Source organism: Gambusia affinis, linkage group LG18 (genome assembly GCF_019740435.1).
Source record: "Gambusia affinis linkage group LG18, SWU_Gaff_1.0, whole genome shotgun sequence".
Taxonomy (NCBI): Eukaryota; Metazoa; Chordata; class Actinopteri; order Cyprinodontiformes; family Poeciliidae; genus Gambusia; species Gambusia affinis.
This window is the reverse complement of record NC_057885.1, coordinates 10,054,369-10,110,873: the sequence shown is the minus strand read 5'-3', so window position 1 is coordinate 10,110,873 and position 56,505 is coordinate 10,054,369. Positions and strand designations below refer to the sequence as shown.

Here is a 56,505-nt window from a genome sequence, read left to right as displayed (position 1 = left end):
TCAAATGCAAGATAAAAAAAAAAAGTCAGTTCATCAGACTTGTTGTTTAATGCAGAATCAAATAAATCCCTGATATATTTCAGTGACCTCTAAGGGTCGTGGTAGTGACCTTTCGCATGCTGTTTTGCTGTCCCTCAGGTTGACCCCGGCTTCCTTAAGAAGAGCTTTGTGATTGGACATCGTGACGCCGAGTCCAGTTCCCTGGTCGTAGGTCCTGTGGTCAGATCCTGTGGTCACTATCATTCAGGAAAAGATTCTCAGTTGAAAATGAAATTTTACGACAAACGATGAATTTCTTTGTTACTGAATTGCACGACCAAAGCCACTGTGGCCAAAGGAGTGAAAGTAAACCTTCCCTAACCCTACTTCGTAAAAACATGAGGTCTCTATCACAGGAGAACAATACGAGCTGATTAAGTGGAGTGCTTCATCTGCACTGGATGCTAAATAGAGCAGCTAATAGCTGCAAGCAACTGGCCAGATATTTTACTGCTGTTATTTATTGTAGTTATGAGTGAAACTCTTCTGTGTCTGTGTGCCACCACTGAGCTCTGTGAAGTCACATTTTATCTCCTGTACTTCTCCTTGATTCCATTTGTTAGGCTTCATAATTAAGCTCACAGCAGAAATGACGTTGAATAGCTGAAAAATAATGCGGCTGACTTTATGTGTTGGTGATTTTACATTAAACTGTTGCCAATAGCCCACTGTGTGACGGATCTAAACGTTGATCCCATTGTGGGGAAGGGAGATCTGAAGGACCACATGTCGGAAACAATCTTTTGAATCCACAGACATTATATTTTTTACTTTCATTTTCACTTTTCTTTTTTCCCTCCCTCTGCTGTGGTGTCTGTGCATCACATTCTTTCATGGATGACAGCTTTTTTCCTGGGAATCTGCTGAGGCTCCTACTGTTGGGAAGCTGGGGTTTTGGTTTCTGAGGGGCTTTTCCTTAGGGAAAGGAAAAGCCCCACAACCAGACAACACAAGAGGCTGTGTTGTCTGGAGGGCGATCTGTCATTAGCCAGAGTTTAAGAGAAGCCACTCCTTTGACACCTGAGTGTTGCCGTTCCCGGTACTCTGTGCCCCTCAGTGTGTTATCTCCCGGCGTGTTTTACTCTAGGCTCCCTTGTGATCTCCTTCCAGGTCCTCAGTGGCTGTTTCCTTTTGTGCCTCCTGAGTTTTATTGCTTCACCACCGGGATTCTCCATAAAGAGACCTCTGGTTCCAAGATCCCTACGACTGGCGACAAATCTTCTCCTCAATCACTCATTCACCTTCGGTACAACTTATTCACCTCTCATCTACTCCGTCCTCAGATCCCCGGCTGTTCAATACCTCAGGCAAAGGAGACGCATTCAAGCCCTTTGTACAATAAACTTTGACTGATTTTCTCTTTACCCTGAGGTGTATTCTGCATGTGGGTCATTTATGACGAATGCTTCCTTTTATGAACTTCTGAAAAAAAGGAAGGAGTTTCTCAGTGCACTGATTTGGAAAAACAGGCCTGCAGGTAGACTACCTTTGACAGTCCTTATCTATTTTCTTCTCTGTTCATTTTCTTTATCTGTGGGTGAAAATGTTTGTCTTGGCAGGCTTCATTATTTTTCTTCTTTTTTTATTTTTTGACTTAAAGTAAACCTTCAAGATTAGCTTTAATACTAGTACATTTGGTTTTTGGTATTGGCTCTTAGAACTAAAAGGTGGACAGAAAAATAACTGCATATCAAAAATATTGTTTTAAACTACAATTTTCCAAGATGAAGGCCCAATTACCTTTATGGTGAGTGAACGATCTGATATGGCGTCTGCCACTAGATTTAATATTGTTAATGTATTTTCAGTAATAGCTTTAGAAGGTTTGGCCTTATTACTTTCAAATAATTTTGCATACATTCCCTTACTAACACAGGAAATCTGTCATTTTGATCAGAAGATATATATATAAACTTAGCCCTCAAACTTGTTTAATGTGACCAAAATCATTCATGCAGAAACAGAACTTGATGTCACAATCCTATTTGGAAAGCTGTTCTGATCAGAATATTATATAGATACTGGCTATAACCCATGTGAAGTACCATCAAAAGTGTAATAAGTTTACAGATCCTAAGCGTGTCATCATGTATCCGACTTTGAGAGTTCATCAGTGTGAGGAGTTTGTGTTTTCCATCTCCACCATTTATTGTTTCAAATGCCTATAGTCAACATTTGAATCCCCAACAACTTGTGATTTTCCAGAACTCCCTTCCAATCTCAAATGCAAATATGACCATAAGTTTCTTAAATTATATAGCTAGTAAATACAGCCGAGCCCATATTGTGAAGATATGTAAAAGATATATAAATCTTGGTATATGATATATAAAAAATATGATATATAAAAATATGCTTTAACTTTAGTTGGATAATTTTGTTGTTTAAAATCTCAGAAGAAAGCAGATTTTAATTTTTGAACATTGAATAAGGACGCTATTCACTGTGCAGGATGCTGTAAACTTCATCTTGCCGCGGTTTTCAACCTCAGTGTGACATCTAGTGGTTTGCTGTGGTAGTACAACATGCCGGTTTGACACAAGACATTAAAACATAGTGTTAGTTATTTGGTTTTATTGTGTTTTATATAATGTTGAATGACAATACATTAAATCAAATGGATCTAATTTTGACACGTGTCATTAAAATAAACGTGATATCATATTTAAATATATTTTGCTTCCAAAAACTAATTCGTTTTCTAAAAAAAACACCTAATTTTTAATATTTTATACAGGTTCTAAACAATAATTCTCAGACTTTCTGATAGTCTCTGCTAGTATCGAAGTACTTGTACCATGTTGTTATGAGAAAGCCTCTTTTTCACAACCACTTACAAAGAGTAGAAGATAAGTTTGATGACTCAAAAATAGATTTTGATATAAAAAAATGGCTCAGCGTACTCTACAGCCTATTTATTTCATATTGTCATTTGCAGAAGATAACACAAACAAAAATGTTGTCGTAAAAGGAAAACTATTTGCATGTTTGGGAGTGTCACTATAATACACAGACTCAGTAAATGAAACTGAAACTCAAAGTTGTCTCGAGAGATAAGTAGTCAAGACTGTAGCTCTGGAAATGGTGACACATTTATTAAAAGTCTTGTTAGAAGTTCAAAAGTTTTGATAAAATTGATAAATATCAGCAAATAATTTCTCTAGAATCAGGGGAGACTTAAATCCTGTCCAGGACAGCAGAGACTCTGGGGGAGGAAGTGAAAAACCAACACCAACACTCGGTGAGTTGTATTTAGAAACAAAGCTAACTCTGTCATCAGTACTCATAACAGAGTTAGCCGTCAGTTAGCAGCAGTCTCAGACTCATGCTAACTCAGTGGTTGGTTACATCGTTAGCATGTTTGACAGGTTAGCATTAGCCGACCGAAGCAAACTATTCCTGACAGAAAGCAGTGACGCACTTTATCTGAGACTTTTATGTTTTAAAAAAATAGTTGTGGGAGAATAAAGGAAAGGAGATAATCAAATTTAGTGAATTGCATCACATAATTCAAAGTGAACCTGTTTTTCTTTTTGACTTATTTTTTGTTGTGTGCCCCGTCCATCCTACAAAAAGTATTGGCCAAGGAAATGTCACAGTTTCAATCTACTTGAAATGTTTTCTTCCAGATGTTTTAACTTCAGAAAGGAACTCCAATATTAAGCAAAAGGTGAGGTTTTTTTTTTCTGGAAATTATATACTATGCTTCACCCCTTCCCCCTGATTTTGATAAATTGAAACCTTATTCCAAAGTTTATTAAACAAAATTTCCCTGAAAGAAATTATGCTGTCGTGATAATGGTTAAAATGTCCTTTGCACTGCATAGAAATATCAGATACTTATATGGAGCTTGGTCATGACACCCAGAATTGAACTCAGATTCATCTCCACAACTTGATTGGAGTTCACCTGATGTCAATTCAATTGATTGAACATAATTTGGAGATGGCTCTTCAAATCCCAGCCTTGAGGACCCATGTCCTGTTTTCATCACACCTGAATACAGTCTTTAGCATCCCTTTGGAGGACTTGACTGCATATTGGGGAAGTAATTCAGCCATTTGATTCAGGTGTGTTTCTTCTGAATGGGAATAATATTAATGTTTTGGAGTGGACCATGGTCGTCTTAATGTGAATCTGAAAAGGATTCTTTGCAGGGAGCTAAAGGTCAGGGCAATGAAAGTTTTGAAATGAATATTTTTTGCCACAGATATTTCTACATCGTATTTTTTTTAAATAAAAAGGAAAAAATATATAATTTTTTTTCAATAGTGTATTAATTATTTTTTTCAATCTTTTCAATTCTATTTTGAGAGATTCCTATTTCATCTCCTCTTAGACGACTTGGATAAAGAAAAGTAATTTTGATTCTAAACCAAAATTACTGGTTTATAAATAATTTTGGACCGACCTGTGAATGAAGCAGATAATAATTTTCTTTGGTCTTTGTTTTATTTCTAGAAGGACCCCGGTCACAGGGAGGAGCAGTTCAGAGTGATGAATGATTTTGCCAAAGGTCAGCGTCTGTCTTACCCAAAAGTCGACATCTTAAGAAATACAAACATAGTCATCTTGAAAGGTCCTGGCAACATAAGACCCACTAACCCCCATGGACAAAACACAAGTGATTTAGAGAGGAGAATAAATCTTCCTCAAGATGTAATAACCTTTATTAAATCCAGTAATGCTGTTCGTAAGTACCAGACACTCTTCCAGCAGCGGTTCAGGAATCCCGTGTTCATAGAGGTCGGGTCAGACTTGGTCTTGTTTTGTAAGTGCCCTCATGACCTGGATGAGGCTCAGGCAGAATTGGTGGGGGATCTGAGTGTGGAGATTGTGAAGCTCCAAGGCGCTGCCACTGCTCCTCCAGATACAGACAGAATCAAAGAAACCCTCATGAAAGCCAAGACGGTCCTAAACCGTGATGAGCTCAGGGTGGACTTCAGCTTCATCCCTGGGCAAGGTGCAACCACGGTGGCCAAAGTACGCCTGGTGGGCTACGCTGAATATGTGAAGAATCTCAGAGATGTTCTTCAGGATTACCTGTTGAATCAGGTTTTTACAAAAGAAGTGCTGAACCTGCAACATCCTGAAATGGTTGACTGTTTTGGCAAAATCCTAGAACTGATTAGCATTAAGCAAACACAAGTTACTTTGAAACAATCCCTTCAACCCAAGCCCTGTGTAACTATCTCTGGCCCCCGTTGCCATGTGCAGGAGGCCCATAAGGCTCTTAGGTCCGGATTAGCCAGTCTGACATTAGAAAAGTTGGTTTTAGATGGTCCGGGAGCTGTGCGTTACTTCCAGGCAGAAGGTAAAACGAGCAAAGAGCTGGTTGAGAGCTCCTGTAAAGTTCTGATCCAGGAACGTCAAGGTAAGCACAATGAACAGGTGTACTATGAGTCTTCTTCTGGTTGCATCTGACTGTCTCTAACCATTTATATTGGATTTAATTTGCAGTATCAGCACCAAGACAATTTATTTTTTCAACCCCAAGTCTTCGTCATACTACAACCACCAGTCAACAGTCCTCTTTCCTGTTTGTGGGCCTTCAAAGACAAAATGTTGACGCTGCCCTAACAAAGATTAAGAATCTATACCAAGACCACAGCGCCACCAAAACCTTCACCAATCAGGATCTGGCAGACCTCACAGAGGAAGACATAAAGAAGTTGATGAACCTAGTAGAGACTCAGGACTTGTATGTACAGGAGAACCCTTTAAGCCAGGGGGGCTTGACGGTGAGCGGGTTGAAAGCTGGCGTCAACCAGGTGAACCAGATGCTCCAAACACTCATTCCTCTTAGGAAAGAACTGAGAGCCAAAGAGGAGGAAAGTCTGTACCCTGGCATAGCTTGGTGTATCCTGGGACAAAACGGTAACTGGGAGAGGCTCCCAAAAACAGGCAATTATAATCTGGAAAAGAAAAACATCACAAAAGGCATAGTGGACGCACATGGGGTTAGCTGGAGTGTGAATCTACTGAAGATGGAGGCCAGAAGAGATTTAACTGGACAGACGGCCAAGTTGAAACGACTTGAGAATTTGCCAGGTAAGGGAAACAAATGCTTTTATTTGAGTGTTGGCTTCATTAAGGTTTCAGTGGATCCCATCAGATTTAATTTCCAAACTTTGAAAGAGGCAACGAGAGTAATATTTGCCTGTTGGTTGCCTTTTACCTTGCAGACTGACTCTGCTACCAGAAACACAAAGTCAGACTGCCATGAATCATTTTGGGAATGCTAAAAAAAAAAAAAAAAATGTCGGTTTAGCTTCAGCTCAAGACATACCATATATACCACTACATGTTCAGCCAACATGCCCCCTGGTTTAGAACAACATAAACATTCCCCAAAAGTTGCAGCAATGGCCCAGTGAGAACTTTACATGGGCCTGTCCTGAGCTATGCAGATGCTCTGTTGGCACTGATGAAGGGTTCTCCCAACTCTGACATGTCAAATGCTTAGAGTGCCTGACATGTCAGAGCAGTTGAATCAGTTTGCTAAAGAAAATTGTGCAAACAATACATTGGAACCATTGTAGGCTGTCCATAGAGGAATGGCTGGCTATTATTAAGCATTAGGAATAGGGGAAAAAACTGACTGGAAAAAGGAACATATTCTATCCTGACACGAAAGCAGACGGTACATTTTACACCCTTCATCCCAATATACACACAGTATGGAAAACCAGAGCATAACATGCTACAAATACTGGTTGGTACCCCACCTCTCGCCCGCTGACCGCAAGAAATAGACACCAGCACTCCACTAGGGATAAGATAATGGATGGATGCTTTATTATATAAAAAAGAGACAGCAAGGAAAGAAAGTATGACAGCAGCTTTTAAAAGGTCATAAAGTGGCACAACGTATTTTTTTTCCTCCCACACAGTTTCTGTTCTAGTCACAAAGAGCTTGGATTTAACTTCAGTACTAATATAACCAAAGATCGGTCCAAATTCACAAAGCCTTATGTGTGTGTGATGGACCGAGTTGAACACAGGAGTCGTCACGGGAAATCTTAGAAAAATAGGTTTTTCTTTTAGTTTAACTCAAAATATTAAATGTGAGAAAAAAATATCGGAGCTCATAAAAAAGGTAAAAAAACCCCAAACAAACTAAAAATGCAAACAAACTGGCTACACAAACAAACATAAGTGACCTAACAAAGAAATGACCCACTGGCTGACCAGACCAATTTAAACTCTAAATACAAATATTCACTTGGATACAATAGTTAATCGGAACAAAGAAAATTCAAATCCCCCTCACCAGCAGGAACTAGTGGTGCAGTCCAATCAGCATTTAAGTCTATTGAGCCCTGGGCTCATCTTTTGTCTGGCAACTCCATGGCACGTAAGTACGGATAAAACCCCCCAAAAAAGAACTAATCTCAAGCAAACAATTTGTAGTTACCAACTTAAGAGTGAGGCCTAAATGTGTATGTAACATGTTTATGGCTCCTCATGTTATCTACTGGCTTTTTCTGCCTTTTAGATCACTCTCTAGGCAGCTGTCATGTTGATATATGTTCTTAGAAACAAACAAATAATAAAAACATACCCTTACAATGAAAATGCATTCTACAAATAGTTAACTGGCCTGGGGATCTACAGATCTTATCTTTTATTCAGTGGCATTTTTATGAAGTCACGTGAACAGTTTATTAGCAGAGAGGGATTGCCAGTAACTGATGACGTGTTTTGCAAGGAAGTAATTTATTAACCAGCTCTGACTTCTTGTAAGAAGCTCTAATAATAACTCTGTTAAACATGGTTGGTCTGTCAAATACACGAACATGTAGAAATAACCTGATAAAGTTTTAAACTGCATATACACATAGCATTTTTTTTTAGAAATTAACTTGCTCATAGACTGTTGTTCTTTGTAGATATTTAGGCACCACGTGTACAAAGTTGAATGCAACCCTCATTCTCTTTTATTTCAACTAAAAATAGGAAATATTTGATCTCATCACTAGAGTTATGCAGTCACAAGTATTGCTTTTGAAAAGAAGATGTCTCAGAAAATTACATTCTCAAAGTTTTATTGGCTTTGCTATGATAAAAAGAGTAAGCATTAAAACTATTTTATGGTGCCTGAATCACGGATGTGATGATGTTCCAGTTAGAGGCCAAATGTTTATTCATTTCACCAAATAGGTCAGCTGTTATAATCTAACAACTGCATCTATGAAGTTTCCAGATTATTTTTAAGTGTTTCTAACATCTTCTAATGTCAACTGTGACACTTTGCTAGACTTTACATTTCCACTGTACTGGGACAAAATGTCTAAAACTCAAGATTTGGAGCAAGTGCTGCTGGATCCTTCGTCTGCAGAGCATCGAACCGTCCAGCAGGGATTCAACCAGACTGCCCATAACAAAACCATTGTGAAGGTAGGGGAACTCTTTTTTTAGTTAGCTTCTTGTTTTTGTCTCAGTGGATGTGTACCACATCATTAACTCGTAGACAAAGGCCTTCTCATTTTATCCATTCATTACAATCACATGGTGAACACTTCTTATTAGGTCTAATAGACAGTAATCAAACCTAAGCAATGATTTTTTTAAACTAATCATATAAATAAAACTGTTTTATTGATCTATTATCTCTCTTTCCTTCCTGTCAGATTGAACGCTTGCAGAACGTTCACCTGCGGCGCACGTATGAAATGCAGAAGAAACACATCTCTGAAAAGAACAAAAATGAAGGTGGGGTGGTTGAAAGACTTCTGTACCACGGGACAAGTCAGGAAAACCTCAACTCCATCAAAACCAAAGGGTTCAACAGGAGCTTTTCTGGGAAACATGGTAGTGTCTACTAACTAGTTCTTCTGCAGATTAATTGTTTGTGGAGATTTAGGACGTGTAAAAAACTTGCAGTAACGTACCTGGGTACTTTCCTCCACCATGAAAGGTCATTATTTAATTTTATCTTTCACAGCTACTGTATATGGTCAAGGAACCTACTTTGCTGTAAATGCCGGCTACTCAGTGAGCTACGCCCATCCCGCAGCAGACGGTACTCAAACCATGTTCGTGGCCCGAGTCCTGACCGGCCTTTTCACTCAGGGCCGCAGCGACATGAGGATTCCTCCGCCTCGCAACAGCCAGCAACCCCATGACCGCTACGACAGCTTGGTGGATAATATCAACAACCCCAGCATGTTTGTTGTGTTCCACGATAACCAAGCCTACCCAGACTACCTCATCACCTTTCGTTAAGCACATGTTTAAAAGAAAAACAACCCTGTTGATCTTTTTGCCCGTGTACCAATTCATACCTTTGCGGTTTCTGTTGTTCCTAACTAATGTTTTGTGCCAACAATGTTTCTGTTCATACACGCCTCGGAGACATAGTTCACAGTCTTTGACAACTGAAGATTTAAAGTCGTTCGCCGCAGGACTGAAGGCATCGCCCAGATTAGAGACTCATCCTCCTGAGAGCTGCAGCTGCATTTTTAACTGAGATTAAAGGCCTTATCTCACTAACACAAACACTATTACCTGAAGGAAAGATTCTGTGCCATAGGTAGCCAGTTAGCGCCCTGGTTTGGAAGAAAAATTAGCAAATATATGACGGTGTGAGGAAGGAATTCAGTCTACCGAGCAACATTATGGCTTTCTGTTATAAGATAGCATTGAGGAGAATTACAGCTGGGATGCCACAGGGATCTTTTTCAGACATAGTAAGGAGCTAGTGCTGTTGTCTAGACATATGAGGTAGTGCATGAACCGCAAAACCAGAGCAATTAAGCTGAGTCGGCAGCCGAATCAGCAGCTTTCTCCTGGCGATTAACATGCTGTGATTTGTTGTTAATGTGGTAATTATGTGAGACGAGATGGTTTAGAGGAGACGTTTATTTTTTTTTTATATTTTGAAACTTTATTACAATTGATAATCGATGTTGGCTAATATAGGCAAACTGTGTTTTGTCTACTAGAGAGGCGTTGGAAAAGCACAGAGTTTTTCTGTTAATTCAGCTCAGTGTCAACTGAGTCCTTTGTCTGTTCCTGTAATGTCAAATCAGAGGACAACAGGGTTGTTTACATGCACAATGTTTCCAGCATGTTTGAAAATGTAACATATTCAGAACACCTGGGTGCAGGAGTTCTGTAATATCACCTCGGAGTTCTCTAAGTCAGTACGAGAAACTTAGAACGTACCAAAACATAAACCCTTAGCCAGCTTGGTTGAATTTGGGGTGGAAAACATGTGAGAACATGATTTGTATTGTCAGAGTCCTGGCAGCAGCAGACTGTAAACGCCTCAACATGTAGGAAGTTTTTGCTCAGATGTTCCAACTGCATTGCAGTAATTCAGACATGGCAAAGGCATAAACGGTTTTTCTACTATAAGGCCCCAAATTGGGCAAAACTTAGAGAAGTCTCAATTTGATCTGCTCTGCAAGTGATCCACAACAGCTACACTTTTCCTTTGGTATAAAGATATTAACAAGTGATGGGTTAACCCATCTGTTAAGCTTGTTCAAAGTTAGGCCATGCAATCATTTATTGACAAAAAAAAGGCCAGAAATATGTTTAGTCTATTCTTTCAGCGTCTGGTTTAATAGTTTTAAATAATCTGCTTGTTTTTAATAAGATAACAGTAAAAGATGTGGTTTCCTTCCACGATGGTCCCATTGTACTGTAATATGACACCGCTTTCAATTCTTGACTCTTCCCATTTCAAGTTTGCTCTCTAGAAATCCTGGCAGCAGCAGAGTTTACCCAAGAGAAACACTCTATGCTTGAATCAGAGATCTCTGCTTACCACCACATGTTATAATTACATATCTGGTATGTGTGAGGCAGATCGAGTGTTAGTTGTGTGTGAATACACTTCTACAACAGGAATTATGCAATTATAAGTTATTTCAGAACCACATGAAATGTTGGACGCTGTAGTTTAATAAACATCATGGAACCATGACCAGTGGGTTTTTTGTCATTTATTTACCTTTTCCTTTGCCAGTGTTCAACGCCACCAGAAAATACCTTCAGGTTTTCAATTTTCCTCATTGTGACTGGGTGTGTCAAAAGTATGAAGGATAAATGAAGGATAAGGGAAAGTGAAACTAGTTCTGATGTTGGTGGAGGAATTGTGGATGCATACGGAGCCTTGTGGCAAGTGGATCTTCGAAATCTAGCAGTGATATCTCCAGGACACAAAACAAATCTCAAACGACTTGAGAATCTGGAAGGTGAGAAAAGCAGATTTTAAAAGTATTTATTAAGTATCAGAAGCTGCTTTTACCCAGCATTTTGCAAAAGGCCTGTTGTTGCTGGATTGTGTGTGTCACTTAACTAATTTGCTAGAATTACCTTCCTCATTTTAAGCCTGTGTACTCTTTCTCTTTTTTTAAAAAAAAAAGAAAGTTTCCACTTCTTATACGAAACAGTGACTAATACAGCTTTTACACTCAAATATCACACTACTGTATACTACTAATATGATTTTTGCTTATTCCTCTCATTCAGTGTAAAAGCTGTGGATAAATCTAATTCTTATTTTATTCTTATTTTACAAGACGGGTTCCCTAAATAGGAAAAAAAAACCATCCAACTTTCTGATCTAATATACTTTCCAGACTTTATTTTTCCTTTGGAATGGGACAGCATGGCTCACGGTGAGGTGATGAAGAGGGTGGTGCTGAAGTCTTGTACACCAGAGTACAGGAGAGTGAAGCAGGGATTCAAACGAACTGCTAGCTACACTATAATCAAGGTTGGTGGCTTCCATTAAGAATCAATTTACAATTTTTAAAAATGGACTTTGCTGCTGCTTACCTCAGAAGTTCCCTTAATATTTGTTTCTCCTAGTTTTTGTTTCAACATTGATCCAGGTTTTTGCATAATACATAGGAGAGATTTCAAACCATATCAGTTTATGACCTGTTGATATTCATCTTTTTAAAAACATCGGTCAGAAATGTCAAACATTTTAGTGATTTTGACTGATCAGCTCCCGTTACCTTTTTTGTCAAGATATCTATCACTTTGTTTTAACGTGTTTTTGAAATATTGTTTATAGAGGTGCCGTCAGGAAATTTTTTCTCGGTTCTCCTGTTAGATTCAGCGCGTGCAGAACATTCATCTCCGTCGTGCTTACGAGGCACAGAAGAAAAAAATATTTGAAAAGAACAAACAAGAGGGAGCTGCAAATGAAAAGTTTCTTTACCACGGGACAACGGAGGACAACTGTGACTCCATCATGAAAACTGGCTTCAACAGGCGCTTCTGTGGGCAAAACGGTAAAACTATCTGATCTAGTCTCTAAACCAAGACTTGTATCTTATCTCTTTGTTATAGTTTGCTAAAATCTTTATTTATTTTTGTCGGTCTCTTAGCAACAGCATACGGTGAGGGAACCTACTTTGCCGTAGACGCCAGCTACTCCAGCCACCCCACCTACTCCAGACCTGCTGCTGATGGTTCTCAGCTGATGTTTGTGGCTCGAGTCTTGACGGGCGTCTACACTCTGGGCCAAAAAGGCATGAAGGTTCCTCCGCCTCTCGACGACAAGGACCCTCACATACGATACGACAGCGTGGTGGATAAAATGGACAGACCCAACATGTTCGTCGTGTTCCACGATGACCAGGCTTATCTGGACCACCTCATCACCTTCAAGCAATGACCCTGAAAACGTCTCATGGTTCTGTCAAAGTCGGAGGGAAGTAGTGGGTTCTGGGTAACATTAGGTTAGAAATACAGAGTTTTACTGAATTGTGCTAAAACCTCAAATATGTTGGACTTTATTGTAACCTTTGAAAGCTGTCTTTATTATTATTTTATCAGATTTTCTGAAGGTCCTATGATGATTTCCTTTTAACTCCTTTGGCTCTTAAAATTAGAGGGGCAAACATTTCACACACATATCAACAAATAATAAAACTATTAAAAGTTTTGTTATGCTTACGTATCTGGTATGTGCGACGCAGCTTGAGTATTACTTATGTGTGAATATGCTTCTTCTACACAGTGAATGTAGGGATATTACAAAATCACAAAGTTATGTCATAACCACATGAAATGTTAGATGCTGTGTTTGTACATTAATAAATATTATCATGGAGCCATGATCAGTGGGTGTCACTGTCTTTTATTTACCTTTTGATTTACCAGTGTTCAACAATGACACCAGGAAATACCTTCAAGTTTTCCAGTTCCCGGACTGTGACTGTGACTGGGTGTGTCAAAAGTATGAAGGGGAAGTGAAGGATAAGAGAAAGGGAAACTAGTTCTTCAGTGAACGCTGTTTACTCAGAATAGGGACAAGTGCAGAAAGTCCTCTCTCAGTTTACAAGTCAGAAATGGCTGAATATCCTTATCCACTGTATTTTGAGGCCAGACATTTAACAGACAGAGAGAAGGAAAAGGTCAGGAGACACTTTCAGAAAAGAAGAGACTCCGGGGGAGGCGACTGTGGTGGGATTGAAAAGGTGGGAGACAAAATCTATAAAGTCTGCTTCAAGGAAGAAGAAGGTATGCACTGATATTTGGCTTAAATAAAAGCATGCATGCAGATTTAAAACATACAGTATTTATATTGTCTTTAATCTTACAGACCAGGAAAGGGTTTTAAAGAGGAAATCTCATACGATTAGTCTTCCTGGGGGAGATCTACACCTGACCGTGACTCGGAGCGGTTCGCCACAGACCCAGGATCAGCCATCGACGAGCCAATCACAAGTGAGCTCTAGTTTATTGCAAATATGTATATGAATCTTTTATAAGCAGGACAAAACCTCAACAGGGACTAGAGTTGTTGACTAGACATACTAGTTATTACCCTAAAGTGCATATTTGTCTGGATTATTTTTTTAGTTTCATTTTCAACTGGTCAGACCAGTTTCCCTTATGTTTCTAACTTTGGATTTGAGTCATAAAACTGGAAAGTACATTTTCCAGTACTGTAGTGTTTAGTAGTAACTTGTACAATCTTTATGTTTGTAAGAGATATATTTCAATATTTCACAAACACAATACACAGTACCTTAAAAAATGTATCCATACATCTTATTTTGTCACATTATAAACATGAACTTTAATTTATATTTTTGGGATTTCATATGATTGACTAATTCAAAGTCATATTTTTTAAGTGTAATGAAGATTGCATATGACTTTTCAGATTCTTACAAAGCAAATCTCTGACAAGTGTGGTTCACATGGGTTTTCAGACTCCTTGGGTCAGTCGTTTCTAGAACCACTTTTTGCTGCCTCGGTTTCTGGGTCCATGTTGCTGCTGAAACATTTTGTCTTCATCTAGAAGACAAAATGTTTTGCCCACTTTTTCATGATGTTTGCTCTCTGATGTCCAGAGAACAAATGTTTGTCTGAAGATTTCAGACACTTTTCTTGAACTACTTTGTGTTGGTCTATCACATAAAATCCCAATAAATACATTATTGTTTGTGGAAATAAAATGTGGTAGGTTTCCCAAGGTGCGATGTTTTTTCTAATGAATTTAGTCTGTGTTCACTTTTCCATTACGTAACAAATTCATTCATTTTGCTGTTTTGGTTTTTCAGACGACTACTAAAGTCAGCACAAAAGGACTTGAGAAGATTTTCAAGACTGACATCTTTCTCTTGTTCTACATGAGAGACAACCCTAAAGCTTACAAAATACTGCAGAAGCAGTTGTCTGCAATCGGCTGCACAATACAGCTAGACTTTGAGGAAGAAGAGGCAGTGGTGAGGGGGAACATAGAGAAAGGGCCCAGAGGAGCTTTTGATGGCGCAGCAGAAAACTGGGAGCTACAAGTGGACAAGACCTTCGCCGGTCTCATGGAGTCCTACACCTGCCATCATGTCCTTGAGCCCAAACAAGTCAAGAAGGTTCTACAGGATCCCTTCTTTGTGTCTGATGATGTGAAAGTGTACTCAGAGAGTGGCTATGCTGTGGTTGTGGGGGAATCAGATGTAGTGAAGGACAAGATTGCGGTTCTGGAGAAAAGCATACCAATTCGCAAAGAGCAGCCGGTTGTGGAGAAGAAGTTCAAACTGATTGAGGAGGAGTTCAACCGAGAGATGAGTGCAAATTGTCCAGAGGTTAAAATCAGCAGGGCCACTAACATCATAATCTTAGAAGGTCCTGAAGATAAGGTGCAGTCTGGTGCAGCCAAACTTAACAAACTGATTGAGACGATAAAAGAGAAGAGGGTCAATCTTTCAAATGGTTTATTAGACTTCATGGCGACTAGCAGTGTTATCTCCAAGTACCAAACACGGTTTCAGCAAAGTCTCAGGAGTCCAGTGTCCCTGGAAGTGGGGTTGGAATTGGTTCTGTCCAGTTTGTCTTCGGATGCTCTGAAGGAAGCTGAGACGGCGGTGCTGAGAGATCTCAATGAATCCAGTGTGAGTCTTCAGGGTGCTGCAGCTGTGGCTCCAGATCTCGACAGACTCAAGGAAATCCTCAACAAAGCCAAGAATGAAGAAAACCGTGGCGAGTTCAGAGTGAATGTTAGCTTCCTTCCTGGATCCAGTGGCACTCCATCAACCAAAGTAAAGCTGGTGGGCTACACTGAACACGTGAACAAGCTTAAAGAGCTTCTTTATGAGTACCAGGCTAATCAGGTGTCAACTCAAGAGGTTATCAGTCTGCAGTGTCCTGAACTTGTTGACTGCTTTGGTAAAATCTTAGAAATACTTGGAGTGAAGCAGACCGATGTGACGATCAAAGCCTCCCCTTTTCCAAATCCTTGTGTTCTTTTGTCTGGTCCTCGTTTGCGGGTTCAGGAGACCAGACAAGCCCTCGGGTCAGCTCTGGCCAGCATGACAATGGACAAACTGGTTCTGGATGGTCCTGGGGCGCTGCAGTACTTCCAAGGAGCTGGTAAAGACAGCAAGGAGCTGGTTGAAAGTTCCTGTCAGGTGATAATTAGGGAACAGCAAGTTGTTAGCTCATCAGTTGTGGCAACCAAACAGCGAAGCCTCAGCAGCATCACACCAAGACCATCAACTCCCAGGACTCGCTTCAGCACTGTTGGAGACAGTCCAGTAGTCAAAATCAACCTAGAAATCAAGATTGGCAGCTTAGAGAAAGAGCAGGTTTGACCATTTTACTTTATTTTCTTTCTCACATTTGGCACAATGTGAGAAAGAATATCTCACATCCTGCCAATATCTGACATTACTGCCACTATCTGGCCTGATATTGTCAGGATGTCAGTATTCTATTAATGCTATTTCTAAACGTTTCCACAGGTGAACGTTTTGGTCGTCCCCACACACGGCAAGCAGCTGTCTTCAACAAATATTGGCAAGTCATTGCTTAGGAAAGGCGGAGACATAGTCAAATCAAAGTTTGACTTATTGTCCGCAAATTCTTCCCTCATTCCTGGTGATGTTCTGGAGGTCAGTGCCAGTGCCTCTCTGGGTTGCTCCAAGATATTCTGCATAGAGTGCCTGGCTTGGGACGGAGTTGGAGGAAGAGGAGTGCAGGTGAGAAATCAAAACTCCAAAAATGAAGATCTGTTTATGGTGAGAAAAATACACGGTTTCAAGTGGCTAAAATTAGCGTCCTTCATAAGATGACTTGTCTCAACAAAGACAGAATGAGTCGCTCTATGGGATGGGACTCATTGTTTGATTGTGGAGTTTTTGGTATCTAATCAGGATACCTACTGCGTGCCATTCTTCAAAAGATATCAAGACTGATAGCAGAGGGACAACCCTATGACAGGCCGGACCGTATATCCCATCTGGCCTGTGGATTGATGGATTCTTATTAACACAAGGAAATGTTTTATTCCTGTCTTTCAGGCTCTTTCTAGGGGGCTAAGAAGATGTTTGGACCTCTGTGCAGAGAAGGGCTTCAGTTCAGTGGCCATTCCTGTTATCGGGCCTGGACTACTCCTAAAATACCCTTTGAGTGAAGCCGTTCAAGTTCTGAAGGAAAGCATTCGCCAGTTTGCATTGTCTGACCGATGCGGAAATCTCACCACCATCCACATCGTCATTAAACCAGGCCATCCTGACTCCGAGAAGGTACCTCTTCAAAGCAAAGTATGGCATTTAAATAAATGTTACAGAACATTTACTATTGATTTTAATTATTTCCAGAGCTACCATGAAGTATACAAACATCTCAGCTCAATCATGAACCAGAGAGGCAGAGGTAAACCAGACTTCATTGGCAGTTCATAATTTTTGTTGCATATAAACATTTTATCGGCATCAAACTTCAAGACGGCTTCTTTCTCTTAGCACTCTTCGGATCCCTCACCAGTGACCTCGACGACGTCAACATCACTGTGGGAGGCGGGATCAAACTGCAGTTGGTGTTCGGCGACATCACTAACGAGACTACAGACGGTGTGGTGAACACCACTGACTTTGAGAACTTCTACAACGGTAGGTGATCAAATGCAGGAGGAGAGCATTTGAAGGTCAAAGTCCCAGGAAGGAAGGACACTGGAGCTGTAAAGCTGTTTGTTGACACACTGAAGGATTTTACAGAGCAGAAAAGAGGATGCATGAACACGCAGGCACGTAGAAATCACAGCAGCGACAACAGATAGTTGACAAACAGAATAAGAACAGGTCACATGATTCGGCTTCACAATATTTACCCATAAAACATGTTTGAGAGGATTTCCCGGATTTTGATTGGTTTTCAGGAGTCATTGCTTTTTTGTGGCGTCAGGCAAACTGAACCTCCAAACGGGACTAAATGTGTGGAGACATGAGGCTTTGAGCTCTATTACTGACTTTCACCATCATGAGGTCTCGTAAATCAGCTTGTGACTTATCAAATGGACTGTTATAAAATGTTCAGTTTATGATCTTTGATTAAACAAAAATAACTCATGCAATTTGTTGGAGTAATTTCCATACAGTATAAAAAAAAAGCCGCTTAAATTTCTCAGATGTCTGAACAGATATGAAACGTTTACTGGGAGACAAATTGACTTGTAGTCAGAGCAAAATTTTCCACTAAAGATGACATCAATGAAGTATACAATCAGGAAAGCACTCACCTGGTGCTTTCCTGATGAGTAAAGAACCAGGAACACAATACATGAAAAAAAATTAATAAAATACAACCAACACTCTTTAAAACATAATCAAATGTTTTTGGTTTACCGTCTAGACTCAATAAATATCAGTGGATAGTTTAAAATAAGGTTTTTATAAGCTTTAAGCCACAATGATTAACAAATCAGATTATGTTATCTGCGTGAGTATGCACATGGACTTTGTGTTGTTTTATTATTGGCAATAGAATAACTTAATAAAAAGCTGAAGGTGATTTTGATTTTTTTTTCTTTTTTTTGATTAGGCAACATTAGAAAACCTGTAGAAACACTTAAAGATTGCTACTCTTAAAAATGGATTTACTTGAATGGCCCTGTATCAAGTCGAACGCCTTATTAAAAATGTGAATCTGCAAAAGCATCTCATCTTTATCAAAAGATTGTTACCCTTTGTGAAACAAGTCTTGGCTCTGCTTTCACATCAGCAAAGAAATCATGTTAAAGTGTACATAATTATTTGTTACAGAGGGAGTTTGCAAAGACATTTTAACGGTAGCTGGATCAGGGGTGGAAGCCCAGCTGAAAACAGGTAAGAGAGAAGAATTGGCCACTGTGTCTTAAAGCAACACACAGTTCAGATAGTTGGTTTTTGTGTTGATCTCCTGTGCTTTGTGTGTACAGCGACAGTAAGTCGAGGAAAGCCTTTTGTGACGCCGCCCGGACAGTTCCCCTGTAAAGCCATCTTGCATGTATGTGGAGAGAAAGACGCAAACCTTATTGAAACACTTGTGCCCAGCGTCGTTAGCTACTGTGAAAACCAGGGATTTAGCTCTGTAGCGATTCCTGCCATCTGTGCAGGTAAGCATATTCTGTTTTTTAGAGAACATCCCATAATAAATGTTGCACTTTGTGGCTGAGCTCCGTCTGGACAATCTGTTTCTGCAGGCGCCGGTGGGTTGGACCCTCCAGTCGTTGCAGGTGCAATCCTGAGAGGAATCAAAACCGCCACGTCATCCGGTCCTTTTCACAGCCTCACCTGCATCCGCCTTGTCCTGATTAAAATCAACGTCTTCTTAGCTTTTAAAGAAGAAGCGACACAGATGTTCCCCACTTCTGGAAGAAAAGGTAACAGAACCTTTTTCACAAATGACTTTCTCCCAGTGTTTCTCTTATGATGTTTTAAATATCATGTTCGGACTTTTCACAAATATCTTCGACCTGTTTTCCAGCTCCACCATTTCAGATGCCTCAGGTACAACAACCGGCACCTTTACCTCTGATTGCCAACCTCAGCGTATATGATACCATTCCTGCAAGTGAGACATCTACATTCCTGCTCCTGGGTCTCACCAGAAAGGATGTTAATGATGCTATTGAAAAACTGAAGAATCTTTATAAGCATCAGTGTACTGAACACACCTTCCCAAAAGAGCAGCTGGGCAGTCTCAACGCAGACGACATGTCAGATCTGGAGGAGCTGGTGAGGATGGAGGGTCTGTACATGAAGAAGGACCACTCTGGAAACCTGATAGTGACTGGCATGAAAGACGGGGTCAACAGGGCAATTGTGAAGTTCAATTCGGACCTGCATGGCACCCTCACCAGACAGGTGAGAGGGAGGGAGGAGGACGATTTGTTCGTGCGTGTGATGTGGTGCATCCTGGGGAAAAATGGAAACTGGGAGAGAGTCCCCAAAATGGCCAATTACAACCTGGAAACGAGGGATGTTGGCAGAGGAATTGTGGATGCATACGGAGCCTTGTGGCAAGTGGATCTACAAAACTTGACGGCTTCAGCTGCAGGACACAAAACAAATCTCAAACGACTTGAGAATCTGGAAGGTGAGAGAAGCAGATTTTAAAAGTATTTATGAAGTATTTTCAAAAGCTGCTTTTACTCTGCATTTTGCAAAAGGCCTGTTGTTGCTGGGTTGTGTCAGCTAGCTAACCTGCTGTTATTACCTCCCTCATTTTTGTTAAAACTCTCATACTTCTTCATTCACTTATCACACTAAATAGTGACTACTACAGCGTTTACACGCAAATATCATATTACTAGATTTTGGTATTAATATAACTTTTGTTTATTCCTCTCATTCAGTGTCAAAGCTGTGGTTACATCTCAGTTATCCTACTGGATACTCTTATTTTATAAGACGGGTTCTCTATAATGTTCTGGTGTAAAATACTTTCCAGACTTCACGTTCCCTTTGGAATGGGACAGCATGTCGCACGGTGAGGTGATGAAGAGGGTGGTGCTGAAGTCTTCTTCACCAGAATACAAGCGAGTGAAGCTGGGATTCAGACAAACTGCTGTCCAAACTGTAATGAAGGTTGGTGGTTTCCATTAGGAATCAATTCACCATTTTTAAAAATTGATTTTGTTGCTGGTTACCTCAGAAGTGATTTAGAGTTTTACAAGTATCTGTAGGATGTTTTTGATAACTGTACTTAATATTTCTTTCTTCTGGTTAGGGTTGTACTCAAGGTCTGGGCATGATTCCCTACTCCTTAAATTTGCTTGAAAGCACGCCTCTGTGATTAAAATATAATTTGTCCCGTTTCAGGAAAGATTAGTGTTTTATTTGGGGTTTGACAGTTTTGTTGCTAAAAAGAAACTTAGGAAATTGAGTTTGCATTCCTAATAAATAGAGATTTAAATCCATATCAGTTTATGACCTGCTGATACTCATCTTTAAAAAAAATACATAAATAGGTCAGAAATTTCAAAGATTTTAATGATTTTGACTGATCAGCTTCCATTAGCTTTTTTTGTCAAGATATCTAACATTTTTTTCTATAGAGGTGCCGTCAGCTGACCACAGTTGAGGAAATGGCGCTTTAACAAGTTTTGTCGGTTCTCCTGTTAGATTGAGCGCGTGCAGAACATTCATCTCCGTCGTGCTTACGAGGCACAGAAGAAAAAAATATTTGAAAAGAACAAACAAGAGGGAGCTGCAAATGAAAAGTTTCTTTACCACGGGACAACGGAGGACAACTGTGACTCCATCATGAAAACTGGCTTCAACAGGCGCTTCTGTGGGCAAAACGGTAAAACTATCTGATCTAGTCTCTAAACCAAGACTTGTATCTTATCTGTTTGTTATAGTTTGCTAAAATCTTTATTTATTTTCGTCGGTCTCTTAGCAACAGCATACGGTGAGGGAACCTACTTTGCTGTAGACGCCAGCTACTCCAGCCAGCCCACCTACTCCAGACCTGCTGCTGATGGTTCTCAGCTGATGTTTGTGGCTCGAGTCTTGACGGGCGTCTACACTCTGGGCCAAAAAGGCATGAAGGTTCCTCCGCCTCTCGACGACAAGGACCCTCACATACGATACGACAGCGTGGTGGATAAAATGGACAGACCCAACATGTTCGTCGTGTTCCACGATGACCAGGCTTATCTGGACCACCTCATCACCTTCAAGCAATGACCCTGAAAACGTCTCATGGTTCTGTCAAAGTCGGAGGGAAGTAGTGGGTTCTGGGTAACATTAGGTTAGAAATATTTCCTGGTTTACCGGGAATCCTCAAATCTATTGAACCTTTAACAAAAATTTGTTGTAACCTTGATTATTGTTTTATCAGATTTTTGAGAGTTCTATGATGTTTTTTTGTTTGATTTCTTTATCTCTTAAAATTAGAAGCTGGTCCTGTCCACACACGTATCAACGAATTATAAACTTGTTAAAAGGGTCTTTTGAAACTTATTGATGTCTTCCTGTCAGAAAGACACAATTTATTGAAACCTTTTTGATCGAGTCTGTAAAAAAAAAATTGCAAATAAAACAATCTTAAATACATCTTGAATAAATCTTTAATAGGTTCCACAGGGTTATTCCCCGGGGAGCTGAAAACCTGACATTAAAAGCATGGTCAATAAAGATCTTGTGTCTGATCTTTGCTACACATTTTACCATTTCTGAAACATGTAGGTATTGCAAATCTATTTGAAATAGTTTAGACGCCTCAGGAAAACGAGAGAAAACAACAAGCTCTACAGAAGCAAAATTAAATACAAGTTATTTAGAGGTTTTGCATAGTACTGTAAATATAAATGAGCAAACATAAAATAAAATAAAAAACCAATATAAATATAAATACCGCATTTTTCGGACTATAAACCGATACTTTTTTTCCCCCACGTCTTGAACCTTGCGGCTTATAGCCCTATGCGGCTTTTCTGTGGATTTTTCTTCAACCACCAGGGGGCTCTTTAGCAGGAAGTGAATCATTGGAAGTCAAAATTGGAAATCAAAGAAGAAATTGCTAATTTTCATTTAGAACAAGAACATGCTAACAGCAGCCACGACAGAGAAATGTTTTCAAACTCATACACCCCCTCATCATAGAAACAACACGAAGAAGTTCATATGATGCTGATTTTAAGTTGAAGAGTATCGATCTGGTAGTACAGGAGGGAATAGAGCCGCTGTACGTAAACTAGACGCAGGGCTGCGTCCTTAATAGATCCAGCAGATTTATTTAGCCGTCTGTTGTCCGAAAAACCGAGAGCAGTGGCTTATATATGTACGTTTCCAGTTTAAAACAACAACAACAACAAAAAACCTTAGTAGATTCTGCTTATAGTAAGGTGCGCTCTATAGTCCCGAAAATACGGTACATATAATAATTACTGTTTACATGAATGAATCTAAAAAGTGGCACTGATTTTTAACCACATCATTAAGGTTTGCATTACCTTGTTCTGTTGAGTGAGGACTTCCTCAACAAATCAAGTTTTTCTAATGCACTTTATGGCTGTACAGTAAAATATCTGTAAAATACTTTTTTTTTTTCTTTCCTGAATTTAAGTCCCACAAAAGGTTGTTGTGTCATGGATCAACTTGATCTTTTTCTCCTGCTTATTTAATCCGACCGTCTTGATTTAGTCCAAATAATGCATTTTTTCCTCTGAATAAAAGTTTTCAAAACAGAACATGTGTTGGTGACTTTTTAGGCTTTTTGCGTTGCTCTGTTTTTATGAGACAGTTCAACTACATTGGACTGTCTTAGAAGGACAAAAACAGACAATTTTCATTTCTAATTCTGAATGTTAAATTGCTTTAAATCGGTAAAACTGTGTGTTATGCAAGTATATCTAAGAAAAAATGAAGAAAATCATGAAAATGGGAGCAGTTTCTTGTCATTTTAGAACCAGAATCTCGAGTTATATTACAGTTATTTCAAACGTTCAAATAGACTCATTCAGACTCAAAGTATTGAAGTATTTCAAGCCTTTGTTGCTTGTTATTTTTGACATACTGCTTAAAATAAACAATATTTGGCCTGTCAGAAAATTGTCTTGGAATGCTACATAGGATTAGTAAAAATGATGCATATTTTACACAGAAACTTCTGGAAAACGTTCAGTTCCATGCACTTGGATTTGCATCAATGTGACGAGGCGTGGAGGCGATCAGCCCGCCGTTCTGCGGTCATGGAAGCCCAGGTTGCTTTGATTGCAGTTTTCAAGCGATCTGCGGTCTCTCATTTTCCTTTTCACAATGCTCAACAGATTCAGAGCTCAGAGCGTTTGCTGACCAATCAAGCACAGCAACACCACGATCACTGCACCAACTTCTGGTTCCTTTGGCAGTGTGAGCAACTCCGAAATCTTGAAGTGACTGTTTTGTACCCATCTGGTCAGTTGCTCCTTTGCTTACAGGAAGTTTTTGCTGTATTTAAAAGTTTTTTGGGGGTTAAGGTTTATAAATTCACCATTTTTGTCTTTCAGGTGGTTCTAGTCACATTATTTACTTTTTCCTAATAAAATCTACTAATTTGCTACATCTTGTCTTTTGCCGTTTCATTCATCCTGGAACATCAGTCATTGTTACATCGCCCGTCTCCTAGAGGCCATCTAGGATGTAACGTTGGCTTTAAGACTCTCCAGTGAAAAGTGGCTGAATCCGCTGTTTCACAGCTGAACGATGTCCAACTTGCAAATTAAAGGGCTGGAGCACACTGATCAGTTTTTAACTGTACTGTGAAAACTTTGTGGCGAGTAAGATGAAGACACTAACAGTATAAGTTACTTTTTAGGGAAAATAGTTCGCCTTAGATTATTATTGATCCTAAAAACACAAGAATCCCTTTATGTTAGATTATGAAACTTAGATTGTTTTATTACCAGGAAGACCCGTTATGAAATGGAAAACTCGTTGCAGGGTTAATGATTGAGCTTTATGGGTTAATTGACATCTTGGCTTCCCCACTCTGTCTCTGACTCACACACACGGTCTAATGCGGTAGAAATAACCAACACCAAATGTTGCTATTTTATTTATTGATTCCAAGACGAAGGAAAAACAGAAATAGCCGTTAACAGTGAATATAAATGGAGTTTAATCTGCATGGAGATACACAGACGTAAGAATGGGAGTTCTTTCATGTAAACTAAAACAGTAAAAAGTTTGATAAAATACTGTAACTAAAAGCCCTTTATCAGCTTTCTATGGCTATATTCAATATTTGTGAGATTTTTAGCCACACAGTTTCAATAAATCCTCTGCTCACCTCAACCTGCTGTTTGCTTCATAGCAAGCAAATAGAAATAAACTGGAAGCGCTTACATTGCAAAGAGATTATATAATACGTGCTTAAGTATTTCAGAATATAACATACTGGGCTCGTTGCATGGTGCAATAGACAACTGTGGCTGAAACTCCCGTCCTGTTAACACATGCAATTAAAGTTCAGTCAGTTTTTTTTTTCTTTACTTTTCAGAGTTAGCCTGCCCCCTAGTGGCCAAATTACATTACTCAAAAATGGGACTTCAAGCAAAAATATTAAGTTGTTGATCGATCTTTATTATGCTACAGGTGAAAATGTGAGTTTTTTAAAATCTATTTTTGTCCGTACTTTCATGCATCAGACTAGAATTTCAATATGCTGAAACTATCACCTCTATTGATATGGATGATAAAGCTATTCTCATGGAAGTCTATATACTTTATACTTTATGTACTTTACTGTGCAGAAGTCTTCAGACAGCCCCTTCAGTCATGTTGTAACAGATTATAATCATTAACTAGGCCTGTCCCAATAAACAATAAACCAATTAATCGCATGATAAATTAAAAGTAACTCAATAATTTTGCTTGATTGATCATTTTTGTCCCTTTTCTCTCCTTTTTACTAAAAACTGAATGATAAAAGTCTTCAGTCTGGTGTTTTGGTTTCAACTTTTAAAGATAATTTTGTTCACAGAGGCTTCATATTTTCTTTTCTTTGTTATTTCTGTTGTTTTCTTTATTTATTTTGGATATTTGAAATTTCTTCCAGTTCCAATGTTTAAATGTTTATTAGAATTTAAATTTGACTGATCTTTGAGCTTTTATGCCATTATCACTATTATACCACTTAAAAATGTTCTTAAAACAACGTTATGGTTTAACATAATAAGTTCTAGGGCAATTTATCGTCCAGCAAAATGTGTTACTAAAACAGGCCTACATATAACGATAGTAAACCCATCACCAATACTTCCCCAAGCTTTCTGAAACTTTTCTCCAATTTCAGCATTTTTAGCTGAGTCTAAAGAAATCGAGGATGTTTTAAAGCTTGCTGGATGTTGTATCAGTGAATCTTCTGCTTCCTCTTCAGGTTTCGATGGTGATGGACGCCTGGCCGGAGACCTGTCTGAGACCAGAACAGTCCAGAGTAGCCATCACTCTGGTCTTGCCAGCCCTCTGTGGAGTAAACATCTCAGTCCAGGTCAGAGAGGAGCCGCCGGGGAGCAGACTGTGAACAGCAGAGTCTGAATTACAAACCGGACAGACCGGACTGCTTTAAAAAGACTGAGACGCATAAATCAGTAGCTTATCAATTTATCTCATAGCAATTTAGTAGCCAGGCAAAGTTATTTATAGGACAACAGAATATTATAAGAAGAAAAACTATTCAACATCTATTCTAAGGTTCTGTTGTATAAACGTTGTGGCTCGTTTAGTTTGATAGGTGTTACTATGAAGCCCAGATTTCTCCTTTGTGAATAGTTGTACAGTATGTTTAGCCAAAGAGTGTAGTCTGTAATTGCACTGGATTTGTGATGGTCTTCTAAACTGGAAAGAGATGACCATGCAGCAAAGGCTGCTGAAGACCGATGAGGACGCACTGCAAAAACACAACATCTTACCAAATATGTTTAGTTTCTAGTGCAAATATCTTTGTACACTTGACTCATTAGAAACTTTTCTACAAGGTATAACAACTTGTTTTAAGTCTACATAACTCCTTAATATTGCTGAAAATGGACTTGTTCCATTAGCAGATTATTTGACTTATAAGAAGACATTTGGCTCATGTTGTAAGTGAAATAATCTGCCAATGGAACCAGTACTTTTTGTCAATATTAAGGAATTACTAACTTAAAACTAGCTGCTACATCTTGCTGAAAAGTTCCTTGACGGTTAGTTTTGTCTTGTTTTCAATCTAATAAGTACAACTATTCTAGAAACTAGTCTAAAAATACTTGGCAAGACATCGTGTTTTTACAGTGTTCATCAGTGATACAGACCCAAATGCAAACGCAAACGCAATGCCAGCAGTTAATGAAGTGAGAAACTGAAGGTATAGATGGAGTTTATTTGTAGGAGAACTCATCTGCTTCCTCTGGGTCTCACCTGTAGTATCTGGATTTGAGCTCCATGACTCCGGGTCCTTCCATCCGGAGGTGGACGCTCTCAAGGTTGAAGGAGAAGGGGTTGGTAAACTGCACGCTGGCCATCATCTCTTCATTCACTCTGCCGCCGCCAGACACCTGAAGAAAACACACAGACGCCTCAGAAGGTAAACATGAAAGAGGTTTTCATCATAAAGAGGAAACTGTTCGGGGACGATGGTAGAGTTGGTGGTAAGAGTTGGCCCAACCCTGGAACCGGTGGGTGGCCGCTCCATCTCTCTCCGTTATTGTGTGATTGAGCAAAACATTTTGCTCGCCTTGCTGACGGTGCTGTTACCCACTTCTGTCAGACTGCCAGGGCAGCTGTGGCTATAATCTGAACCCCCAACAGATTGTGAATGTGTGTGTGAATGTAGCTCTTTAGTGTCCTCTAGACTTGAGGAAGTGCTATGCAAGTGCAGGCCATTATGAAGGATTGGCGCTGGATCAGCCAAAGGAAGAGTTGGTACCTCAACGGTGAGTTTGGGAGTGTGCAGGGTGACCACTTTCATGGCGGTGACGATACGGCCGGTTTCTTTGATCTTCCCAGTGACTATGAAGTTAAGGTTGGCCTGTTCCACCAGGTGGTCAAGATAGTCCCTCGACTCAATCGTCACCAACTTCTTCACACCTGCAACAGTCACAGTCAGACGTTTCTGTAACGATTACCATTAAGGTGTTGGCTTCTCTTCTTGTACTGGAAGAGTTCTTTATCCAGAATGAAAAAAAAAAACAACACATAAATGCAAATTTCAGAAAGCAGATTGCAGAAAACTGAATGCCTCTGGGGTAACTTCATGTTTGACCACTCTTCTTCTTGGCAGAATTTGCAATGCTGATTTAAATCCATTGGTTGTCTACCATGGACCTGGGCTTAGGGGTTATTTTTCAAGAGAGAAAGTCATTCCAAAAGCTTAACTTTAACCATTTCAGTACCAGTTTAAATGTCTATTTAAGAATATTGCCTTTTGAGAACAATGGGGTGGCAGCGTTTCCGGTGTTTAGATGTTGACTTGAGGAGAAGCTGAATAAATTGGAGGGGATCGTCCCTTTTTATTCCACTCACGATGTGTAATGCATCAATATTTGCCCCTTTTCTACTTTTATTATTGGTTATGTCCTAAATAGTGATGAGCCAGCCAGGAGGTTGCAACCCAGAGACATTAATTAAATAAGAAACTTGATCGATTACACCTGTAGGGTCAGGTACAACGTTGTGTTTGAAATCACTTTTTTACAGGTCTTTTTCAGACTTCATTATGTTCAACATTGGTACATTTGGGATCCACCTTACTATTTTGCTGTAAACATTTGCTACTATCTATAAAAGGTATTAATTTTTCTTATGAATTCCATTTAATATATGCAGTCAAAAATATCTCTTGTGTCTTGTGTTGTTATTTCACCCATTCGACTTTTGGGGTTCAGTGAGGAAAACCTAACTGGCTTATCACATATCCAATTACGTGTTAATTGTACAATCAACACAGCTAAAAATATTAAATATTTGCTTCCATTAGACAATATTTGATAGCTGTTCCTTCATAGAAGTAACCAGCAGCCGTTGGGTATCTGGTTACAGGTCGTACAGTTTGTTATGGTCTGGAAGAGATGCCTTGATTCCTCCAAACATACTTATGATACAACTTAAACTTTTAAGAGGTAATTTATCATCATATTAGTTAGAAATATGACCCTGTATGTATACTTTTGAAGCTGCATAGCAGAAAATCATTTCCTTTTCCCTCTTTTTTTGACACGCCAACCTGCATGCATCTTGTTCTTGTTTTTCGTGCCGCATTGCATCATCAATAGAAAGAAGAAGACGTATTTTCGTCTTCTGTGTCACTCTTGAGTCTCCTCTCCTGTCGTTTCTCTCTACTCACTCTTTTGGGCCGGAATGGTCACGGTGGGGGTCTTGAACAGGAACTCATTGCTGGAGACTCCGGTGTAATACACCACGCTCCCGCTGACGTAGGCCTCCACTGTGCGCTTCTGCAAGCTCTGGTTGACGAACTCCACATTGAACTCGAAGTCATCGCCGACGCTGATCTCCAGGGTGGGCAGGACCACGTTCACATCCGCCTCGGGGGGGCTGGACTTCTCCTGCTTGCAGCCGAACTCCTCTGCCTTTTCCAGGACAGTCCGCTCCTCTGGGCTTCCTGCATTCAATTGAGGTATTTCAGCACATGTGCAATTTTTCCTTTTGTCATATTAGAGCATTTGATTTTATGATTAAAGGGAAAAGGCAAAAGAAAAAGGAAGCCAAAAGCTAATCCTTTTCATTGATTTCATTTAGGACCTCACATCTGACAAACAAATCTGACTTAGATATGAACCGAAAAAATGAATCCGTCAACGGAGATGAAGCTTTTACCTTCACTTTTCCTGCTTACTTTGAGTCATTATGCGTCAAAGGTAAATTTATTCCTTGCGTTTTAGCTGTGATGGCTGGTTAGTTTTAAACTATCCTCACATTTGCCAGGAGTGAGGTCTGTGTGTTAAATCAGAAGCAGCAGCAGGGAAAAGCGGGTTCTGCTGCTTCGTTTAGCAGCAGCGCTCGTGTTCGACGTGGTCACTGACCTTCAGGAAACTTGTATTGATCGACGATGTCTCGACGGCCGTCGCTTCCCGCGGCTTTGGTCAAAACCATGCGACCCACGTGACTTTTGTTCACTTTGACCGGCTCCAGAGTCCCGTCATTCTTCCGCGAGTAAAACACGACGTCGCTGTTGACCTGCGAGGAGGAAAGGACAGGAAAACAAATAACCGGGTCCGACCCCTGCTGATCCGGCTGCTGGTCACAAAGTATGACAGGAGACAGATGATGGAAATACTTCCCTTTTGGTCGTGATTTCACAGAAAGTTTGAGTACTTCTCAAAGGCCGTAGTATTGCTGAACGAACTAACCTCAGCAAACACAAAGGGCGCATCAAATGGGAAGCAAATGTGTCCGTGTTTTATGGCCAGGACGGACGCAGGTCCACATCTGTACATCCCTTCAAGCAGCAGCAAAGACAACAATCAGCACGTTCACTTTCATATAGGGACAAAACATGCTTTTGTTGTATCACAAAGTGCTGCTGCACCTTCCACACTTACAGTCTCTCTGTAAAAAGCCTTAAATGACTGAATCCTTTATTGCAGTTTCAAAAGAAAAGCTAAGAAGGGGGAATCCACTGTTGGGGAGGTAAAACCAACATCTGTCTGAGGGTGGTGTGGTGGCGCAGGTGTTAAGCACAACCCACCTGGATGCAGCTGCCACAGGTTCGACTCCCTGCCTGGTGAACTTTCCGCATGTCTTTCTCCTTCTCTCATTACCCACTTTCCTGTGAATTCACTACCAAATAAAAGCCACTAGAGGCAATAAATCCTTTAAAACAATATCTGGAGTTTAAGGAGTTCCCTAAACTCAACTTGTCCTCCTAGATTTGGTCAGAGGAGATTAGGCCTCGTTTCAGTCAACTTTTCATTCTGTAATAAACGTCTTCATTACGTCTTATGATTAATTAATTGGGGTTGACTTTTGATATATTATTCCATGCTGCCCATTATGAACTATTAAGATCCACCTGCTGCTCTGAAAATGCAGTTCAAGTCAACAAAAAGTTATTTTGGTTTTAACTCAAAAATGAAAGTTTATGAAGTTGATTAACGACAACAGACAAGCTGTCAAAACATTGTTTTTTAAGTTCACTGTGAGTTTTAAATTTATGCTGCAATTTCAATCAATTTCACAATATGCCAGAAAAAACTGCCCTCACCTAGTTAAAGAGCACACATTTCTCTATTAATTTTACTCACAACGTAAAGTATGACTACTTATTCTACTTTAGAATAATTTAAATTCGTGCTTCCAATTACATGAACAAAATTTCAGATCTTTATTAAACGTCACAATGAATTCTGCTGAAAAACATTCAGTGTGAACAGGACGTTGTCCTCAAGCTTCACCAACTGTCAGTTGCATTAAAATAAACATTTGCCTCAATAACGTACAAGAGTCAGATCAACGCAACACGCTGACACCTCACTCACACGCAACACAGGATAAGCACTCTGGGACATACTTCCCACTCCTGTCTTTTTCTTCGTTCAGTTTTTGAAGTGCTGACTTAAAAAAACGCTGGTTCGTTCCAACTTTTGGAGGTTTGACCAAAAGTTGAAACAACTGGCAGTTTATCTTTCACAAACTGACACATGTAGCTTCAAAATCTAAAACTCTCTCACGAAGACAGTAGACTCAGCTAAATGCGGCTCAAATGTTTCACAGTGCTCAAAAGCTCGGCATTCTCCACCAAATTAATTAAGACTAGGGAAATACTCATTGAAAGAAACAGCTACTCTGACATCCGGTTGATTCAGTTATATTTTCAAGGCCAATAAATGTGGAAGGGCTGTACGTCAGTTTCGCATCGGGATCGTTTACCGTCGCTGGTTTCCTGAGGCGTTGCGTCCACAACCTGCCAGCCTCCGAAGCCTGGAGGGAGGTCCGGTCTGGACATGTAGCACTCGTTCCAGCAGTGATAGTTCCTGAGAAACACCGAAATGTTCAGAGTTGCAGAAAGTGTGAAAAGGTCTCACAGACTAACTGTGGAGCTTCCTTCCACAGTCGCGTCTGTCATCGCTGGTTTTCTCTACATGAGTAACCACAGAGTGAAAAGTTCAGCTCAAACATGTCCCATCTTCAAGAACGGGACTCTGGAAACCAAACGGTTTGAGATGAATATGAAGGCCTAATTATTATTGCATAAAAAAAAGACCATGAAACATTATGGTCTTGAATTGCTAATGAATGTGATTTGGAAACCCTGTAACATTGAGACAGGGTTTGGTACCAAAAACAAACCAGGGTTTGGTTTTGGTAGCAATATTATTTGATAACTCAAGTGACCTTAGTAGCCCTTTGGTATCAATTATTGACAATAAATTAACTTTGACATGTTGTTCCAGCACACGGATCTTTTCTTCCAACAAAAACTTCTTAATAAGGAAAACAGAAGAGAATAATTCATAAGTTAAACACTTAAGCAGGAGAATGGAGGCATGAAATGGGAAACGCTGGATTACAAATCTCTTCTGTTTTTGATTTCTTTTAATATTTAAGTGTCTAAAATCACCAAACACGTTTTAATATCAAACATGGCGTGAGTAAATACAAAGGTCAGTTTTGAAACAGACATACACAGACCTGAGTGTGACTCAAGAAATGGCATAAACCGGACCTGAATGACAACACAACGTAGGCTAACAGATCCTAAACAGCAACACGTCATGCCTCAATTTAAAGAAACGTAAAAACGGACATGAAAGGGAGCATTTGGTACCAGATGGAGTCCTTGGTGCGCCTTCGATCGATTCTGCCGTTGTCGTCCAGAATTATGTCCAACTTCAGGTTCCCGTCGTTGTCGTGAGCAGAGTAGTAGTTGGTGACCACTCTGGATGGGATGCCCAGACAGCGCAGGACTGAAACACAGAAACGTGAGCGAACCTTAACAAATATCGACGTCATCCATTGCCTTTCTCAACTTCTGATTTCAGTACAGAAGGTGCCAAAAGTAGGCGTAAAATGCCCCTAAATTTCTAAAATGTGTTTTGCTTGAGATGCATTCTGCATTTGTTGGAAAAATCTTTTGTTTACCAGCTTGTTGCTCTTGCTTGAGTAGTTCTTACTTGAAAATGAGTCCAATGAAATCACAATTACTTTTTATAAAATGTTGAAGCGAAATGATCTTTTACATAATTTATATAACCGACACAAACTGCATTTCTCTCAGTGTTCAGCTGCAGTTTCTGATGTTTTCATATATGACTCAGTGAAGACTTTGGTACTAATACCACGGTATTCATTCTGGTGGAGATCTAATGGAATAAAAAAACAAACATTGGATTGGCCAACCCAACGTGAGATCTCTAAACCAAGATCTCACAGGAATTGAAGACAGCAGCGTAGACCCAGCACTGAGCGTAGCACACGGGCATCTTGCTGCCGGAGTAGCTGAGCAGGATGTCGGTGCTGCCGGTCCAGGAAGTGGGCGCCACTCCGTAGGTGTAGTCGCCGCTCCAGTTCCCCACCAGCACGCCGTCGTCGTCACGTGAGTTCAACTACGAGAGAAAACTACCTGGTTTTTAACGTTTCAACAACACATTTGGGCTTATGTCAAATTTTTGAATTTTGCAACTGGTGACGTTTTTTTTTTTTTTTTTTAAACTCCTCACCATGGCAGAGGCCTTTCTGGTCACCTTTATGGGGTCGCCTCTGTTGGTGATTGGCATTTCAGACCGATCCATGATGTACAGACAGGCATCTAGAACTCCATAGTTGAACTATGAGGTAAAAAAATACAAATTAAACCATTTAAACAATCAATGGAATACATTCTCTCTTACCTGTCCATAGTTCCAGTTTCTCTCGGACACGTCGTCATAAGCGCCGTGATAGATGATCCCCAACTCGTTCATCACGCACTCCTGCCTCTCTGCCTCGTCGTCCAGAAACACAGCATCATCTACAAGATAAAAAACAAGAAGTCTTAAGAGAATTCAAAATCCCACCTGCAACGTTTCGATCTAAACGAACCTGCTGCCCAAGGATTGAAGAGGATGTATAAATCTCTGCTGTTGTCCCGCTTCGTCCTACGAATGCCAAAGGGGGTCTGCACTGCAATGTACATGTGATACTTTCCCACAATGCAGTTGGCTGCCGGCGTGATGCCCATGGTGACCACGTTGTCGTTGGTCTGTATGACGCGACCGCCCCAGGAGCTCTGACGGGTCTTGGTGGGAAACACAGGAAGGTAGGTCCCCTTGCTGTACTGAGGGTCGGCGCCTGAGATAAAGCAAGAAGCATCAGCAAGTTTTTGTTGCATTCCCACCCACAACTACTGGTACGATTACCAAACCAATTTAAAAGGTATTCAGATGAATTCGTCTTCCATTGTTCAAACAAGACCTCAAACTAAGAATCGTTTAGTCAGTGGGGAATACAAGGCTGAAATACACGGAGAGAGCGCTTGTTGAACAAGCTTGTCCTCTTGATCGACCAGAAAGTACCCGGCCCACTTTTCTGCTCTTTTCTCTTTAGCTTACCCAAAGGATTTTCAATACTTTCAAGATTCATTGTAGTTATTTACACTTTTGATGGTGGGACAGAAAGGCCTAATTCCTCCCTCCCTCACACACACAGCATTTGGTGTATAACTGTTGCTATGGAGACTCAAGAGACCCCAAGTTACCACTCTCTGCAGTAGTTCTCTAAACTTGTAGAGTATTTTAAAGCCTCTTATTATCCTCGTCCCTGTAATGGTAAGATAGACTCAGGAACTTATCTAGTCTTGCTGGTATAAATTCGAGTTCATCTCTCTGATTGCAGATGTGGCTAAATTAAGGTCTAGAGGGAACTGTGTTCCATCTGACTGAATTGGAAGATTTTTGGGTTGTTTTTTTTTGCCATGAATGTTTGACCACTGTAACTCAGTTTCTGAAAAATCCATCCAGCAACGAGACTTCTAGCTGGAAATGTCTCACCGATGACAAACTCCACGGCAAACTTGTCCTCGTTAGGTTTGTAAGCACGATTGAAGGTGATCTTGATCTGGAACTCTTGACCTCGGCGGACGATGAGATTTTCGCAGTGGTACAGGTTGGTGCGGTGGTCGCTCTTGTTGGTTTCGTCTCGCCTCCTCATCATGTCCACATCCCAGATGTCCAGGAATTCTGCAATGGACAGAAACACGCAGAGCAGAAAGCAACCAGCCTTAAAATGTGGAGTGAAGATACCGAGGAGCACTGAGAAAAAGAAGAAAATTGTGTAGCAAGGCAATTTTTTGCTGCTCAAATTGACTTGTTGGTGCAGTCTTAAAAGTTTTTTTTCATTCTCCAAGGGAACAATAAACTTTTGAAGTTAAATATTGATTCAGAAACTGAATACGAAATTCCAGTAAGTGTTTCATAAACTTCCGTCACATCTGGAACCCACAGCAGGAAGTCTGCTCATGTTATCCAGTTTGCACGTCACTCACCCATCAATCGTGTCCAGAAACGAATAAACAATATGCAGGACAAATAAACACATATTGTCATCTAAAGCAAACGACTTTTATCAATAAAATGTCTTGAGAAGGCAGTCGTCTGATTCCTGAATCAAACATTCCTCTCTCTGACATTTTAAGCCGAGCGTACGTTCGTGTGTGTTCCTGACGTCGGTTGCCAATAGTTACGGCCCCTCACCTGTCAGAGGAGGGTATCCTCTCGGACCCGGTGCAACAAAGTATTCTAATTCTGGGATGTCGGCTGTCTCAAAGTTGTCGCTGTCCGTGGGGCCTGACGCTCGGCCCCGGATGCCCACCTTGGGAGGACGTCCGGCGGGGGGAGCGGGGGCAGCGGAAGGGGTCGGGGCAGCGGAAGGGGTCGGGGCATCGACCTGGTCGGACATTTTGACGATTTCTTGAAGCGCTGTCTTCCTGAGAGAGAGAGAGAGAGAGAGAGAGAGAGAGAGAGAGAGAGAGCAGAATTATCCACACTGAATTATCCACTCACTCTGCTGACAGCATGTTATATGACTTATAATTGGGTCGCTGCAATGAAATTTTAAAGCCCAGAGCTGGATTTGTTGTGGAAGAGAGGACGAGCGGGAGCAGCGCTTAGCTTTAGCGTTGAAGCAAGCGGCGCAATAATTGCTCTTTCCAGTGGTTTTCATTTACATGTGGTCACCGTGTGTGTTTGCGGTTCTGCCGGAGGGGAGTTTACAGCCACTGCTTTTCCTGTGAGCTGCAGGAAAACACCGCTAGCGTTTAGCAACAAGTATGCTATTGTGTGTTTTTATGTGTGGTTGAAGCAGAGTATACTGCTGCTGAGCTTCAAGAAACAGACTATCTTTTTCATTTTCATTTCATTTGTAGTGATATGAGAATATATTTTGGGTATTTTAGAAACGTATGTGTCCCTTCCATTTCTTCCCAATAAGGTATGTAAACCATTAAAAGCTGTCATTGCTATGCATCAATACTGGAGGCATATTTAGCAAAGCTCTATGCAACACTGCTGCCATTATTGTTTGCATAAATGTTTTACAACAAGACCGGTACCAGAACTTGTTCAACTCAACTCAAAGGAATTTTCAAATGCTACTTTTCTCACTTCCTGCAGCAGCTTGTTGCACCGGAGTGGAAGTGGATTGTTTTGTCCATGAGTTTGGTTTTTGACTGAGCAGCACAAAGCAGTACATAATTGTGAAATAAAAGAGCACACCGTTTTCAAAATGTCCAATAAATAAAAACTTCATTGCATCACTCTTGACAGCAGACGAGTCTCTTTGGAAAGCCAGAAGTCTCTTTATGGAGCAATTTGTTGTCCTGTGTGGCAACCAGTGATGGCATAGTTACTTTGAAAAAGTAACTTTAATCGGACTACTGATTGCTCCTTGAAAAAGTAACTTAGTTATATTACTGACTACTTGATTTGGAAAATAACTAAGTTACACTAAAAGTAACTTTTTAGTTACTTTCAGCAGCTGAACAACAACACTCCGCCTCCTGTGAAAATAACATTGAGCTTTGCCAATACTTTTTTGTAAGTTATTTTATAATGGTAACATCAACAATGTGTCTCCACTGATAAGGGTGAACTGAAGAGGATATTGTAGAAAAAACAAAAAAATCAAAAATGTGACTGATTTGTGTGGTCCACTGTTGTCTGGAAAACTCTAAGAAGGATTTTAAAGCCCCCCCTCCCCCCAGCCTCCAGGTTCAGCGTTACAGCCCTGCATTTGGTGTCACAGCACAGAGCTCCTCCTGCAGCTCCACAGCTCAGATGGCTGCACAGATTTGTGACACTAATCTTAATATTAAGAATCATAATGGCGTTAACTTGCCATTATAGTTATTGGCAACTACGGACACGTTTATTCGTGGCTGTTTTCACGTTTATTGCGCTGTTCATATTGGTCTCGATGTTTGCAGTTTTCTGGAGCGCAACGCGAAGCTCGACGTCATTCAGAGGTAACACATTAACTTGACATTAACAAAGACACAGCGGGACGGATCATCTGGGAAATGATGGACAGGGAGAGACTGAGTAAAACTACCTTAATGACGGACAAATTCTGGGATTTATTATGAGTCTCTGCTTATTTCCAAACCCAAATGAGCAACTTCACGTTCAAAAACGAGCCCAAAAAGGCGCAACCCGCCGCTCATTAAATTTGCAAGCGACTTTAAAAAATGAAGCCCAAAGCCGCTTATAATAATGGGACTTGTCGACAGAAACTCAAAATAGTTCCAGTTTTTCCACCAACAAAATGCGCATCTCCCTCCATTGTTTACATTTCTGTCGCATAGAGACGTCGGTCACTCGACAAGACACGTAGAGGAAATACGATTAAATAACAAAAGAAGATAGTAACGCAAAAATGATTTTGAGAAGTAACTGTAGTCTGACTACTGGATTTGAAGTAGCAACGCGTTAGATTACTCGTTACTGAAAAAAGTGGTCCGACGTCGGTAACGCGTTACAAATTAACGCGTTACTGACGTCACTGATGGCAACCCCAGTCAACCCCACAATATTTGGTTCTGCTAATTAAAATTAGGCTTTTATTCAATCAATCAATCAATCAAATTTTATTTGTATAGCACATTTCAGCAGCAAGGCATTTCAAAGTGCTTTACACCAAATCAAACACAAAAATACAATGCAACATAGAATCAACAATCAAAACACAACATTAAATCAGATTCCGTCAATAAATTTGTAATTGATTACGTTTCAAATACAACTCTAAACAAGTGGGTTTTTAGTTGAGATTTAAAGGAAGTCAGTGTTTCAGCTGTTTTACAGTTTTCTGGAAGTTTGTTCCAGATTTGTGGAGCATAGATGCTAAATGCTGAATCGTTATGAATAACGATTCATGAATCGTTTTTAACAAACTGAAGGCGTTTTGTCTGTTATCCGCTCTGCCAAAGCATCCCACAGAGCCCACATCTGTGGTTCTGGTGTGTGTGTATATGTGTGTGTGTGTGTGTGCGTGCGTGTGTGTGTGTGTGTGTGTTTTTTTTTGTTTTTTTTTTAAAAACCCAGAGCTCTCGCTGTGTTAAATGGTGACGGATGCAGCCGGACGTCGTCCCAAACCTCTCTCCGTGTCACACCCACATTATGCAACAGCTGCTCCGGCTCCCAGCCAGGTGTTTTTGCCCCAGCAGCTGGAAGCTGAGAGCGCTGCCCCTGCATGAGATGAAAACAGCTTTTTATTTATTTGATGGTTTTCTCCAAACTTGGAACGCGCTCCCGTCGTCGTCAAAGCTGCAGCTCCATGCGCTCCCGGCCTCCTCTGCCAGCTGGAAGCATGGGAAGCCCGTGTGGGCGGAGGTCATTTTAGCCGTATTTCATATTGCTCTTGTTGAATAACACTGAGTACACAGTTGCTCTTTGTTTAGTGTGTCCACAGAACGGGTTATGGTTGAGTACGTCAGTATTTTCAATCACCATACATGGTCAATTTTGGGGATTTTTGGTTTAACCTGAAATCACAAAACTTTGTTCCTGTGAGCTGGAATGGCCGCTTACCGGAAATACTGCATAGGAGAACAAATTGTTGGGCAAATTTATCAAACCGTTTGAACAGAATAAATGAGTGCAAATCAGAGTTTGCATGTCGGTTCAATTAAACTGTGCAAAAGAGGAAAATGTGCTTTGGAAGCCATGAAGATCCTGAGATCATCCTGAGCATGACTGAAGCAGCGCTTGGCTAAAGCTTCTTCCCAAGCTCGGGTTTTGTTTGACACCGTTTTACCGTTTCCTCACAGCCGTTTATCTTCAGGTCACAGTGGAAGTTCAGTAGAAGAAAGTCAGGACAAAGCAGGAGAGACGTGGGAAGAAAAAATAAAAATGAGCTCGCTGCTGTGGTTTTCATCAGAGAAAGCAAGAGAAGAGTGGGCGTGTGGGAAGTCCGCAACTCTCCAGGTCTGCATGTGTGTTTGTTTTATCTCTAACACTGACAATCATTTAAAATACCCAGGTGGTAGTAAAAACAACCCCCACGTCACTGTTGTCCTTTGAGGGTTTGGTTTTGCTTTCCTGGGTTTGTTTTTATTTTTTCCTGATCCCTGTGCGTCTTTTGTGTTTTCATTTGTCATTAAGCCTCGTTTGTCTTCCTCGTTCTACTTTTGTCGGATCTCCTTGTTAAATGATGTCATTTCTCCTTTATGTCTCTTATATCGTCTCTCACTTTTTCTTCCAAGTTAATCTCATATATTTCCATTTTGGTTTTCCAGTTGTTCCTCCGTGTTGCCACTAGTTTTCTTTAATATTGCAACAAACAAGACAGATGTGTGTGTGTGTGTGCGTGTGTGTGTGTGGGTGTGTGTGTGTGTTTATCTGCATGTAAATGGTGGTTCATAAAATGCAGAGATAAAGGAAATAGCATACACAAAAGATGTGCAAAAGGTTGACCAAATAGTAACTTTGTGAATCGATCCCTCTGATTTTTGCACATTTTCCTCTCAAAAAAAACCTTTAAGTTCATATATATATATATATATATATATATATATATATATATATATATATATATATATATATATATATATATATATATATATATATATATATATATATTCAGAAGTGGCATCTAAATATAAGATAAGTAAGATTTTATATCCATCTGATATTACTGAGTGATTTCAGTCAGATTTAATTTTCTATCTTTGGCAGCTTTCTGGAATCTCCGATGATTTTATTTAGAGTCTACTATAAAAAATAACCTTATAGCATAATTGTATTTTTCAGCTGTTCATAAAGTTGAGACGTTTAGAGAAAAAAAAAACAAAAAACAGTGAAAGCTTGTTATTTCCAACCCAAACCAAAATCTACCTGGACTGAGATGCTGATCTGTCAGTATTTAGGATTGTGGCAAAAATAGTTTTCATTTTTGGCGTTTAATGGAAGGATTAATTCTACAGTTACTAAAGTCAAACAAGGACAGCATAGTGTTAGACAGGACGGAAACATTTCAGACTGTTTTACAATCAGCTGCTGCTAAAGTGTCGATGCGCTCCCTTGAAGAACGTTTTCATACAAATTCATTTTTAAGCTTCAATTTAGGCTGAACGAAAAAAACACACATTCCTGCAGGAAATATTTGTTTGATTTCTGTCTCTTTTTTGAACCGTCAGATTTTTATCCATTGATCTCCACTAAAATTGTTCATAAAACAATTTTGATAAAAAAGAAGTATTTGCGCCAACTTGACTAGATTTATTGGGTGAAGTTTTCCATCATAAAACTCATCCACCCACGGTCCCTCGCAGAGAAGAGACAGGGAAAAAAAAGAGAAAGAAACACAGTTCCTTCACCGCAGAGCATCTGCCCTGAATTAAACATTAAACACATACTGAGTTTCACAATTCAAGATGAGGAATGTCTGCTTTTACTGCTGTAATAAGATGCCATTCTTTGGATATTACTGCTGTCTCCTGAAATTCATTTTGTATTTCATTATCAGAGGAAGAATTCCCATGAAAATGTCGCTGTTTGGCGTTAATATGGCTCACGGAAACACTAAACATCTCATCCTGCTCCTGTAGAGTCGTTTCAGCCACGTTAAGTACGAGTAATTTAATTTGCATCCTCCGGTGAGGCAGCAGTGAAATATGAAACCACCAAACTTGCAGCAAAGTAAAGTCTCTTACCTACCAGTCAGGCTTTAAGGAGTTTGATGCACCTCGGCCGGAGTTGTAGAAGCTGCTGAAGGGTGGAGCTGATCTGCTGCTGCTCCATCCAGGACTCTTCTGCTGCTGCTTATAAACCCAACGAGAGCCAAGGAAGAGGTCCAAGTGTGTGTTTGCGTGTGTTTGTGTGTGGAGTCGTCCACTGTTTGCGGCAGGATGTGGGTGGTGCCGTCTCTGGATAAACCCCCCACCGCCAGCCTCAGACCGAGAAACTCACTCAGATAAAGTTTGTGACTTTGACTTATTTTGGGACTCCGCTGTCTTTCCTTGATGTGGTTTTCTGTACCAGTAGGACTGGGCCATTTGTGCAATGAAACACAGACTGATTACAGCAGTTGTACTGGGACGAAACGATAAGCAGAATCTGGAAAATTTCCCCTCATAAATTACTTGAACGCAACAAAATATTTTATGCGCAAAATACACAATAACGTTAAGAAATGAATCCAAATTCTGCCCAACTCCACAAGGATCAAGAGTATATTGAAGAATATAGTCCTGATATTTGCTCCATCCAGTTGAACAGGGTGGAAATTGTTTCCCATTTCTGGGCCTCATTAAGGCAGGTGAATAAAGAAATATGTCCAAAGGTCTCGATTTACAAGTCGATATTCATTCCTACCCTCATCAATGGTCAAAGGATTCAGGCAGTGACCGAAAAGCATGAGAATGTGGATGCAGGTGTGACCTGCTGCTGTGACATGCGGCGCCAGAGCTGTGCGAGAATATGAAAGGATCTGGGGTCTTGAAAAGAGATCTCCTCGTTTAATCTGACTGACCTCGACCTTTGTTGCAAACGAGACCTGCGGCTGTAACTGCGACGAAATGTTGGTTCTACTAAACGTTGATTCACTGGAGTCTAAATGCACGACAACGTTTTCTCCTTCCACTTCACAGTACTGAGCTGCTTTGTGTTGGTAGTTCACAAAAAAAAACTACATAAAAGTTTTTGATTATGACCTGAATTTTTATTTATTTATTTATTTTTTTTGAAGAAGAAGAAGTCCAAGTGGTACAAATACTTCCTGAGTGATTGCACAAGCTGTCCTCCTCTCGACTTCCTGAATGTGCTGCTTGATACTTCCGTACAACTCAAGTGTTTGCATGAATAAACGACCCGTGAAGCAGAGTGCATCCTGACATGAATGCCCACAGTGTTCACGCAACCCGAGTTCACACAAACATTGTTTTGTCGTGTCCTTCATCCTTTTGAAAAGTTTTAAATCTGGACATCTCTGCTAGAATGCAGGTGGTTTGAGGCTGCAGACCTTCAAGTTTAGCATCTAATTTTGGGCTAAGAGGCTAAAAGGGACGTTGTGTGATACGTGCCACATATTTGTCCAGTACCTCAGAGTGAGTACACTGTGAAGTCTTTCTTAATTTGGGGGTCATGATTCCCAGTCACAGGTGCTCTCCGTGTTTGATGGTGGTGTTGGTTTATGGTGTTTGTGTTTATTTTATGCTTGTGCTTTTTCACCTTTGCAGATTTCCACAGAAACCTCTCTGTTGCCCCTCTGAGGTTTGTGCTTTCCCGTTCTGCTCTGGCGTTCCTCACTTGAACGTCTTGAGGGTTTTTGTTGTCTCGGTAAAGATAAAGTTGTGCAACAGACTTGCATTATTTGTTGGCGAATGGCGAGAAAACGAATAAAAAAAAACAAACAAACCCAAACTGGAATACTGTCTGCACGCTGAACAATAAGACCAGTCCTGCTGGACCGCCAAGGCAACACAGGAGAAAACCTAAGGTTAAAGTTCACTTTTCTGCTTTGAAAACTTCAGATTTTTCTGGTAAACAGACAAATAATATAGTTTCAGAAAGGTCAATACAGAAGCAAAAGCACCTATTCTGTCTTCTAAGTTGGATTTTATCAGGTACGCCAAGCAAAACCAAACAGAACCCCAATGATGCCTTCACTGTCCGTCTCACTGAGTCGGTCGAATGTGCTTTACCAAAGTATTTTAAAAAGTATTATATTAGAAATAAGCTTCAATATTAACAATACATGTCACGTTTTAAAATGAAACGTAGGTCTAATGTTGAGTTTATTGGAAAAGCAGAAAGTAAACAAGGAGGACTAAATCAGTTTGTGCAAAAACATTTAAAACGAAAAAGTCTGGCGGCCAAATGACACTGCAGAACATCTTCAAAAGAAAATGATCAAGTTATCTGGAAATTACAGAAAGCAAAGAACTTTTTCTAATGGCCACTTCCAAGAGCAGAATGTTTTTTTGTCTTGTACCTTTTCTCACTTAATTTATATTAGGACTAATTCTGCTCTTCTCATATTAAAGTTGAATGTTTCCTCTTATTTCAGAATGGTCCTAAATTAGTTTAGTTCCAGGTTATTATGGAGCCTTTCTGCATTCAGTCTGGGCGTTCGGCTGTTTCTTCCTCAACTTTGGCGGTGAATCAGTGTTCAAGGCTAGTAAAGTAATGAATTCGAGCACAAAAATAAATAAAATAAAAAAATCCCAACTACTCTTTAATTTGCTTCAAGTATGACAAAGAATTTCCATCAGGAGCGCACACACACACACACACACACACACACACACACACCTGCACACGCACACCCACACACACACACACACACACACACGAAAATGAAATGCAGTTTCATTTACCGCAGAGGCAGACGGGTTTTTATAAAGAAACAAACTGTTTACTGAACTTCATCTGTGAGCCAACAGAAACACCTTCCTAACCTCCACTTAAATTAATCAAAAAAACAACAACACACACACACACACACGCGCACACACACACTGCACTGTGCCTTTTTCATTGCCACCGTCAGAACTCATTCTGCCAGCCGACTATAACGTCAGGGGTGAACTAATCACAAGCTCTAATGTTAATCTATGTGCTAATCCAGATAAATGTGAGCTGTAAGAGGTCGGCGCTCGTATTTTCTTCATAATGTGAACTCGTTCAGTGAAAACCCTCAGAGTGCCTCGTGAAACTGTGTTTTACAAATAAAGAGTGTGGAATATTTGTATTCAGCCGCACCGAATCAGTACTTTGAATTGACTCAAATTGTTCTGCAATGGTCGCTGCAAAATAAGAACGAATGACGTCAATCTGAGAGAATCATTTTTTTTACCAGACTTTCAATTTGATACGGTGTGGACTTTGACTGGACCCTTCCATAACACGAAGATGTTTTATTCTGCTGCAGAATTGAGTCTTTTACAGCCTCTGATTGGTATTCCTGAAATATTCTTTCGTATTTGGAGTCATTCATCCTCCCATCGACTCTGACTAGCTTCCATGTCCCTGTCAAAAAAACAAACAAACAAACAAACAAATAAACAACAACAACAATAAAAGCCCTATTTTATACATTTGCATGTATTCCAAAAAAATTTGGTCTCATCCAACTGGAGCACCTTCTTCCAGATTTGTGCTCTTAACAAAACATCTGCACTTTAAACTTTAAATAAATAAAAATAAATTCAAGTGCTGATCTAAATGGCTGTGCTCAATTTTATTTAAGGGTATCAGACTATGGGGGTTGAATCCAAATATTAGAGCCATATTCTGTGGGGTTTAGTTGTTTATTTTCGTTTGGTGTAAAATAGGGTGACCATATTTTCATTTGGGAAAACCAGGACACCTTTCAGCGGGGGAGGGCTGCAAAAAACTGGACATTTCCTCACTTTCTAAAAATATCCCGGGACGCCCGGGACAGGACGTGAAATACGGACATGTCCCGGGAAATACGGACGTTTGGTCGCCCTAGTGTAATACCTGAAAGTCGCGGTGGGTGGCGTTATGTCTGGTTAAACTGAGCGCAGCAGAAACGCGTCTGAATCATGCAACAATCTGGAAGGTGGCGGTAATGCACCTAATGTTGTTTGCATTTAAAAACAGAAGAAGAAGAAGAAGCTCCTCTCAGCAGGTGTGTTGATAGCGCAGGAAACAAACGGTGTTTGAGCGTCGTCGTTGTCCGTCGTTGATTATTGCGTTGCGCCAACCTTTTGGTTGTACTAAGCCGACTCTGTAAAGGTGCAAACATTAATTAAAATTTTACAGTTGTGATTGTAACGTGACAAAAGCAACAACAACAACAAAAATCTGTACTGTGTCTGTCATTATGCTGCTCCCCTCTAAAGAAAAAGAGTCAATTAATGCTTACAAGAACGTGCATGTTCAAATAATACATTTAACATTCAACCTGTTATTTAAAAAAACACACACAACCTCTAAGGAGCAGGTCTGGATATATTAATGCCACCAAAACTATAAAGGAGTTGATTCAGTGCTTTCCATAAACAGAGCTTGTTTTTATCATCTCTAAGAGCTGCTGGAGGAACGGATGAATCATGAAGAACATGAGCTCATCTGTGTGTTTTCATGGTTTGGGGTGAACAGGGTCACGTTGTTGGAAAACATATTGTACCATGCCTGTACCCAAAGACGCCCCCACAGTGATGTGACAGGAGGCAGATCGCAGGGCGGGGTTGATGAAGGATCACTGGCTCCTCACACAATAAGGCAACTATAAGAAAATAAACGTCTCATTGTATATGCTCTAATCCGTCATGAAGGTATTTTTTTATTTTAATTTATTTTTTTTACAACTCTGCCGAGCGAAACTTTTATAGGGCCAAGCTTTGCAAGGAAAATAAGTGGGTGCTTAGTAAATAATTTGAAATGTCTTTCCATGTTGAATGTGACAACATGGAAACTGAAAACCAAAACAAACCTTTTCGAGAAAAACCTAAAAGTGGTTTCATAAGTGTACTCCCCCTTAAGCTCATACTTTGTTGTGCCGTACTTTGGCTGAGCATTGATTTGATTTGCAGAAAGGTCACAAATAATTGGAAGAATTTTATTGCGCAGGAAACAACCATTTCAGCTCGAGGAATTTCAAACTACGGCAGTGAAGACAGTAATCAATGATTAGAAAAGAATATGGAACATTTTTCCCCTAAAACTGAAGCGAAAGACATGACTGAAGTCGGTGGGGGAAGGAGTTCAGATGTGAAATACTTGTCCGATTCTTCAGGTGTGCTTTGGAAAGCTAAGGATGAAAAGGGATTTTGTGTTTCTGCATCACAGAAAGTCCAAGTAAACATCCAAATCCACCACAACATTACGTTTTGGGTTTTGTTTTAAATAATTTTATACATATGGTGTCCAACAAGGAGTTGATGTTCTGCATGCTTTATATACTTCCCTGGTGGAACAGGTCTTAATTGGTAGAAGGCTGAGGAGTTTCTCCAGTCATTTGAATCCGTTGCGTTCGAAAGAGGAAGTCTAGACAGAGTCCAGAACTTAACTTCACCTTAAGGAAAATACGGAGCTGAGATGTCTTCAAAATCTGCTCGATTTGAAGTCAGAGAACGAAAATACTACCAAATGACAATTTGGAAAGCTGACAGACTCCAAATAAAGTTGAAACTAAATCAAAGTTCAAGCATAAGGCTGAATATTTATACAAATCAGAGGGGAAAACGAGAGGCGGGACAGTTCACCAACCCATCACAGGGTAGATTTTATTTCTGTTTGTTAAAAATATTCTAAACATATATTATGTTTTCATATTATTTTATACATTCTTTTATGAAATTCATATTGGTAATGCTGATTCCTAGACTAAAAATGGACTCTGAAACTCATTTCTGACGTAAAAAAAAAAAGAGGAAGTGATCTTACCAAGTGGGCTTTAATCTATAAAACTTTGTGTAAAGCTATTTATTGTCTCAGGTTTTTTTAGGCTTGCATGACTCTTTTCTCTGTTTAAGGGATTCTTGAACCACAGAGAGTTTTTGTACCACTTCTCTGTCTTGTAGGCACAGGAAACAGAAGTTAAACATGTTCACCACAGAGCAGCTTCTGACTTCATGTTGCAGAGCAGCTCTGAGGAAAAAGACTGCATATCTGTGCCTGCATCCAGAATAACACCATTCTTTGGTGCATGCACAACTGCATCCATGAATGCACCCGTTCTTCAGCTATTAATCCAACTGCGCATTTTGCAAGCTTTTGTACGAGTGTTTCTTAAAAGCTCACGCTGCCACCTCCACCCCCTGGCTTCCTGTCGTGTTAAAACAGAGCATGTTAGGAAACCGCAAACTGAGGTCATGTGACTCAGTAAGACTGCTACGATACGAGTTCAGTTTGTGAATCTCAAATCTTCTTTTCAGCTCAGTCAGTCGTCGGTTTGTGTCCGTTTTGTGTCACAATGACTTTAGAGAAGCTCTTTCTGTAAAAGTACACACAGGAGCCACAAAAATAAAAAAAAAAGGGGAAGAGGAAGAAGAGGAGGAAGGTGGACAGAGAGATGGACTCGACAGATGAGAACTGCAGTGCAGCTGCAGAGGCAAACGGAGGTGAGTCAACAGTGGATCTAGTTGCAGGACATTGATATGAAGCTTGTACATAGCATACAATTTCAAGAGTTGAAGGGTTTCAACTCTTGAAATTGCTTCAGCGATGTAGACGATGGATTCACTGATGAAAGTCTAAATTCAGTGCAATTTGTGGTGGTGATCTAGATTGTCTGACTTTTGCCACATTTCTTTGTTCTGTGTCACTCAGCTTATCCGGTACGATGCACTGAGGAAGTACTTCTCCCTTTCTTCACAGATGAGAGTCTGCCGGCTGCCATGAGCGTCCAACGGCCTCCGGTCTCCCCGGGCACCCCGCCCGCCCTCCGAGAACTCAGAGTGGTCCTGCTGGGCAGAAAGGGAGCCGGCAAGAGTGCCGCAGGGAACACCCTGCTGGGAGGAGTGGGTGGCTTCGAGAGCGGGAAGCCCACGGAGGAGTGTGTGAAAAGGCGAGCGGATGTCGTTGGCAGGAAAGTCACAGTGGTGGACACCCCTGGCTGGGAGTGGTACTACCCACTCAACAGTACCCCCAACTGGGTGAGGAGGGAGACTCTGAGGAGTGTGACCCTGTGCCCTCCTGGACCCCATGCCGTGCTCCTGGTGGTTCGCTCCTGCGCTTCCGTCACAGACAGCTACATCCACGAGATAGAGGAGCACCTGGAGCCGCTGGGAAGGGAGGTGTGGGAGCACACCTTGGTGCTTTTCACCCGGGGAGACGAACTGGGTCTGACCACCATGGAGCAGCGCATCCAGAGCAGCAGTTCTGGACTCCAAAGACTCCTCCAGAAGTGCAGCAGCAGGTACCACATCGTGAACAACTACAGCAAAGGAGACGGGACGCAAGTGAAGGAACTGATAAGGAAGCTGGAGGTGATGGTGGACAGAAAGAAGGGAGGAAGGAGTCATCTGGAGCTGGACAACGGCGTCCTGCTGGGGCTGGAGGCGGACGGGAAGAGGAGAGCCAGGGAGAGGAGGAAGAAGCAGAGGCAGATGGAGGCGCAGATGCAGAGAGGGACCATCAAAGCCGCTCTCATGAGTAAGTCCTTCAGATTGTTTAATGCTGAAGAATAAGAGTTTATTACAAAATAAACTCTAGAAAAGACACTCTAATGGCCTCCATGTTGGAATGGTCCCCATATATTCACCTTTTCTATAAATTGGACTTCAAAACCTTGGTCTTCAGGACTGAAAAGAGTGTATCTTGAGAATACTTGTGTCATCTGTCATTTTTCTATAACAGTTTCATTTGAAATCTGAGTTACAGCAACTCCAAGCTGAAAGACCACTCTAAATAAGACATAGAGTCAAGTCTTATTTATTATTATTATTATTATTATTATTATTATTATTATTATTATTATTATTATTATTACTCTTGTTTTTCTGAAATGGGGGAATCTTCTTCATGTTTACATTTACATTCTAGTAAGAAAAAAACTGCTTACAAATAATTGGTGAGAATAACAAAAACTAAAAACCCATTGTCTATTTCAACAGACTCTAAGCTTTTTTACAGTCTGAGTACTTAATAATAGGGAAACATTTTATTCTTTCCCAACTCCATTTCTGAGAATTGGAGCACATAGGAGGGAGGTGCGACTATTCCTCTTTGCACAACCTTATGATCTTTTCTCTTTGGCTCATCCTACAAGTTCTCTAAAGGGTTTAGGTCTGAGGACTGGGAAGGTGTTGGACAAATGTATATCTTGTGTCTGGTGATAGATTTCTGGTTGATTTGTTTTACGTCCTTTTCCTGCCCAAACATCCAAGAATGACTCTTTTTCGATATTCATCCAGGGTCCACTAGTAAGAAATGTTCTGATATTTCAAATAGTTTGTCATCCTATGTACTCTAACAAGGTCTAACTTGTTAGACAGTGCCAAAGAGAAACAAGCCAAAGGTGTCAAAGAGAAACAAACCCACAACATCATGGATCCTTCACCGTACTTAACAATGGGATTTAATTGCTTTCTTAGAAATTCAGGGTGTTGTTGCGTACACCATTAAACTGGATTGTTTGTAGCTGAAAGTTTAATTTTAATCTCACTTGACCTAAGAGCGCAGCTGCAGTAAAAGTCCCAGGAGGGTTTTGTAAACTCCTTGTTTACCTTTGTGATGGTAGGACACGATGCTTCCCAAACAGCCAATAGGAACGTAGATGGAGTGCAATGATATAAAGGCCTGGTGACCAAAACTAGCTCTTTGTGTCATTGTCAGTGAGCGTTGTTGAATTTTTTTTTAAACTCCTTTATAGTTTTAGGGAAAACAATTTGTCCTCCCCCAGCTCTTTTTGTTACTGTTCAGGGTGTTTTAAACTTTTTAGTCATTGCCCATGTCCATGACTGTGGACATGGGCAATTTTAGGTTAAATGTTAATTTCTTGACTTTGGAATTCAACATACTTGAACACATGTTCTCTTGTTTTTCAAATTTTGAGAAGCGTCAACTACATGTTAAGTATTACTCACAGAACTAAAAGGTAAAAGGTTTAAATACTTTACAAACAGAAGCTATATGTAAAAAATGCTTTAGTTTTAAAAAATATATATTTTAAGCACTTGTTAAGGGAGTAATAGAGATTTTTGTCAAAAACGTTTTTTGAACATGATGGTGTTTGTGTATGTCCCTCACTAAATAAATAAAAAATATATATTTTTAGCGTGAGATCAGGGGCAGTTGTAACCTAAGCGTGCCCGACCCTCACAAACCCAGTCAATACTGTTGTGACTAAAATTATTACTGTTTATCGCTTAACCTGTCAGTTGAGTCCAGGTTTTGTGTTTTATAAAAGAATGAATTAGATGGCCTACTAGCAGAAATTGTAAACTAGTGGTGATTCTTGTAAAGCTAAACTAGCCTTTTAAGCTAGCCATTAGCCACATAAGTCATCGCTTCTTACGGAGCTACCACCACCAGAGGGCGCTGTTCCTCACTCACCGGAGATTCCATTAAGTAGAAGAAGTATGTTTGCTGCAGTTAGCATGATTATTTTTGGTCATGACACCCCGAGACCATCCCATCCTGTGCTATAACGCTGGTGTTAAAACCAGCTGTGTGATTACAATAAGTTTAACCCTATCTCCGGTAGCAGCATATCTAATCAGAATACTTAGAAACCTGCTGAAAAGCACTGTTCAAAATTTTCATATAGGAAGCTAATTGAAGGTCTGGTTTACAAGCTGGATGTTTTCAATTAACGAAGTGCAGGTCTGGCTGTTTGAAGGTGTCTTCTTGTTGCTGAAACAGACTCCAGCCATCCTGAAACTGAGCAGAACACCGTGGCTGAAAATGAGTGAATACACATGCAGCTTTATAGTTTAGTTTTCAACTTGAGAGGGATTCAGAGTATCCTTTCAGAAGCAGAGTTGTCACCAGTCTCTTTAAATAGGAGTATAACTGGGCCCGAGGTGAGGTAAGCATGAATTACATGAGTAAATGCTGCTAAACCTGTGGAAAAAATGGGAGGAGTAGTTTGATGGAAACAGTGGGAGGGATAGATGGCTCAAATTAACCACCAATACCCAAGAGAACAATTAGTTATGAATTCCCTGCAATTACACAGGGAATTCACAGGGACAAACATAATTTGTCACTTGGTTAATGAGAGATCCATCCACTACCATCATCTTTTCTGCTAATACATTGGATATGAGGAGAGAGGATCATTGTTGAGTGAGTTTTTTTGTTAAAGATGGAAAATATTTCCGTCCTGGTAACAACCTCACCCTTGTTCTACGCTTTGCTTTTTGGATATAATGAGAAATGATTGCTAGCTGGAGGCATGGAAATTTTACCCAATAGCTAATGTTTGCATTTTCCTGCCAAACGAGGTGGACAGCAAAGTAAAATGCAAAAGTATGACATGGTGACAAAATGTCGAGTACAAACCACAGAGTAAAATCTGTTTCTATCTTTCTCCCTAGGTGACGGGCCCCAGGGTTCGGAGCTGGATGCACACCAGTCCTTCTCCAAGGCTCCTCGGCGGCTGCCCGAGGTCAGACTGGTTCTACTGGGAGAGCGCGAGACTGGGAAGAGCTGTGCCGGGAACGCCATCCTCGGGAAAACGGGCTTCTTCGAAGCAGGAGCGGTGACGGAGGAGTGTGTCCGCCAGCAGGCGGAGGTGGCCAGGGTGATGGTGACCGTTGTGGACACTCCGGGCTGGGAGGCAGGAGTGGCCGGTGCCACGCCGGAGCGAGTCAAACGGGAGATCATGTGCAGCGTGGCCCTGTGCCCTCCGGGGCCTCACGCCCTGCTGCTGACTCTAAGGGTGGACACTCTGGTGAGGGCGGGACACGTCAGGGAGCACCTGGAGCTTCTCGGAGAGGGTGTGTGGAGACACACAATCCTGCTGTTCACCCACGGCGACCAGCTCCGCGAGGGGGTGGACATCAAGCAGCACGTCCAGAGCGGCGGCAGGGACCTGCAGTGGCTGCTGGAGAAATGCAGGGGACGGTATCACGTGATCGGCAGCGGAGACGGAGGAGGACGAGGCAGCGGGGGGTCCGCAAAGGTCACGGAGCTCCTGGAGAAAGTGGAGAAGATGGCGACGATGAACAGGTGCGAAGCTTTTTCCTGCGTGGTGCAGGAAGTTAGGGATTTGAGCCTCCAGAGGAACGAAAAGTTCAACCAGCGGCTGAAGGAGATCATGGACAAGATGGTTCGTCAGGAGGCTGAGTTGAAGAAGTTGAGGGACAGGGAGGTGAAGAGCATCAGGTGGTTCTTTGACAGGAAGAAGAAGGTGAAGTCGCCGGGAAAAGCCGATGTTCAAAGAGAAGAGGAGGACGACGAGGACAGACGGGTCGGTGAAATAAGAAACGACTTTGGCGACCTGGAGGAGAGGATGAGATGGCTGACGGAGGACAGAGAGAGGGAAATTCAGGATCTCAGCCTTGAAAACGAGAGGATCCGAGTCGCACTAAACCAAAGTCAACAAGAGAAGCACAAAGCGGAGCTGAACCTGGAGCTAAAAGAGAGGGAGATCGAGGAGCTGAAGGAACGGACTGACGAGCAGCAGCTGAAGCTCCTCGATCTCGAACGCACCTGCGGGGACTCCGAACACGAGAGGAAGCGAAGGGAGGATGAAATCAGAGCAGAGAGACAGGAATGGAGGACAAAAGTTGTCGAGAAGGAGGAAACGGTGGCGGTGCTTAAAAAGGAGAGAGAAGAGTGGATTGAGCGGTTTGAAGGTTTACAAGTAAAAATGGGGCAGATTGAAACACACTATACTGATTCTCTAAGAAAAGAAGGAGAGAAAATCAGGGAAATGGCAGAGAGGGAGGAAAAACTGATGAAAGAGATGGAAAATCAGGACAAGCAGCTGGAAGGACTGAGAAGGAAAGCTGCAGAGGAAAAGCAGATGATGCTTGAAAACTTTAACATGTTGGAAAAAAGCACGGAGGAGCTGAAACTACAACACCAAAAAGAAATGGAGGAGAAAGAAACTCAGATAAAAGATATAAAACTGCGGCATGAAGAAGAGATGACCAGAAAAACTACTGAGAGCGAAAGAAACATGGAGACAATGAGAGTTCAGCAGAAGCAAGAAGTTCACAAGACATTAAAAGAAAAAACAAATGACATTGAACAACTGAAGCAACTGCACAAGGAGGAAATTAGAAACATGAAGCAAGAACAAGACAAACAAGTAGCACAGTTAAATGAGAAGTTTGCAAAAGAGAAAAGTGAACTTTTGGAGACAAAAAAGAGAGAGTTAGCAGAACTAAAACAAGCACATCTTACTCAGATGGAAGCAAACGAGCAAGAGGGTGAGAAAAACAAAAAGATGATTCAACTACAGCACCAAAAAGACCTGGAAGTACACGCTCAAGAGAAAAACACAGAGCAGGAGGCCTTGAAGCTGAAACACCAAGTAGAAATGGCTACAAAGATAAATGAGATGGTCAAACTCATGGAGGAAAGAGAAGCTGACCGCAAGAAGGAAGTCGGTAAGATAGTCAAAGAGAAGGAAGAGGAAGTCACAAAGGTCAGACAGGAATACACAGAGATACTAAGCAAGCTGGAGGGAGAGAGACAGAGAGAAAGAGAGGAGCTGAAGCAACAAATAGATGAAGGAGTGCAGGAAAAACAGAGATGGATAAAAGAGTTAAAGGAAAAGTTTGCTGCCCAAACAGAAGAAACTAGGCGAGAACGGGCAAGCATGTCGCAAGATCTGCAGCACAGTCAAAGAGAAACCGAAGAAGTCAAATGTGAACTGAAAAAGCAAATTGAAAGCAGGGCAGCAGAGAAAGAAAGGCACAAGAAAGAGCTGCTGCAAAAGGAGAGAGAGGCTGAGGAGATGAAAGAGAAATTTAAAGAATTGAGAGAGACAATCCAACAGAAAGAAGGAAGAGAGATGGAGCTGTTGAGCAAAATTGAAATCATAGAAAGGGGCAAAGAAAGATGCAAGAACGAGTCGGAGCAACAGATAGAGGAAATGAAGGAGAAGCTCAATGAAACGAAAGAGAAGATGCAGCAAGCAGACGAAAGGCTTAAAGTCCTTTTAAATGATATGAAAGCAAGCGAGCAACAACTAAAAAAAAAAGAGGACGAAACGGAGGAGATGAAATTAACTGTTAAGGAAATGAAGGAAGAAATCAGAGAAAAGGAAGAGAAAGAACTCGTTTACCTGGGGTGTCAAAAAGACTCGGAGCAGAAACTGGAGAGAAAAGAACAAGAAGCTGAAAAGATGAAGGAGCAAATAAAGGAGCTCGAGCGACACTTGCAGCAGGCAATGGAGCAAAGAGAGAAAGACGGCTTGAGCAAGAAGAAGATGCAGCAAACTCTGGAAGAAAACGGCAGAGTGATAGAAAAGTTGCAACAGCACATAAAGGACATCGACGAGATTCTGCAGAGAAAGGACAAGGAGCGGGGCGAAATCATCCTGAACCAGAAGAAGGAGGCTGAGCAACGTCTGCAGGACACAGAGCGAAGGATGGAGGAGATGAGGCAAGTGCTTCTGCACGACATGGAGAGCAAACTGAAAGAGAAAGAGGTGGAGAACGAAAGTATCAAACAGCAGGCTGACTCCAGGGAGGCAAGATGGAGGGAAGAGCTGAAGAAGACGGAGGAGAGAGGAGCGAACGAGACAAACAAGCTTCTGGAGATTGTGGAGAAGAAGACGAAAGAAATAACCCAAGCAGAAAGACGTCTCACGGAGAAAGAAGGAGAGGTCGACGAACTGAAAAGACTGTGCTCAAACTACTGCAAAGACATTGAGAAGTTGAGAGAGAGCAATGAAAAGTGTGCACTTCGTATAGCTGAGATGCAGCAACACCATGCAGAGGAAGAGAAGACAATTGTGGCACAAATGACGGAAAAGCTGCAGGAGAAAGAACAAGAGCTGAAACATCTGCTGCAAAAGGACAAAGACAACGAGAAGGAGGTCGTCCAGCTGAGGCTGACCATCGAGCAGACCAAATCAGAGCTGAAGGAGCTCACCGAGAGAATGGAGAAGGAGATGACGAGCATGATTCAGGAGTACGAGAAAGAGGTCAAAGAAAAAACGGAGAACATAGAGGCCGTCGCAAAGGAGAAGGAGAGTCACGAGCAAAGCGTTCGGGTCGTCACAGAGAAATACGAGGAGAGCCAAAAGAGAGTGGAGGAGCTGCAAGAGCACAACGAAAAGATGAGAAAAGAGACCGAAAATCTCAGCGTCAAGTGTGAGGAGATGAGGAAGAAGAGTGAGGAAGAGGTGAGGGAGCATCTAGCAACATGTGAGGCGAAAGTAAAGAGGATAGAAGCTGTCCTCATGGAGAGAGATTCAGAGGTGAAAGCATTACAAGAAGCCAACAATAAACTTCAAGGAGAGGTGGAAGAGATTAAAGCAAGGGAAGACAGGAGCAAGATTCAGATAAATGAGCTGATGGAGAAACAAAAAGAGCAGGCAAAGAAATATGACGAAGAATGTCTAAACAGAGAGAAATTAGCCGAGGACAGAGAGCGAGCTGTGAGGAGAGAGGAAGAAGAGTTGAGCAAAAGAAGAGACGACCTCAGTGCAAAACAGGAGGAACTTGTTGAGATGGAGATGAAGTTGAAAAATCAAGAATCTGAGCTTCAAAAACTCCAAGCTAGTCTAGAGATAAGAGAAAAAGAAGCAGAGGAAATGGCTAATCAAATGACAGAGTTGAACTTAAGGAAGCAGGTTATCAAGAAGAAGGAAAAGGAGCTGGACGCTTTGCTTGGAGCGCTGGAGGGCAAACAGAGAGAACTGAGCTCTCACGGTCAAGACCTCCAGAAGAAGGTCAGAGGTCTGAAGGATCAAGGGAAGGAGCTGAAGGACAGAGAGTGCTACCTAAAGAACGAGGAGCAGGAGCTGCTCAACTGGAAGTCAGAACTGCTGGTGCAAAATGAGTACGTCAACTGCACAACGCAGGAGCTGGACGAGATTCGGCGGGATATGGCTTTGCTGAAGGAGGAGCTCCGCACCAGGGAGACAAAGCTAAAGGAATCGCTCAAAGACATGAACAAATGGGAGCTGAATCTCAGCAAACGAGAGGAATCGTTGGCCAGGAGGGAGCAAAGGTCCGATGACAGCATTGACGAAATGGGTTCTATCCATCTACTGGCCGAAGATAACTTACCTTTGATGGACCAAGAAGTCAAGGATAGGAGGGCAAAGGGAAGAGAGAAAGAGTCATCCGTAGAAGATACTACTAGCCCCACAGAGACAAATAAATGTCACTTTGAAACACTTTTAGAAACAAAACAAACTGAAGAAAACAAGAAGATCAGCAGTTTAAGGTCCCTACCGAACAACAAAGACCTGGGGTGTGACTTGAGAGTGATGGTGCTGGGAGAGACGTGGTCTTCTCGCGCCCCAACCGGAGTCACCATCTTAGGCGGAGAGGCGTCTAAGTTCAGCGGATCCAGCTTCAGGCCCTGGAGAGGTCAGATAGCCGGGAGGCGCCTGGCGGTTGCAGAACCGCTGGGTCTGAAATGGCGAGACGGACCCGATGCGACCGATTCGGCGCAACGGAAGAGCATCCTAGAAAGTGTCTCTTGGTGCCGCCCGGGCGCTCATGTCGTCCTCCTCCTCGTGCCCGCCTTCCTGACCTGCACGCGGAAGTACAGGAGGTCCATGGAGGAGCACGTGGGCTTGCTCGGGGAGGACGTCTGGAGGCGTACGTTGGTGCTTTTCACCTGGGGGGAGATTCTGGGAGAGAGCGTGGATCAGCACATCCTGAGGAACGGGGAACTGATGGGGCTCATAGAGAGGTGTGGGGGCAGATACCATGTGCTGACAAGCAAACAAAACAACTCAAAGATCAAGGAGTTATTTGAAAAAATGGACAATATAGCAGATTTAACTTTAGAAATGTGAGGACCGAGTAATAATTATTTTTTTTCCACGTGTATAATGTGTAAATATGTTTGAATAAAACTACCTAAAAGTGGAACAATCTAATTTCTGCCACACAAACCTTTATTTAATATGTAATTCTGTTTATTCTTACCTCAAATAAATTAAATGGATCACAAATTAAAATATTTAAGGATATAAAACAGGAGTTGAATTGACTGTCAGATTAAAATGTTAAGAAATTGTAAATCCTGAAGTGCCAGAGGTGAAAAAAAATCACTTTTGTAAAATACAAAAAACCCCTGTAAAAACTGCACTTAACTGTGCTTTATTAACACTCTGTATCCTGAGTGTTTCATAAAGACTCATCATTCATTCATTTAATGAGAAAATAAATGCTGTAGGCTTGATTTACCAGAGAAGCCTCGTCTGACCTCAACCGTAATCGTC

General features: G+C 41.0%; 4 protein-coding genes across 12 annotated transcripts; 3 read left to right on the top strand and 1 right to left on the bottom strand.

Moving 5' to 3' along the window:
• Positions 1–3,023: 3,023 nt before the first annotated feature.
• On the top strand, positions 3,024–21,915 carry LOC122820164 (protein mono-ADP-ribosyltransferase PARP14-like). Of its 6 annotated transcripts, XM_044097369.1 has the most exons (12): positions 3,076–3,280; positions 3,669–3,709; positions 4,502–4,556; positions 5,319–5,414; positions 5,501–6,091; positions 8,301–8,440; positions 8,674–8,854; positions 8,988–11,247; positions 11,635–11,771; positions 12,117–12,297; positions 12,394–12,747; positions 21,530–21,915. In XM_044097369.1, the coding sequence occupies exons 3-8, from the start codon at positions 4,538–4,540 to the stop codon at positions 9,266–9,268; spliced, it is 1,308 nt and encodes a 435-aa protein (XP_043953304.1). In that variant the 5' UTR covers positions 3,076–3,280; positions 3,669–3,709; positions 4,502–4,537; the 3' UTR covers positions 9,269–11,247; positions 11,635–11,771; positions 12,117–12,297; positions 12,394–12,747; positions 21,530–21,915. The 6 variants fall into 6 exon arrangements, with proteins under 6 accessions (XP_043953300.1, XP_043953304.1, XP_043953301.1 ...); XM_044097365.1 differs by having other exon boundaries at positions 3,024–3,280; positions 4,502–5,414; XM_044097366.1 differs by lacking the exon at positions 3,669–3,709 and having other exon boundaries at positions 4,502–5,414.
• On the top strand, positions 13,303–21,834 carry parp142.2 (poly(ADP-ribose) polymerase family member 14-related sequence 2.2). Its single transcript, XM_044097363.1, has 14 exons — positions 13,303–13,531; positions 13,614–13,738; positions 14,581–16,101; positions 16,258–16,494; positions 16,816–17,040; positions 17,116–17,170; positions 17,260–17,406; positions 18,556–18,618; positions 18,711–18,887; positions 18,975–19,154; positions 19,259–19,870; positions 20,225–20,361; positions 20,899–21,079; positions 21,176–21,834. The coding sequence occupies exons 1-14, from the start codon at positions 13,360–13,362 to the stop codon at positions 21,463–21,465; spliced, it is 4,122 nt and encodes a 1,373-aa protein (XP_043953298.1). The 5' UTR covers positions 13,303–13,359; the 3' UTR covers positions 21,466–21,834.
• A 2,441-nt stretch (positions 21,916–24,356) lies between the features above and the next one.
• On the bottom strand, positions 24,357–40,511 carry f13a1b (coagulation factor XIII, A1 polypeptide b). 3 transcript variants are annotated; one of them, XM_044097361.1, is made up of 15 exons: positions 40,386–40,511; positions 34,926–35,158; positions 34,224–34,412; positions 33,277–33,525; positions 33,087–33,205; positions 32,916–33,023; positions 32,627–32,801; positions 32,024–32,162; positions 31,126–31,229; positions 29,607–29,695; positions 29,280–29,433; positions 28,583–28,858; positions 27,167–27,327; positions 26,659–26,795; positions 24,357–25,777 (listed from the first exon to the last, which is right to left on the bottom strand). In XM_044097361.1, the coding sequence occupies exons 2-15, from the start codon at positions 35,128–35,130 to the stop codon at positions 25,636–25,638; spliced, it is 2,247 nt and encodes a 748-aa protein (XP_043953296.1). In that variant the 5' UTR covers positions 35,131–35,158; positions 40,386–40,511; the 3' UTR covers positions 24,357–25,635. The 3 variants fall into 3 exon arrangements, with proteins under 3 accessions (XP_043953296.1, XP_043953295.1, XP_043953297.1); XM_044097360.1 differs by having other exon boundaries at positions 34,926–35,154; positions 40,386–40,459; XM_044097362.1 differs by lacking the exons at positions 34,926–35,158; positions 40,386–40,511 and adding an exon at positions 34,718–34,838.
• Positions 40,512–46,527: 6,016 nt separating this feature from the next.
• Positions 46,528–56,160, top strand: si:dkey-185m8.2 (trichohyalin). Of its 2 annotated transcripts, none has more exons than XM_044097359.1 (3): positions 46,528–46,759; positions 47,016–47,792; positions 50,681–56,160. In XM_044097359.1, the coding sequence occupies exons 1-3, from the start codon at positions 46,711–46,713 to the stop codon at positions 56,074–56,076; spliced, it is 6,222 nt and encodes a 2,073-aa protein (XP_043953294.1). In that variant the 5' UTR covers positions 46,528–46,710; the 3' UTR covers positions 56,077–56,160. The 2 variants fall into 2 exon arrangements, with proteins under 2 accessions (XP_043953294.1, XP_043953293.1); XM_044097358.1 differs by having other exon boundaries at positions 46,968–47,792.
• Positions 56,161–56,505: the final 345 nt, after the last annotated feature.

What these genes read in the sequence shown, in the direction of transcription:
- si:dkey-185m8.2 (XM_044097358.1), top strand. Translation starts at nt 46,711, where the DNA reads ATGGACTCGACAGATGAGAACTGCAGTGCAGCTGCAGAGGCAAACGGA. An exon ending in AGCTGCAGAGGCAAACGGAG is followed by an intron (nt 46,760 to 46,967) that starts GTGAGTCAACAG and finishes TGTGTCACTCAG; the next exon opens with CTTATCCGGTACGATGCACT. An exon ending in CATCAAAGCCGCTCTCATGA is followed by an intron (nt 47,793 to 50,680) that starts GTAAGTCCTTCA and finishes CTTTCTCCCTAG; the next exon opens with GTGACGGGCCCCAGGGTTCG.
- LOC122820164 (XM_044097365.1), top strand. Translation starts at nt 4,538, where the DNA reads ATGAATGATTTTGCCAAAGGTCAGCGTCTGTCTTACCCAAAAGTCGAC. An exon ending in ACGACTTGAGAATTTGCCAG is followed by an intron (nt 6,092 to 8,300) that starts GTAAGGGAAACA and finishes ACACTTTGCTAG; the next exon opens with ACTTTACATTTCCACTGTAC. An exon ending in ATAACAAAACCATTGTGAAG is followed by an intron (nt 8,441 to 8,673) that starts GTAGGGGAACTC and finishes CCTTCCTGTCAG; the next exon opens with ATTGAACGCTTGCAGAACGT.
- parp142.2 (XM_044097363.1), top strand. Translation starts at nt 13,360, where the DNA reads ATGGCTGAATATCCTTATCCACTGTATTTTGAGGCCAGACATTTAACA. An exon ending in CATCGACGAGCCAATCACAA is followed by an intron (nt 13,739 to 14,580) that starts GTGAGCTCTAGT and finishes TTGGTTTTTCAG; the next exon opens with ACGACTACTAAAGTCAGCAC. An exon ending in CTGTCCAAACTGTAATGAAG is followed by an intron (nt 20,362 to 20,898) that starts GTTGGTGGTTTC and finishes TTCTCCTGTTAG; the next exon opens with ATTGAGCGCGTGCAGAACAT.
- f13a1b (XM_044097361.1), bottom strand. Translation starts at nt 35,130, where the DNA reads ATGTCCGACCAGGTCGATGCCCCGACCCCTTCCGCTGCCCCGACCCCT. An exon ending in AGGATACCCTCCTCTGACAG is followed by an intron (nt 34,413 to 34,925) that starts GTGAGGGGCCGT and finishes TGTCCATTGCAG; the next exon opens with AATTCCTGGACATCTGGGAT. An exon ending in CCAGAAAGGCCTCTGCCATG is followed by an intron (nt 32,802 to 32,915) that starts GTGAGGAGTTTA and finishes TTTCTCTCGTAG; the next exon opens with TTGAACTCACGTGACGACGA.